The sequence below is a fragment of the Spinacia oleracea genome, chromosome 2, assembly GCF_020520425.1.
Source record: "Spinacia oleracea cultivar Varoflay chromosome 2, BTI_SOV_V1, whole genome shotgun sequence".
Taxonomy (NCBI): domain Eukaryota; kingdom Viridiplantae; phylum Streptophyta; class Magnoliopsida; order Caryophyllales; family Amaranthaceae; genus Spinacia; species Spinacia oleracea.
In genome coordinates, this window is record NC_079488.1 from 43,720,168 (window position 1) to 43,792,256 (window position 72,089).

Sequence of the window (72,089 nt, forward strand, 5' to 3'; positions counted from 1 at the left end):
TGGATGCACACTTGTCTTAATGACAAGTGGGAGATTGAAGGAAATATGTCCTTCACCCAAGGTGCATTAAGTCTAATACCAAGGTTCAGATTAAGTGCGAACAATTAATTCAGTGAGATCAAGTGATCGGAACAGCTAGCTGGAGCAATGCTTCCGATCAGTGAGTTCTAATGGATATTGAACTCACAACTTACTCTTGACTGAACCTACAAGGTCACACCAATGACACGTAACAGATCACCGGATTAAATGAATCGGAAATTCATTTAATAGCTTTTCGGGAATTAGTTGGAAACGTATGATATGGTACGACCTTTGTCGGAATCGTATATCGTATCGCGAATATTCGTAAGCTGGGCGACACGAATAAATCGTATCGTACGACGGTGATTCGTCGTATACGAAACGATAAATAATATATCGGAAATATATTAAATCGCGAATACGAAGGGCATCGGAGTTGCCGGCCCGTCGAGCCAAGCACGTAAGCGTGCAAGGCCCAACGAGCCAGCAAGCTCGCGAGCAAGCAAGGCAAGCCCATTGGGCGCGAGCACACAACAGCAAGCAATAGCGCAACAGCAGCGACGAGCGAGCAAGGCCCACGGCCCAGCTGCTCGGCGCGCGCGCTGTGGGCTTCGGCCTGCAGTGTGTCGCTGGGCGCGGGCGTGTGTCCGTTGCTTGGCTCGCACGGCTTGCTAGCCGGCCTTGCTTCTTGCTTGGTCGGTTAGTAAGGTTAATGATATAACCTTACAACCTAGTTTCCAACACACACACAATTCATACACTCAAACCCTAGAGACACAGAGAACCTTAATTCTCTCTGTGCCTCCAAAGTGAGTTCTTCCCAAAAGCAAAGTATCTTGATCAATTGTCTAAGCTACGATTATCAAGACGGATCTGATCGTGTCGGTGAACCAAGTAGAGGAACGACAAGTGGAGTTCTTTGTTCGTGTTCGTTGACAGATTATTGTGGAAAACACGCTTCGAATGTAAGTTTGCTTAATCTGTGTTTTATACATGTTTCCTGGCTTTGGGGATTGTTCCGCACATGTTATTATGTTTAACTGTATTCCCCTACAGTGGTATCAGAGCCTTATGTATTCAAAGCATGAATTAGCATGATTATTATTGTTTTTGCATCTGTCGAAATTTTGGATTTTTTGATGATTTTTCGGAATTTTTTACGAATTATTGGATGAATTGCGTATAATCAGGTCCGAAATAAAAAATCATCGCTTTTTCGATTTTTAAAACCCTAATCTGATGGAAAACTATTTTCTAAGATCAAGTCATGGGAATTGAATTGCGAAAACAGGCCTCGAAGTATCGTTTTTTGGGCGTTTTGGTTAATTTTTCATTAAAAATTAAAAGTGTCGGACAGTAATTCAATTAAAAGGTCGACCTAAACTACTGGGAATTGCTTGAAATTTTGACACAATGTTTCTGGATACATGCTTGATCTAGGGTAAAATTTCAGATTTTTCCGATAAGTATAAGCCCTAATTTGGCCTTTCCCCAATTCGTAAAATTTGCAACCCTAATTGAATTTTAATTAATTTTGGTTTAATAATTCGGTTAATTGGGGAATGGGGTATAATTTCATGGGTCAGTGGCTAATTTTAAAAATTATTGGATTAAAATTTTGAATGGTTTCGTTAATTTTAATCGCACTTAAACCAAATTATTAATAATCTGAAATTTAATTGTTTATGAACGATATAAAGCTTCGGATTTTATTAATTAAAAGTTCAATCTTTAAAGTTGATTCGATCGTTCTTGAAAGTTTGAATATTGTTAGCCCTTGATTTATTAATTTTACGAAATTGGATTGTCGTTAAAGTTTATTAAATCGTTAAAAATCGTTGTTTTTCGAAAATTAAATCGTAACTTTTTTTTTGAAAAATAAAATTAATGCAAGTTCGTGAATTAAATTTAATTTTAATTAAGTTGGTCCGTTTTACGAACCAAAAACACGAACATGATCATGGTGGAAGTATGGCTCGTCGAGCCATACGAGGCCATTGTGCTCGACCGAGCCATGCGACACGGGCAGCAGCAGCGATGCTGCGTGCCTCGTGCGCGCTGGGCGAGGAAGGGCAGGCGAGGTAGCTTGCGGGGCTGCGACGAAGCGAGGCGCAAGCCTTGCGACGTCGAGCACTCACGATGCACAACACGCAGCGCAGGGCAGCATCGCTGCGGGGACGCGCGCGCGCGCCAGCGCTGGGGCGGGGTGCGCGAGCTCTTGCTCGTGTGCTCTTGGGCCTCACGCGAGGCGGGGTTGGGCGCAAGCCTAGCCCAATCAAGCAATTGGACTTTTTTTTTAAATCGTTTAATTCGCTGGGCTTCGTATATTTGCATTAATTTGGGCTAACGGGATATTTAATTTAATATTTTATTTGCTTGGGCCGGGCCACGAGTTTTAATTTAATATTTCATAATTAATTATCCGGAATAATTATTGGTTTGAGTGGGAGCCACTAAATGAAATTAAAATGAAATAATTATTTTAATTATTTCGTAGGTCGCATTATTTTAATTAAATTCAATTTTAATTAGAATAAAGTCTAAGGATTAATAATTTGGAAATTGATTAATCTTTTAGGACGCGTTTATGTGAACGTGAATTTTAATTAATTCACGTAAATACTTGCATATTAACATGGGCCATTCGTTTTAGCATACGAATGGGTGAATGCGTAGAATATATATTTTATGCAATGCAGGTACTCCAAGTGACTAGTATGGCCAGTTTAGGATAGTTAAATACGGTCTGCGTACCGTTCTATCTTTGAATGTAAAGTTTAAAATATGGTCTGCGTAAAATGGAAATTTTGATGTAATTTTATTATTTCAAGTATTTCTAAGTTTAGAACTTTAAGTTAGCATTTGAACGAAGATTCAAGACGATGCCAAGCTAACAAGGAGGTGATGAAGATTGGATGCTCAAGACAAGAAGTTTTGGGCCATACTAGATCACCAATTATTTATGCAATTTAATATATATATTGTGCTTGAATGTATGAATGTATGTATGCTTTGCATGAACAGGTTGTTTCCTATGAATCGATTAGTTTTAAGTTCGCTAAATAATCGAACCAACATAAAAACTACTAGGTCCAAGTAATATTGAGTTTTAAAAATTGCCTTCCAAATCAACACTTACAAAAATCTAGGGATCTAAGATAGTAGGTTTACGCTAAAGCGAGGTGCTAAAAATTGTCATAAACACAGTTTCTGACAATGCCCCTTTGCTAAAAATTGTCATAAACACAGTTTCTGTTAAAACGGAGAAAGCGCTTGACATCCATCTACCATATTTCGTAATCGTAATATGCAGCGATTGCTAACATTATCCGAATAGACTTTAGCATTGCAACTGGTGAAAAGGTTTCATCGTAATCCACACCGTGGACTTGCCTGTAACCTTTTGCAACCAATATAGCTTTGAAAACTTCTAATTTCCCATCCTTGTCCTTTTTCAATTTGAAAACCCATTTGCTTCCTATGGCTTGGTAGCCATCTGGAAAATCGACCAAATCCCAAACTTGGTTTTCAGACATGGAGTCTAATTCAGATTGCATGGATTTTTGCCATTGCTTGGAGCCAGGGCTCGTCATAACTTGTTTGTAAGTCGCAGATTCATCGCTTTCCAGCAATAGAACTTCATGGCTCTCGTTCGTCAAAATACCTAAGTATCTTTCCGGTTGAGACCTTTATCTCTGCGATCTACGCGGGGTTACATTTCTAGATGGTTCTTGATTCTCACCAGATACTTCTAAAAATCTATGAGTTTCAACCTGAATTAGGGATGTTAGTGGGGCGGGTTTCGCGGAAGACCCGCCCCGCATCCGCCCCAAGTAGTTGGGGATGGAGGTAGGTTTGGCGGGTGATGGGGCGGGGATGGGTATAAAAATCGTACCCGCCATGGGTGATGGGGCGGGTGTGGATTTTGTGTTGAACCCGCCCCATCCCCGCCCGCCCCGCCCCATCCCCACTCGCCCCACTTCATACCCGCCATGGGTGATGGGGTGGGTTTGGATTTATTTGCATCTTTAGGTGATAATATAAGTTTAGGTGAGATTTTTATGTTTTTTGTTTGAATCTATTTTATGACGAGTATTTTTTGATTATATAGGTTACTTTAGTCATTAGTATATATTTTTTTTTCTATAGTTAACTTTGACTAATCCGTATATATAGCAAATATTTGCTAAATAAGAAAAATTAGGTGGGTATTAGCGCGGGTATGAAGTGGGGATAAGACGGGGATGGATACCCAGTTGGATGGCGGGGCGGGGATGGATTTTAGCTTACACCCGTTGGGGCGGGGATGGGGATGAATTTTGTACCCGCCATGGGTGATGGGGCGGGGATGGGGATGAAAATTTTAGGTGGGGATGGGGATGGAGGGACCTACATCCGCATCCGCCCCGCCCCATTGACATCCCTAACCTGAATATCATCTTGAGCATTCTCTAGAGTTTGTTGTTCGACTCGAACTTCTTCGAGGTCTACTTTTCTCCCACTTGTCATTTTGGAAATGTGATCTCTTTCCAAAAATATACCATCTCGATCAACAAACACCTTGTTCTCAGATGTATTGTAGAAGTAATACCCCTTTGTTTCCTTTGGATAGACCACAAGGATACATTTGTCAGATTTTGGTTGAAGTTTGTCTGAAAGTAATCGTTTGGCGTATACTTCACAACCCCAAATCTTAATAAATGACACATTTAGAGGCTTTCCAAACCATAACTCATATGGAGTCTTTTCTACAGCTTTAGACGGAGCTCTATTTAGTGTGAGTGCAGTTGTGTTTAGTGCATGTCCCCAAAATTCTATTGGAAGTTCGGCCTGACCCATCATTGATCTAACCATGTCTATCAAGGTTTTGTTCCTCCGTTCTGACACACCATTCCATTGAGGTGTCACGGGAGGAGTCAATTCTGATAGAATTCCACATTCTTTCAGATGGGCATCAAATTCATAGCTCACATATTCACCGCCTCTATCAGACCGCAGTGCCTTAATCTTCTTGCCTAACCGATTCTCTACTTCACTCTGAAATTCCTTGAATTTGTCAAAGGATTCAGACTTATGCTTCATTAGGTAGACATAACCATATCTACTGAAGTCATCAGTGAAAGTGATAAAGTAGCTGAAACCACCTCTAGCATTTGTTCTCATTGGTCCACATATATCTGTATGGATTAAACCCAATAGTTCAGTTTCTCTTTCTCCAACTTTACAAAATGGTTGCTTTGTCATTTTCCCAAGTAAACATGATTCGCACTTACCATAATCCTCTAAGTCAAATGGTTCTAGAATTCCTTCATTTTGAAGTCTTTCTATGCACTTCATGTTAATATGGCCTAATCGACAATGCCACAGATAGGTGAGATCTGAATCATTCTTTTTGGCCTTTTTGGTATTAATATTATAAACTTGTTTGTCGTGATCTAGTAAATAAAGTCCATTGACTAATCTAGCTGATCCATAAAACATCTCTTTAAAATAAAACGAGCAACTACTGTCTTTTATTAAAAAGGAAAATCCCTTAGCATCTAAGCAAGAAACAGAAATGATGTTTTTAGTAAGACTTGGAAAATGGAAACACTTCCAGTTCCAAAACTAGCCCAGAGGGCATCGACAAATAATAAGTTCCTACAGCTAATGCAGCAATCCGTGCTCCATTTCCCACTCGTAGGTCGACTTCACCCTTGCTTAATCTTCTACTTCTTCTTAGTCCTTGTGAATTGGAACATAAGTGTGAGCCACAACTTGCATCTAATACACAAGAAGTTGAATTTGCAAGTATACAGTCTATAACGAAAATACCTGAAGATGGAATGACCGTTCCGTTCTTCTAATCTTCCTTAAGCTTCAAGCAATCTCTCTTCCAATGCCCCTTCTTCTTGCAGTAGAAGCATTCAAATCCAGAAGTGGGTTGACTCACCTTCTTCTTTTCAGACTTGGTGCCGCCAACTTGCTTAGTTAGGCTGGCCTTCTTGCCACCTTTCTTAGCATTCCTCTTCTTACCAGATTTCTTGAACTTTCCCCCACGCACCATAAGCACATCTTGCTTATCACTTTTGAGCGTCTTTTCAGCGGTCTTCAGCATACCGTGAAGCTCAGTGAGCGTTTTTTCCAGACTAGCTATTCATACTATAGTTCATCTTGAACTGATCATACCCGCTATGAAGAGAATGGAGGATGGTGTCTACAACCATTTTCTGAGAGAATTGCTGATCCATCCGACTCATATTCTCAATGAGTCCAATCATTTTGAGAACTTGTAGACTTACGGGCTCGCCTTTCTTAAGCTTGGTCTCAAGAATTTTCCTATGAGTCTCGAATCTTTCGACTCGAGCCAGATCTTGGAACATGTTCTTCAACTCACTGATGATTGTGAAAGCATCTGAGTTGATGAACGTTTTCTGCAGATCTGCACTCATGGTGGCGAGCATTAGACATTTTACATCCTTGTTGGCATCTGTCCAACGATTGAGGGCTGCCTGAGTGACCCCGTCGCCAGCGGCTTCAGGCATCGCCTCTTCCAGGACATACTCCATTTCTTCATGCATAAGAACTATTTGCAAGTTCCTTTGCCAGTCAAGGAAGTTTTTCCCGCTCAACTTCTCCTTTTCGAGAATTGAACGGATGTTGAATGAATTGTTGTTTGCCATAGTTAAAACTACAATTGAAAAGAATAAACAAATAAATAACCATTCACAGTTTCTCTTAATAAACTTAAATTCTAGCATTCATGCATAATTAAATATTTATTAAGAATTTTATTCAAGTTATGTGTTCCGGCAGGTGTGAATAAAATGATTCCAAGACCCTTAAATCATTGAAGAATTAAGCACATTATGTATTTAGACTCAATTCTAAAATATTTTAAGTAAGTAAATCCTTTGCTAATAGTCTAGAAACTACTCTTGGTTGATAGGTACGTCCAAGGACTTATTAGGTAAACCTATATGTTTTGCCACGACATAAAAGGACTCCTTACTTATATCGTTGAGTTTCACCAAAACTAACATGTACTCACAATTATTTGTGTACCTTACCCCTTTAGGATCAATAAGTAACACCTCTCTATGGCGGAAAACTATTACTAAGATTGATGCAAAGGTTATCCAAGTAAGTGTTATTTTGGCATGACACCTTTTAACTCAATTTTAAAGTTTGGAACTTAAGGCTCTTACTATGTTGGTTAGATTTTAAGTGAACTAAAATCCTTAATCATGCAACATAATCAAGCCATAATCTCATGCATAATTAAGACATATTTAAAGCAATAAATAACTTAAAGCATGCATAAGATATAAATGTGATCTAGTATGGCCCGACCTCATCTTGAAGCTTCAACTTCAAACTCCGTCTTGAAAATGGATTGGAAACTCCGTCTTGAATTTCACCATGGGAGGCGCCATTTTCTTCAAATAGGATAAGCTATAATTAAAACTAATTACAACTATTTGATGGTACGCAGACCATATTTAAAATTTAAAATTTTTGGTGCATTAGACCAATTTTACATTCAAATTAATGGTACGCAGACCATATTTTCTATCCTATTTGGGCCATACTAGTCACTTTCCATAACCTGCAAAACAGTACATTTACAATATACCAAAAGCCATTCATTTATCAATGAATGGCCCACATAGCAAGTTAGTAGAACATATTATGCATCACATAAATAATTGCAACAATTAATCAAGGGTTCCAATAATCTACAAATTATTCAATCCTTATTAATTTTAATCGAGTTGTTTTAACCTTAAAGGAATGTAGACCTAATCAAGAGTTTAATTACTAAAAGCTCCCACTAAAACCAAGAAATTCACATGCTTTATAAATTTTACACATAAAATTTTATTTCCTAGTCCAACCAGAAACTTACAAATTTAATTAAAATTTAAAGCTCATATAAAATATTATTTAAATCCTTTAATTTTATTTTCAGTTGATTAAAATTAATTAATTTAACTTTATCAAGGTTTTAATTTAGTAAAATAATTAGTATAAATAAATTTATAAAAATTAAATTAATCAAAATTAAATTCCGAGAAAAAATTAAATTACGAAATTAAATTTAATTAAAACCGTTTTCAACCGAAAATTAAAACGAACCAACGGGCCAAGACAAAGGCATAGGCTTGCGCCCATGCCTCGTCGAGGCCTTGTAGTAGCAGCGCCCATGGGTCGCGTGCACGAGTGCAGCGCCCATGGGCTGCGTGCACGAGTGCAGCGCCCATGGCCTGCCACTGCGTCGGTCGTAGCGCAAGCATCGAACAAGCCACGCATAGCACGCAACAAGCCGAGCAAGCCACGCACTACGCGCAGCAGCCATCCCTCGCTAGGGCGAGGCATCGCTCGCTGGGCGAGCCAGCGCTCGTTGGTGCAAACCAGCGCTCGCTGCCCGCGCACGCGGCCTCCGATGCTTGCTGCCTTCGTCTTGCCTCTCGCTCACATGCACACCGCACACACCGCACAGCAGGGCAGCCCCCCGTGCGTGTGTGCCCGTGCCTTGCTCGCTGCCTAGTACCGCAAGGGCGACGAGCTCCCTTGCTCGTCGCCGCATGCCCGCACTATGCAACACCCCTTAAGGGTAACACTTAACTTCCATTGCTTCGTGCGTGCAAGATTCGTGAACGATTTTCAAAAAAATTAAAACTTTTATAATTTAAATTTATTGACAAATTAATAGATCTTATTAATATCATAAATTTAGGCGAAAAATCAAAAATTTATTATTCAAATTAATTTCCGATTATTTTTATTTTCATGGATTCTAATCTAGGTCATAAAATTTTAAAACTTTTTTCAATTTTAACAAATTTTTTGGTGGTTTTTTAATAATAGGATTCTAATTAAATTGCTAATTAATTATGAAAATCAAAACAAATTCTAAATTATTCGAATTTCAACAAATTAATTACAATTACAAATTAGGTTGTATAATTAAAAAAATTAGGCTTTAAAATTGTTAAACATATACAGTAGGTCAATCATAGATTCAAGATTTTCATACAAGATTCGCAAATATTTAATTTAACATCATAAAAAATTATAAATTTTGCGTTCGAAAAACTAAAACCTTCGAAAAGTCATAGTTAGGCTTCGAATGTGAGAATTCTGGGTTCGGCATCAAATCTTTGATTTTAGTCAAAATTTTAAAACGTCGTTTACATGCGAAAATCACTATAAAATTATACGATTCCGACCATTATTGACTAAACTGCCGAAAAATCCTGCGAACATATAATCAAATAATCGCACGAATTTGCAATTAATTACATACAACGAAATTTATCACCCCTTTAATTCATTGCAAATTTATAAAATTTAACCATGTTAACTATAATTGATTATGGAATAAATTAGAGGCTCGTGATACCACTGTTAGGTTATGACAAATATAAAACATATATTTCATGCGAAAAAACCATAAAGCCAGGAATCCAAATTAATTGCCACATAGTCAATTAGCATAATTTAGGATACATACATGTAATGCGTGCCTTCCCTAGCTGCTCCTGAACCGAACAAGAACAAGTTTATGACTCCAAATGTCGCCCCTCCGTAGATAGTCCACAGCACGTTCAGATCCGCCTTAGATTCAATTAACTAGAATATTATCTAAGGTATTATATTTATTCGAAAGCTTAGTTATTAGTTTTAGGCAAATTATTAAATCCGTTCTTAAACTTAAACTATATGAATACTTATTGATTGTGGTGTATAAATTGTGATTATGAATCACCTATTTATAGGGAGGAAATATCGGACTTAGATTTCCACTAGGATTCAAATAACTAATTCTATCAGACTTCTAGTTAAATCAATCCATTAGAATTTAATGTTTAGTTAAACACAAAAACATTTAATTCTTGTGGAATTAGGAAAACGATTAATCGAGCAATCCTAAACGACCAAGGATTCGGTCGTACGTAGCATTGCACACAAACACACACACGCAGCCCACGAGGGGCGTTGTGCGCGGCTCGGCCCAAGCAGGTGATGGCAGCACGCGCCCCGTCCGTGGGCGCTGCTGCTGGGCCTTTGCTTAGCTCGCTTGCTGCGGGCTTGGATTTGCCTTGCTCGCTGCTCGCGGGCCTTGCTGGCCTTGCTGCTCGCTGCGCGAGCTTCGCTAGGCGCGGGCCTGGCTTCGTGTTGGACCTTGCGTCTAGCAAGCTCGTCGGACGATCGTTTCGTACGTCGCGCTTCCGATTCGTTTTCTGATTCGAACAATATTTAATATTTCCGATTCCGGAATTTATTTCCGATTCGAACAAATATTTAATATTTCCGATCCCGAAATTTATTTCCGATTCCGACAATATTTCCGATTCCGGCAATATTTCCGATTCCGGCAATATTTCCAATTCCGGCAATATTTTTATTTCCAATAATATTTTCCGATACGTACCATGTTTCCGTTTCCGGCAACATCTACGACTTGGATAATATTTATATTTCCGTTATGATCCATATTTCCGTTTCCGACAATATCATCATTTCCGGAGTATTCATATTTTGCCTTTTGACGATTTCAGCGCCTACTGGAACCGAGATCCGTCGATTCCGATTATTCATAATTTGAGTATTTACTTCACTTAAATACTTGATTCGTTCACGTACTATTTGTGTGATCCTACGGGTTCAGTCAAGAGTAAGTTGTGGCTTAATATTATTAATTCCACTCGAACTGAAGCGGCCTCTAGCTAGTCATACAACTCACTTGATCTCACTGAATTATTAACTTGCATAATTAATTAACACTGAACCGCATTTATTAGACTTAGCATTGAATGCATACTTGGACCAAGGGCATTATTTCCTTCACAAATAAGCATAATTGTATATGAAAAATAACAAATTTTCTGATTTTATAGAAAATTTACTAAAAATCTACTTTCAAGTAGGGTCATATAATCCCACATCTTAAACATAGCTTCACAGGCTCATATAATCTCACGTCTTAAACATAGCTTCACCAATGGTTGTCCATTTTAAAGCTAATCATACAATTAAAACCAATATTAGTTAGTGGAAGAAGTTTACTTGGTGAAATCAACTTAATTTCAATCAAAATCGGTAAAATTAGCAAACTACTATTGAAAAAATCACTTGATAATTATTATATTTACTCTTATTACATATGGGGCCTGATAGATTATATATTTAATGTAAATTAATTATGTTGTAATTATTATGTAATTACTATATTAACCTTAACCCTAGAAAACTGTTTTATATATTCTAGTATTGTGGAATGAGAAAGGCACGACAAATATTCTCACATGGTATCATGAGACTAGGTTAAACAACCCTAGCAGCCACCCTTTTCTATCTTGTGCTTTCTCTTCTCTCTCTCTAATCTCCATGGCTGAAAAGCTTCACCCTGCCACCACCGTCCCTAACATCAAGACCTGCATCCCCATCGTGCTTGACTATGATGGCAACCTCTACCACAACTGGTCCACCCTGTTCAATCCGGTGGGTGCCCTTAATGACCATAATTGGAAAAATGCTTTGCAGGATGAATATGATGCTCTTATTGAAAATAAGACGTGGGAATTGGTCCCTCGTCCTTGTAATGCTAATATTATTCGGTCATTGTGGATTTTTCATCATAAAAAGAAATCTGACGGTTCTTTTGAGAGGCATAAAGCCCGTCTTGTAGGTGATGGCAGGTCGCAGCGGGAAGGTATAGATTGTGATGAGACTTTCAGTCCGGTTGTCAAACCGGCATCTATCCGGGTGGTCCTCAGTATTTCTTTGGCCAAGTCATATCCCATTCATCAACTAGATGTCAAGAATGCTCTCTTGCATGGGAATTTGAACGAGACTGTCTATATGCATCAACCACTTGGGTTCCGAGATCCAACTCACCCTAATCATGTGTGTCTTTTGCATAAATCACTTTATGGTTTGAAACATGCACCCCGAGCTTGGTATCAGCGATTTGCTGACTATGTTGCATCTATTGGTTTTTCACACAGCACATCTGACAATTCTTTGTTCATCTATGCCCGCAGTCATGACATTGCTTACATCTTGTTATATGTGGATGATATTATTCTTACTGCTTCCTCAGATGCTTTAAGACGCACCATTATGTCCAAACTAGCTACGGAATTCACAATGAAAGACTTGGGTCCGTTGAGCTATTTCTTGGGTATTGCCGTCACCCGTGAAAAAAATGGTATATTCATGTGTGAAAAATCTTATGCTGAGGAAATTCTTGACAGGGCAGGCATGTCTAATTGCAAACCTTGCCCAACTCCCGTCGACACCAAAGGTAAACTAAGCTCTTCATGCGCTCCATATGACGATCCCACTAAGTATCGTCGTCTAGCGGGCGCATTGTAGTACTTGAGTTTCACCAGACCAGACATATCATATGCCGTATAACAAATTTGCCTATTTATGCATGATCCGAAAGTCGAACACATGGAAGCCTTGAAGCGCATCCTGCGCTATGTTAGAGGTACGGTTGATTATGGTACACATTTGCATAAATCTTCTCTTCAATCAATCCTTTCATATACGGATGCCGATTGGGGTGGATGCCCGACACTCGTCGTTCTACCTCTGGTTATTGTGTGTTTTTTGGTGATAACTTGATTTCTTGGTCTTCCAAACAACAACCCACATTGTCAAAATCTAGCGCCGAAGCTGAATATCGTGGGGTTGCAAATGTCGTTTCCGAATCTTGTTGGATTCGAAATTTGTTGCTTGAGCTCAAATGTCCGATTACAAAGGCAAAATTAGTTTACTGTGACAAATGTCCGATTACAAAGGCAAAATTAGTTTACTGTGACAATGTGAGTGCCATTTATTTATCTGAGAATCTGGTACAACATTAACGTACCAAACATGTTGAGATGGACATTCACTTTGTTTGTGAAAAGGTGAAACGTGGAGAAGTTCGTATCCTACATGTTCCATCCCGTTATCAGATTGCAGACATCTTTACCAAAGGTCTTTCGCGCGTACTTTTTGATGATTTTCGGGACAGTCTAACCGTTCGTAAACCTACCGCTTCGACTGCGGGGGTGTGATAGCTTATATAATTATTGTAAATTAATTATGTTGTAATTATTATGTAATAACTATATTAACCTTAATCCTAGAATACTATTGTATATATTCTAGTATCGTGGAATGAGAAAGGCACGGCAAATATTCTCACAGGGCCAGAATTTACAAATGAGTAAATGGCGTGAGTAACTAATAGCAAAATGAAATTAAAATATTTATAAATAAATAAATATATTGATATGAAAAGGGTCAAAATTGCCGTATAGTACAAAATAACAAGTGTTTCGATCAGCTGGTAAAAGAATTATTCCAGCTTATCCATACTGTTGGGTTTTGAAAATAAACCAATATTTGTTGGAAGTGCCCAATAAACCAATATTCCTAACTCGTTGAATTGATCTAGATTATGGGTTCACTTGCGTAAAAAAAGTAAGGTGGGAATCACGATTCACGACTCAGTTTGAAAGACCAAGGTGGGAGACTTACCGGTCTACCACTTCATCCACGTACCTTGCAACGACTAGATGTCAAAGCAGCAGATGACTAAAATAAATTCTCAGTAAAAGTAGCGGTGAGATGATAAGACACAATAAAAACTACATATATTATTTATGTTATAATTTAATTAAACACTACCCGTTATCTTTAAACGCTACTATTTTAACGTTTGAAAAAACTATCTAACCAATGCCTCTTCTATTAACCCGCTACATAAACCAATTAATACCTTACTACACATATACAAATTTTATAAGTACTCCGTAATATTTTAAATATATCAAAACGTTATCACAAAACACGCCCTATCTCGACTTAGAAATGACCAGATTCAAATTCAAAGTTCAAAATTGGACATTATCAGAAGTAATGCCAAATTGCCACGTTAATACTGATCTCCTTGAAACGCATGCGCTAATGCAGATCTTAAGGTTAATTTGTGAATTTTGACAAAAAATTAATTAAATGCAATTAATTAACTTCCATAATATCCAAAAACTTAACTTAAATTGGAATTACTTTGGGATCAACAAAAAGGAGGGCATCTTCTTTAATTCAGTGTAATGTCTAATTTTCGTGTAATTAATTTCGAGTCAAAATTGTAAGCGAGCCATTCGCCGTCGGTAACGCTCAAAGGTTCGTCCTCTCTAAATCCATGCAATTTCAATTTACAAGAAATGATATTTACTTATTTTACCATTTTTTCTTCCTCTTAATCTCATGCATTATATTTATAATTGCTTTGCCTTCACGCTAATTTATTTATTAATTATACGATCCCCATAAAAAAATTAATAAAAATGAGATGAGATCCTATATTTCTTCATGTATTATTATCGACATAAAATAATATATAGTTAATTAACGATGCATGTTAGTGAACAAAGATCGAAGTATATATTGTACCATATATTATAATTATATATTATATGATATGGTCACCAACTTTTGGGTTCCGCAAGCAAACATGCCTCTTCCGCATGGGGGGCTTATCTTAGCTTTGCAAGTAGTTTAAACACAATTAGACTAGACAGCCAGACAATGAATTTTAAGTCACTATGTGGAACACAAGCAACAACTTGTTTGTTTTCCTATATTTATTAATATTTCTCTTGTTGTTTCAAATAAAGTATTCTTCATTTTAAAGTTATATAAAATCGAATCCTTAATTTTACTATACAGGATGACTGGATAGTCTTATTTGTTCTTCCCGTGTTGATGTACAAATTAGCTCTCTTCTTTCCAACTTTTTTTTTGTTTAATTGTTTTACAAGGATGAACTAAAGAATTCCTCATTTTGAAATTTTAAATTGTATTAGACTCTTCAATTTCACTGAGCTACATGAAATAAAGGTTACGGTATTGAAAATTTTGACTTGTATCATAATTTTCAATTTTTTCTACTTCTAACTATAGTACGTAAATATTTGATATCACTACATGACTCAAGTTTGACACGCTTGGAATCGATCGAACCTAATACTTTATATGATCAATAATTTATAGTAATCGGTTAGTCTTAAAGAATATATATAACTTGATTATAGACCACCCCAATACTAAGCGACATATTAGCCACCTCTAAGGTTTTCATCATACTATAATTGAATTAAAAAACATTATTACGTGCGTCTTAGGTGTACGTATTTTTGGAAGTGCTACAAAAGCATCCAATTCAACTCTAATGTTACGGCATCCCAAACAAAATTCAATCCACCATCTTGATCTTGAAATGAGGAAAAATAGGAACTTCCTCAAAAAAAACATAAAATAAAATAAAAACAAACCTCTAAATTAATTTAAGACATAAAATTTTGAGACATAAATTAAATGTACTCCTATCCAACAACGTTTCTATTTAAACTCCCCATCTTGTTTTATAATTTCATTCATTCCAAACATACCACTAAAAGCTAGCTTGATCACTCACACTAACTACCTTCTCCACCGACTCTCTCTCTCTCTCTCTCTCTCTCCTTCTTTCTCTCTCCTCAAAAACATTTGGAGAAATTAAAATAATTTCTACTAATTGAGTACTTCTATTATTATTAGATTTTAATTAATTAGAAGTATATATTATATTATAATTATCATGTATAACAATATGAACAACAACAATAATATTATTGAGGTTCAAAGGCAAGAATCCTTAAAAAGAAGATGGCATGATAGTTTCTACACTAGACTTCTTACTTCACCCGCCCCTACTAACCCTACTACATCTGCGGCCGCGGCAACGCCCGCATTAATCATAGGTAAACCACCTCACCACCACCACCACCACCATCATCACTTTCTCCAACCAGGGAGGTTGTTGGATGGTGGCGGCGGTGGAGATCTAGTCCTTAATGTAATTCCCTCGGTCACGGTTGTGCTTGAGGGTCGTTCGATCTGTCACCGTATAAACCTCCAAAACCATGGTAGTTACCAAAGCCTAGCTAAAGCTCTTAGACAAATGTTTGTGGAAATTGCAAATATTCAACAAAATGAGGATGAAAGTGATGGGCAATTTGATTTGTCGAATGCTGTTCCTGGTTATGTTATTGCTTATGAAGATATGGAGAATGATCTTCTTCTTGCTGGTGATCTTCAGTGGAAGTACGTTTTTTTTCCTCTTTATTTTTTCCATATTCGCGAAATTTATTTATATATTTATTTAATGATGTTCGTTTATTCATTTATTCATTGTTAGGAAGATATTTTGAAATTTTAGGGGTGCCTTTTATATGATTTGAATTAGAGAAAATTAGGATGAAAAATATTACTACAAGTAGTAATATATACTTGTGATACTGTAGTGATTCATGGATTTTCTTTCTTTATTTATTTATTTATTTACGAACAATAATACAAGAATTTTCAATGTCGATAAACATTATTAATGAAGTTTATTAATCCGTATAATATTTAGAAAGGATTTAATGAAATAAATTAAGAAAGCAAAAATTGGAGTAGTGTTTTAATTTTTTCATACATGCAATAATTGTCTTGAAAATTATGATACCATTAAACTTATTTAAAGTACATTAGGTATACTTATGTACATACTGAGTATATCATTTACATTTACATGATATCACCAATAATATTAATCATAATATTTTCAAATAAAAATAAAATACTAATCATAAAATGCTTAAAGGGAAATAGAGAAAATACTTTGTACGAATATTAATTTTAATTATAAATTGTATTTGGTCAATCCTTTATTTTATTTTATTTAACTCGTCTTATTGAAATTAATTACTCCCTCCGTATTTTTTTAAGAGATACACTTGCCTTTTCCGGCCGTATTTTTTTAAGAGATACACTTGCCATTTTTGGTAACTTATCAACCCCACCACCTAATTAAATAATATATCTACTACACTTTATGACCCACCATCCAATTAAAAAATAATTTTACAACTACACCCACCCCACCCCCACCTCCACTTGTTCAAAAGGACATGGTCCCCAATGTACTTATTTATTAAAATATCTACCACAACCCCACTTCTTTTATTCTTCTTAAGACCCGTGCCCAACCAAGTGTATCTCTTAAAAAAATACGGAGGGAGTACTTATTTTCTGAAGTAAATGTAGATAAGATGAACAGAACAAACAATTATTGTATTTGGACATAAACTTTTGATAGGTGTTATTAATCACACTAGATATCGACATAACTATTAACTCCAATAAACACGTAAGAAGTACGTGGTAAAGCGAAATTAAAAAGGTGAGACTGGATCGAGCTGAGCCGAGCCGAAACGAGCATGTAGAAATTATGGAGGGATGGATATAGCACCTTAATATATAATAAGTGTTCTGGGACACTGATATTCTGGAAAATATGTTTAATGTGTTTGTGCACCAACATATATATTTAAGTAGTCTGTGGAAATGTCAATACATAATTTTAATTTGGTCCCAAAAGTTGTCCTCTGATCTGCTGTGAACTTTGCTTTAATTAATTTTAGAGCACCAAGAGTTAAATAGTTATTGTGCACTACTCCGTATGTTATAACATTAACACCCTTAATATTATTTATTATTATTATTATTATTATTATTATTATTATTATTATTATTATTATTATTATTATTATTATTATTATTATTATTATTTATTTATTTATTTATTTATTATTATTATTATTATTATTATTATTATTATTATTATTATTATTATTATTATTATTATATGTAGGTGATTTTATTACATGAAACTATCCAACTTCCCCCCTACCACTGCTGGATTATTATTTACTTGAGTTAGGTGATTGACACCATAATTAATCATCCATTTAAACCTACGGACCTCGAGAGGTATGTAGAGTCTTTACTACGAGTATCATTTAATTTTAGCATATAACCTGTCTTTTTGGCGATAATTACCTAGCCATCTTCAAACAGTGTTCAAGTCGCATAAGTAAAGTTTTAGCCTTTTAGGGTTGACGTATGAAAGATGACGTACATGTACTCCGACTTGAGTATGATTGACTATATTAAGTTCTTTAGGTTATGTATATGTTTATATAACCTGTCTTTTTGGCGGTATATATGGACGATCACCACCTTACCTACTTTAAAACAGTGTTCGATCAATTCGCACAAGTAAAGTTCTTTAGGTTATGTATATGTATAACCTGTCATTTTGGGATATATATATATGAGCTTTTACCGCCTCACCTACTTTGAAACATAGTTCAAGTCTTAGAAGTAAAGTTTTAATAAAACTCTACAAAGTAGGGGATTTTGAAAAGATAATATATGAGCCGTTGATTTTCCATTCAATGGTTGATATTGCTCAAATTCTACCTTATAGAGTTATTTTAGTACTCTAGAGGATCCAAAACCATTAAGTTGACGAGTATTTTTAGGTTTAGAATGAAGGTTTTTTCAGAAAAAAAAAGTTTAAGAATGAAGGTTTACCTAGAAGATGCGTAATAAATTAGAGCACCCTTTCCATTTTGAGTTTAGGTAACCTTGATTAAGGGAGAAAATTGGACTATTGGCATGCGTGCCTCTTTTTTGAGGAAAAGAGAGGGAGAAATATTTAAATATCTGAGATCATGATCGACCTTATTACATGTGGGGAAACGATAAATCCAAGGAAGAATTTCACTTTTTCCAAGGAAATCAACTTAAAAAAATTTGGATTTCCTTGAAAGAAGTAAAATTTTCCTTGGATTTATCATTTCCCTTACTGACATGTGTTGTTGACTAAGAATAATCTTGTTACGTGTGGTGTTGACTAACAATGACTTCACAAGTAGATTAATTATTTTCTGCCATATAATTAATGTTAAGTATATTTTTAAGTCGGCTATTTATTTTTCATATAATTAATCGAATGGGATGGATCACATATAACTAATGGTTGATGTGATTATTGTGAATCATGCAATAGGAAAGGGGATTCACGAGAAAGGCATTACGTACACAAAAAACATATTTGGAAACTATAGGTTTCGTCCGCCTGGTATTATAAAGTATCAAATGTGAGAAGAAATAGATCTTGTTGTTGTTTATTTGATGCCAATGTATGTCAATAAGTCATCATGAAACTATATTAGTTATGACGTACCACTATACATACATGTTATTATGTTAACACAAACCAACATGCACGTTAGTGGGCAACTCATCTTATGGTTTAGATCAAGGGTTACAAGGTCGAGCCCCATTAACCATGTAATGCTTAATTGGGAGTGACTTAAACATAAATTTGCGTAACTGGTTTAGCTATCATAAGATAGATGATAGTTCAATAGGATCCTTCTTTTTATCTAATAATAAAAAATATATGTTATTCGTTCTTCATAAGAAGGATTGAGTTAATTAGCTAATTGATCCACAAGTGGATATTTTATAATACCATAAGTCCATCAACAATCAACAAGCATGATTTCTTTAGTTTGAAGGAAGTTTATTAGGATGATTCAATTCTTGCCCTAGAATAAAGCCTTTTACTTCTTCCAAGGATTCAAGGTACCAAGTAACCGGCCTACTATTACATTCCAAGAATGCGTGGTATTCGCTACTCTATCCGAATTTTTTTAGGATTTACCATTACTATATCTGGTCATTTTTTTTTTTTGGAAAATTTAACATTAATATCTCAACTTTCACTAATCTTCTCATTTTGGAATAATCTCAACTTTCGGGTAAATCTTCTTTAAATAATATAAACTATCCATTTGTCTATGTACAATAGACCCAAAATGATTTAGAAATGTCAGAAAAATAAGATTTCAGATTATTTTGAGAAGATAACCTCAAAAGTTTGGATTACTCAAAAATAATCCAAAGTTGAAAGTTGGGATTACACAAATTCTTATTTACATGAGGTGTACGATAAATATTGTATACCGAAGTTAAAGTTGACGTAAAATGCTTAAAAGTCACCATTATATAGGTAAAAGTTATCTACTTTTTAGTAATAAAAATTTTCATTTTAATAAAAAATATTTATTCAAAATCACTAATAATGTATAAAATTAATCATTTAACACTTTAAAATGTTTATCTATTAACTTTTTTTGTAATAGTATAAAAGTTAGAGAAAACTGAGTAAAAGTTAGAGAAAACTAGATTAAAGTTATGTTGGTGCACAATAAATTTATTGTACAACTTGTGCACGCAAGACCTTTTGTTGAGATTATTCATGTCAATTTTTCCTATTTTTTTAAGAGTTACAATTTCATTTTTGTTAAGTTTTACGCTTCACTACTCAATTGTTTATTATTTTTTAGTTTCTTATAGGCCCCTCTGAAATCATAAAGAATTTTATTTCTGGTTTTATGTTCTATTCCGTTTTCTTTGATTAATTTTTTTTTCTCACTTGCATTATTATCATATCAAATTTAACCAAGTTTCCTCAATATATACAAGTCAACTTGTAATTCCTAAAATATCCGGAGATAATAGTACTATATAATCCCCTCATTTTATGGTTATACGTAGTACGATGCAATATGTTACGTAAGTTTAAGATATCTCACACGTACTATAAAATGAAAACAACAATCTATTTGTAATTTAGAGCTGTCAAAACAAGTCATTGAGTCGGGTTTGGATCGGGTCATTTCGTGTCTCGGGTCATAATCAGGTTGGGTCGTGTCGGGTCAATATACCATCTGGGTTGAGTTCGGGTTCGGTCGGGTCGATATCAGGTCGGGTCATGTCGGGTTTTTTCCTATCCCGGTTTCAGGTCGGGTTCGGGTAGGGTCACATTTCGGTCAGGTTTGATTTCGGGTTCGAGTCTTATCAGGTCGGGTTTAAGTTGGTTTGTAGCAGATAATTTTCGGGTTTGGGTCTTATCGAGTCGGGTTTAATTCGGTTTGCAACATAGTTATTTTCGGGTTCGGGTCTTGGTTTGGATCGGATAATAATTGGATCAGATAGAATTCAGGTCGGTTCACTCTCGGGGACGGGTCAAACTCAGGTCTGATAATTAACCTATACATTTTAATTATTTTATATTGTAAAAAATATTGTTTAACTTATTTTAGAGTTAAATTTTATATAGACCAAATAATCGCGTGTTTTTGTCAAGTCAATATATATATAAAGTGAATATGGATTACGAACCAATGATCGATTTGGTTATCTCAAAATGTGAAAGTGAAAAACATTTACTCCCGCAACTCCAATTTCATTTTTGTAATGAGGGGTAAGTTAGTGGGTCACGTGCCAATGCGAGTCTCCTGTGTGATAGTGTAACCGTTTTTCTCGTTGTTGAGCACATTGACATAGGTCGCGCAGACAAAGAGAAAGAATGTCAGTTAGGATGTTAGATTCAATTCTTACCTCTCATCTCATCCAAATTGCAAAAAATAACTCGAAATTATTGTAAAAACAAAAAACAAGTTTTACTTTGCTTAATTTTGTTTCTTTATATAAAAACGTTAAGTTGTTCAACACGTTTAAATTTTTCGCTTTTTAATTTTTCAGTATCTAGTAATAAATAATTAAAATAGATTTATAGTTGAAGTTAATATTTGGTCGTGTCAATGACAAGTCGGGTTATTAACAGATCGGATAAATCGGGTAGCGGGTTGTCACAGGTTGAGTCAATAACAGGTTTCATCGAGTTACAATCGGTTTCTGGTTGACATCGGGTCTGGTATCGAATCGGGTTCGGGTCATTGTCGGTCGGGTCAGTTCGGTTTTCGGTCATTTTTGGGTCGGGTATCGGGTTCGGGTTCGGATGTTACAACATCGGGTTGAAATCGGTTATCGGTTTTTTCGGGTCGGGTACAGGTCGGGATTCGGATTACCTGTTTTACCGTAATTTGGGTCATGGTCGGTCACGGGTTCGATCGGTTCAGGTCGGATTTTCAGATCGGGTCAGTTTTTGACCGCAAATCAACTTCGGCTACTCTTATTCTCAATTGCTTTCAAGATTTGAACCTTGTTATATAAGTTATTATAAATTTAAGCATCGTTACGTTTGTGGAAAACGAGATCGAATTTATGGGCTCGTACTAGAGAGGGAAATTGTCTCTCTTTCATTATCTCTTACAATAGATGAATGAATTTATGGGCTCGTACTAGAGAGGGAAATTGTCTCTCTTTCATTATTTCTTACAATAGATGAATAAAATTGTAGGAAACTTAATTTCAAGAGGTAATATAAACCTATAATATTGTAACATTAAACTCATATTCTAACATTAATTAATTTTGGATTATTTGTGGGGCAGGGATTTTGTACGAGTGGCAAAAAGAATAAGGGTATTGCCGGTGAAGTCAAGTTCAAGGAAGCAGAAGACCACTAAACACTAGTCCAAGGCTCCTCATTGTAATGCTACAAGATATTCTAGCTAGCTTTATTGTTAAGAGTCCTGATCGTTTTTTTTTTCAATTTTCTTATTGAAAATTAGATAGAAAAATATGAACATTACAGACAATAGTTTATAGTTTTTTGTGGTTCACTTTTAAATCACGATGATTATTATAACGATGACTAGTTTTAAATTTATAAATCATAATTCAACTGAAATAATACAACTCCATTCACATATGTTGGTTTTAATCTGACTCTTTTACAGTTTCAACGCAATATTTAAACATAAATATCTCTAAATCTGTATGTCAAGAAACTATAAAATACTGGGATCCTACTACATGTACACCTAGTGTACAAAGCATCTTGTACACCATGCTTTTCTATTGGTTGAAATGGTATATTTATTGTCTTTCATTCTCATTTTTTAGTGAGTTTGATGATGTGTCAACAAATTAATGGTAGTGTACAAGATTCTCTTGTACACTAGGTGTACATATAGCCTTTTCCAAAATACTGTAAACTTATATATCTAGACGAATAAAACAAGATCTAACATGCATAATTAATATGTTTCAAATTATATACTAGAAAGAATTTAGCAAGGTATCTTCAATTGTGGATAATGTCAAAATTCCATATACACTAACATTGGAAAATGGAGTAGCATAAAATTCAAAATTTATCAAAAAATCGAAATTGAAAACTGACATTAACCCCAAAAGGACCCTAAAATTTTATCAGGATGATTTTTCTTTGTGTCTTTAATTAATTCAGACTTTTATTAGGTTCATTATTTCTAACAATAAATATATTATCTGTCACTCCACATTAGAACCGTAGGTCCATTATCCATTAATTGGAATTAAAATTCCAAGAAGACATATTATTACAAGTTCTCTTTTAGGAAGCAACTAAAGAAACTAACACTCCTTGCGTCTCAATGTAGAATTCCTCTTTGGTTTTGACATGGAAATTAGGGGTATGTACGATTTAAATATATAATTGCATGTGTCGTGGGGTTTTTCCGATCAACCGGTGACAAGGAATTTTCGGTAGAACACGACACGATCTCGGCTCTAAACAAGAATATTTCTCTCGGAATATTCCCTCCGATGCCTAAGTAAGTATGAGTTTTTAGAGAGAGAAAGTAGAGAGACGGCAGGGCATATAATGAGAGACTTTATACATATATCTTGCTGTATCTGAACACTCGTTGAGTGCCGTTCTGCTGACAGAAATGGAAGGAATACAAATGTCAGTGTACTTTGTGAGTCATGTATTTCAAAATGCTGAAATTAGATACCCAACAGTGGAAAAGTTTGGTCTAGCCTTGTTCATGGCCAGCAAAAAGCTCCGTCCTTATTTCCTAGCCCACAGATTAGTGGTTTACACTGACCAACCACTTAAACTACCTTTCACGAAGCTGGAGGCATAAGGCCGAATGTTGAATTGGGCTATTGAGCTAAATGCCTTCGACATCACCAACAAAGGATGCTCGTCATTAATTTTGGACGAGTGTCTTTAATTCATAAAAAGGACAAAATGGAAAGATCAAAAGGTTTGTTGCTCACCTTCTCCTCCAACTCGGCCTTGACCTTCTTCATTTGGGCCTCATAGATGTCCGCCATCCAGTCCGTCACATCACCTTTGCCTTTATCCGCTTCAGACAGCTTACTCATTCCTTCATCTGCACACAAAAGAAATAATGGTTAGAGAAAGAATGGAACAAAGTCAGACGGCGCATATTCTAAAACTCTACCTTTAGATATAGAATACCCTAAACCCACAGCAGCTAAAAACGCTGCATCCCGTAACTGTCTTATGTGCGGAAACCACTCAGCCGACACATGAAATGTCTTGTCGGTAGTCAGATGATAGGTGTTGGCCTTAAACAACACCATTATATGATCCCACTCGTCCGCGGTAAGGGGCGGGAGAGCCTCGTCATGCTCCATATAATTAGCCGAGCGACTCCAGCGGCTCATTCTATCGTACATCTCCTGGTCGTCAGTGTGAAACACGACCCATCTCTTCCTCCACATGTGCCATTTGCTGAGCATACCCACCACAGTTTGGTACGTGCCTCGGCTACTTAGATTGAACCACCCCTCGACGGCATTAGGGGAACGAGAGATGGAAACCAGATGCAAGAATGCATTGAAGGACGGCTGCACGTTGTTCAGCGCGCATTTGGCGATGTAGCCGAATACATCTGCCCAGGAATTTGGGGTCAGTTGAGCCACCCCAATGTTGAACCCATCCAAAACCTCCACAACAAAGGGATGTGGAGGTAACCTCATGCCAAGCTTAATGGCGACGGCATAAACGGGAAACTCTCCCTCGGCCAGCAGACTGACCGTCGAGTCCAAGCCAGCCGACACTCGCATCTGATATCCCTCACCCACGCAGAGGCCGTCTCTCATATTGGCCCCATGCTTCTCCAGCCATCTCATCCAACCAATATCTGGATGAATCTCCGATGGAAGAAGCTGAGCTTCTTCCCTGCCTCTTGGCCTAACTTGCACTGGAGCAGCCTCCTGCTCCTCAGCAACCAAAGGCAATGGAGCTACGCTCGGCTCCCCGACTGCCCGGCTCGCTGTACGCTCAGACGAGCTTGCGGTTTGTTCTTCCTCTACCTCGGCATATTCATCGATCTCTTGAAAGAGATCGGCATATTCCTCGTCTACTGCCGGGTCATTGGAAGAATATCTCTCCATATATAGGAGGTGTAGCCGCCCCCTCTCGCAAACGCAGGCGAGTAGGATCCGCCGTCTGCTTAGTTCTTGCCATCCCTTCTGCATAGTTAACAGAGCATGGCTTAGGGGTGACTAACAATTAAGTAAAAGACGTGAGTGGGCGTCCGCCCAAGCAACGACGGGCAGCCTGAACGCCTCATTAACCCGACAAACACTTAACTAGTATTAAGGTCCCGCCCATTCATCAAACGAAAATAACAAGTGACGACCATATGACAAAAAACATGTAAAATAGGTAAAGAACTAACCTTAAAAGATATGAGAAGAGATTAGTGAAGAACAGATTGAGTCTGATGAAGAACAGGTTGAGTCTTGCGGCGGCCGGAAATCGCCTACTGGTGGTTGATCTTCGCCGGAAATCGCCTGTCTGGAGCTCTGTGAAAATGAAACGTAAAAATGAGAATTTACCTCCCCCTATATATTGAGAAGGGCAAAAATGAGAAAAAGTGACACTTGTCACCATCTCACCACATGTCCAAAAGTTATATGAATATCAAGAGTCAAGAAGCGATATCTGAAAGATTGTTTCCAGAAATGCCCTTCTTGAGGGGTAAATGTTGTGGGCAAAATTACCATGCCAGCTTGTACCAATAAAGATACGACCACTACAAGAAAATGACCATTTAGCGATGGATTTTTGTAACCGTACAAATATCGGTTGCTAAATTACTACTGGTCAAGTGTTAGTCGCCACTTTGGTACGGAAGTATTTTCGGTCCCTATTTAGCTTCGGATTACCATTCAGTCACAACAATCGGTAACAAATTACCTACCAAGCATACGTTGGTCACTAATTATTTACCGAAATAATTTTAGTCATTATTTAATTACCAACAAAATTTTAGTCACAAATTTCAGTCACTAAATAATTACAGAAATACTTTTTAGTCACTATTTTGATATAAAACAATTTCAATCCCTATATAGCGACAAACACGATTTCAGTCGCAATGCGTTAGTCACAAAACACGGACTAGCTAATTTTCTGTCACTTATTAGTTACAGTTAATGTTCTGTCACAAATTCCAGTCGCGATTTTATTACCAACTAAATTTCAGTCACTAATTAAACACTAAATAACTTATGGTCCTTATTCCACTACGAAGATAATATTGACTATAAATTTTCGAGTGAAATAAGACATGAGTTTGCTTGTACTTACGTATAAAATAAATACAAACACGAATTTAACCAAACTATATATTCACCTACCACACGACAAGTTAAATATATGTAATCTTGCTTCCTTTGTTCCTGAAAGTTTTCCATTTCTTTGGGCACGTACACTTGTCAATGCACATTTTGTAGCGTTAATATCTCTAATTACATGTTAGGAAAAAATATAAATTTTTGATATTTTTAAAATACTGGCCGAGACGAAATAAAAAATACCCACATGATTACATTTTTTCTTACATATCCTATATAATAATAAAAAGTTATTGGCTTATTTGAGGCCTCCAAATCCCCAATGAAGCAATTCTATACACTCCCGCCAAATGTACTTAAATCCCTCCTAAACAACCATCACAAAATTAAAAAATTGATATAATAATTATATCAATATGTATTTAGTCATCTTTGGTTTTAGTAGATATGTCTGCAGGAAGAGGTCGTTTCAGGCTTAGAGGAACATCTAGCGAGAGAGCCGATGAGCCTAATGATGAGCCTAGCTAATGACGAGACTCCAGAGCTACATATGGAAGAGGAAGAAAATCATGATATCCCAAATGACACTCTTCCTACACTCGATCCTAATGCATTATGGTTTTATCAACTTGCATTGCTTTTACCATTTATCTAAAATTCTTTAAATTTATGATTTCTCTAACTTATAATTATCATTTGCAAATAGGTTTGATCATTACTCTGTTTCAAGTACCATCACAAAAGTCATACAAACCATACACATGCTGGACCAACGCAAAAAAACATGCTAAAGACTACTGGCGGTTTTCATTTCAGATACTCCCCTCCCTTCCCTTCCATTCCATTCCCCTACCCTCCTCTTACACCAGCAACACTGTCAGCACCTTCATGTCTGTATCGGCAACACAACAAGCATCAGTCAACATCTGCATTAGTCTATTTATAATTTTATGTACTAATGTAGTCTATTTATCAGCATCTGCATTAGTCTGTTTATCAGTCAACATCTAGGTTAATCTAGTTTAGCTTCTTCATTAGTCCTAACTTGCTTTAATCTAGTCCTGCTATCATAGTGATAGCAGGCCATTCTTAGTTCCACTAAACTATAGTAATTCAACAAATAAAGGCGGTCTTTCGCTATCGTGTTATGTGACTAGTCTGATGGCCAGGTAGTGATTCCTGCTCTCTAAACACATGTCCAACGTAGTGGGATTACTTAACTAGCTATAGATGATTCTCTTGTTTTAGCTGGCAGCTTCAAAAAATTTCCTTCATGTTTCAGGGAAAGTAATGTTTTTGTTCATGATCTTGCTTGTTCAGCTGTATCTAGTTTCTGTGATGAAGAGCGGCTTAGGAGAGATCCTTGTTGGATATCAAGATCTCTGATTCCATTGTGTAGAATCTTCAGATGAAGTATTTGAGAAGTACCATATTCCATATGCCCCTCTTGTAATTCTGTTGTGTTTAATTTAGGGTTTGAATGTGTTCACTACACTATTGAATCGTGACTCCGTAATGAGTGTATTGTAGTTGTAGATATTGGTAAAATCGTACAAAACAAGATGACATTCATGTTGTCATAATATTGCATTCAGAGCTGTCATAATATTGCTATCATAGTATTGCATTCAGAGCTGTCATAATATTGCTGTCATAAAAGATCATAGAAGTCTTTCATTCAGGCTAAGAAAATTTATAGCATTCTAGTTCATAAGGATACTAGATGATTATTGTTGTTCACTGCTAATTATCAGTACATGCTTAGTGTCAATCTTCAAAAAAAAAAAGAAGGAAAAGAACACAATGTTCTGTTTAGAAAATAATATTGGCAGGCATATGAACAAGTAAATTGTGAAAAAAACAATATATAGACAGATATACTCACCGAAATTTCAAGATCCTTAACGTGAGGACAACTCTGAATGATCAAAGATCAGCATCTGCATTAATCTTTAGTCAATCTTATTATTTCTTACACTACAAGAAATTTACCTTTTCGTGTCGAATATTTAGTAGCGAATGTATAATCGCAACTATAAGTAAATAATGTGTGTTAAAGAATATAGACCATTATAGCACTTTATAATCGCTATATTAACCTTTAATTAACCAAGACGAAAAACTAATTAGATATTATTTCAATTATACCGCTCTATTTTTTCACAAATTGCGCTCAATTTTTCTCTCAAAACTTTTCGCTCAAAACTTTAGGCTCAAAATTTTCAGTTCCCTCCACTCTCAGCCCTCTTGTCTTCTTCTCAATTTAGGGTTAGGGTTAAGAGATCCGTTTTCTCTCATCCATTACATTCCTCCATAGGTGACACCAGGTGATACCAAATTCATCCATCAAAGCGCGGGATTCTTGGGGGAGGGTGTGAATAATTCACGCAAACATTGATCGGTGTTTTCATCTTGGATTCTGAACCTGATTTCACGAAACTCCATTGCAGGCGAGCTGTTTCATCACAAGTTCAAGGTAATTTTCCTCTTTTTTTATTTTAATTCATTTCGAACTTTGGTTAAATTTTCGTGATTATTTTCGAAATTTGGTTGAATTTTCCCAATCCTTTTCAAATTTTGGTTAAATATTCCTAATTCGTTTTGATATTTGAATGATAATTGTATATTAATTCGGTTATGGTTGTTCCTTGTCATCGCTTCTCTCCTTCCCGAATTGAGGTATTCAGAGCAAACAAATTCGCCATGATTTCACGAAGCAGTTCCAGTTAATTTTTCTCTTTTATATTCTAATTCTTTTCGAATTTGGGTTGTATTTTCCTAATTCTTTTCGAATTTTGGTTGAGATTTCATCCTCTAGTTCATTTTGAATTTTTCTTTGAGATTTGGTCTTCTGTTTTTTCAAGGATTGAGTTACAGTACTACGTTTCTGTCAATTTTGTTTGAAACTTGTCGCCAAAATTAAAAGCTACTGTAGTAAATTAATCTCTGTTGTTGCTAAAATGCCAAGTTAATACTCCTACCAGGACACATGTTTAGGAAGGCAGGAACTACAACCATGAGTGCCTAACTGAATGCTTGTAGTATCGTTGACTTGTGCCCATGTGATAGTCCTATAACCATGAGTACTTAACTGAATACTTGGTCATCTGGTTTCGCTAGAAATTATGTCATGAGTGTTTTGGTGATTGGCCAGATAGAGTAGCTCGACTGTGGACACACTACTAGAATTGCATGTTCCCTACCCCATTGTGTGTTCGATTTCTTTCCAGAATAGCTTCCTTCGGGTTTTTTCCTATCTTTGCCTCAATCATGCAGACCTTAGGACAAGAGAGGTGGTAGCGCTTTAAGCATGAAACCCCTTAACTACTAAAGCAACTAGTACATAAAGTTTTCTTCATCAAAAATTTAGCGGTGGATCCGGACCTGTAAAAAGTGTATAGTTTATTGTATGTCTAGCTTTAAACTTTAACTTGCAGGGGCTTTTAGTGTTGATAATTTTCTGGGTTAATTTGTAAAAAGTGCTGGGATATTGAAACTTACTCAACTGGGGAGCTACAATGAAACTGGGTTAATTTGTAACTAGTTCTTATGTTTCCTTATGAGGACACCTTGTCCTCATGCTGTACTTCTCACTTTTCTTAATAAAAAAATTCATAATTGTTTCAGTAGAGTTCGATATGTCAAACAGGAAGTAGGAGATTTTTATTGGTGTAGAAGTTGTTTTAGTTTTGTTATCCACTTGTGTCTTTGCGGTTGTGTAATGTCTGTTTTCTTTCTTATTTCCCAGGCTTCTGATGAGGCAAAATTCATTTAAGATTTAGAGACAGATCGCATGAGGCAGCTGGTTGACTTATAGACTAGGATAGATGAGATCATACTGACAGACTCTGGCCAGAAAAAGGCATTTGAAAATGAGTTGCAACGCAACTTAAGAGGAAGACTTGCTTTGGATGATAGTAGGAGAGGTGCATTCCAACTTGCTTGTGACGAGGAGCAACAAGTAGTTTTTGTATGCACACTTCACTTCATGTTGTTTGATTATTGTTGATGTATTTTCCGTTGCTAATATTATAAGGTAGATGCATTGACATTCTGTTAGTTTTACAACAACTCTAATTTGATCAGGATAAATGGATGCATGTCTTCCGATGAACTTTCGATGCAGTGCATCTTGATTGCTCTGAACCGATTTATGCAGGTATGAGCACATTTCATTTTTTACTTTTAATTTTTAATTTATTTTGTTCATATTAAGTATTTCCTCCATTCTTTTAGTCTACCATATTCCTTTTAGGGATGTTTTGAATTAGTTCTACCATTTCCTGTTTTGGTGTGTTAAAATTCTTTAAATGTCACCACTACTTTCCCCATACTTTACATGGGTTTATTTGTCAAAAGTTGACTGTAGTCTTTTCCTTACTTTTTTGGTCACTCACTTGGGTGGCTTTGTCATATTACAATTACCCTTAAAAAACCACCCAATGAGAAATGGTAGAACTAATTAAAAAAACAAGGGAAGTATATTAGACTACTTGTTTTTAGGACTTTTAGCTAGTGAGTATGTGATGTTAAAGAATCTTGTAATGCACTTTAAAAAATTATACGAGAATGATGTAACATCAACAGGAGAAGCATGGTTCCAAGATGGCTTTCCTGGTTGGCAGTCATCGAGAAAGGTTGTGCATGCCTATTGTTGAGAATATTGAGTCACTTGGTGGTGAAGTGCGACTTAATTCTCGTATTAAGAAGATAAATTTAGCTAAGGATGGACATGTGGGGTAGTTTTTTTTGGTAACTAATGGGAAATAAGTTAGAGGAGATGTTTATGTATCTGCCACTCCAGGTTTACTTCTCTTCTTAATCTGATACTAGAACTACTATTCAATCATATTTTGAGCTAGCAACATTTTGAATAATTATTCAGAGCTAGTTGATCATTAGCCTCAATCTTAAAAGTTGCTCCATGTAAGTGGTTACATTACTGGTATTTTTGGCTTAACAACATTATATTTCTGGTAGACTCTCTACTGTGCTGTCTAACTTATGTTTGCAAAGTGTGATCGATTTTCTGAGGGCTTCTCAGCAGGAAGATAAATGAACTTGGCTTCTTTTTTCAGTTTCTTGTTTGAACTGTGACATGTTGTAAATCAGTTGAGAATGAGATTCGTATGTCAGAGTATAGCAAAATTGAACAAATAAGTCCAGTTCAGGAATCTCTACAAGATACGAGTTTCGCTCAGATTTATATGGTTTAGATAAGTTCTTTAGCTCTTCTACTCTATAATGCAGCATCAGCCTATTTGCGTGTGTTTTAGCACTTCTTCTTTACTAGACTCACTCATAATCTCTCTTGCAATTACAGGATTATATCTTAAATTACTTCTGTACATTGAAATCCGTATAAATATATATATCTTATTTTCAGCAAAGTTACACGTAGGATAAGAAACACGCATCAGCAGTTGAAGTTAATTTTAGGAAGAAACCTGCAATATCTCTTAAAGGCATGGCCTCTAGGGCCGGCAAGGCAAAAAACAATACAATTATACCTTGGTTGTCTGCAAAAGTTAGGAGTGAGCTTAAAATTCTTCGAGAATCAGATGATTTTAAGAAGAAATCACAACAATCTATTCTAAATAGGTTGGAGGGAAAAAAGAAAGGTATAAAGCATAGTCAAGGATCAGTCTCAGCCACTGAGATAGCTAAATGAGAGGTATATATGTCATTATTTTAAGTTCTCATTTTTTTTTCTAGTATCTAATTAAATTTTATGCACATGTAAATATAATGTATAGATGAAAAAGAATGGAAAGATTCTTTCTGCTCCTGATCTGTACTTGAAAAATCATACAAAAAAGGACAATACTATGACAAGTGAGGCGGCACAAAATATATTGGTATGTGTTTGTTTCATACCTTTTTAATTCATAGTATTGAATGTTAATTTGTTGTTTCATCTTTGGTTCTAGCATATTCTTTTTTTGTTTTCGTTGTTTGAATGATATAAATGTATGAATTTACATATAACTCTTGGGCTTATCTTCTAACAATGTCACTTGTACAATATTCTTGTGGCAGAATAATTTTCAATCCAAGAAAGCTGCAGCACAAGCAAGTGGGTCGACTAAGGGAGATGATGAAATATTTTATGAAGCGGTTGGTGGATATTCAAAGAAAGGAACTTTTTTTGGATTAGGAAATAGTGCTGGAAACTATTTCACAAGGCCAAGAAAATCAATTACCAATGATATATCAACACCTTCATCGAGCATGGTCTCTCAACTCCAAGGTCAACTAGAATCTACCACTAGTGAGCTCAGCTACGTTTTTTAGTTTCATCTGTTCCTATATTTAAGACAGAATATTCATCCATCCAGCTACGTTCTGACTTTCTTATTTCAGGTATCCAGGAATAAGTTGGAGTTTTTTGCTGCTGCAAAAGTTTCTTCATCGTTTCCCCCACCTGATCTTCCGGAGACTGGATTTACTGGTAATTGATTTCTTTCCGGGTTTTTTGTGCCTTTTCATATTTCTTAACCTGGCTAGCAAGATTAGGGATTCATGTACACATGGACCACGAAAGCTTCTTGAGTTCTCAAAACATTGACTCCCAAGTTCCTGTAAGGTTATGATTCATATGACAGTTCATAAATCATGCGAAAAAACCATAAAGCCAGGAAACATATTATTTACACATAATCATTTAGCATAGTTTAGATGCATACTCTTTGTTGCGTGCCTTCCCTAGCTGCGCCCGAACCGAACAAGAACAAGTCTTTAGGACTCCAAGTGTCGTCCCTCCGTAGATAGTCCACAGCACGTCCGGATCCGCCTTAAGATTGACCAACTAGAATCGCCCTTAAGGTTCTAATATTTTCGGTTAGGTAGGCAAGAATATTGGCTGATTTTTCTGCTTAAAAATCTTAGTTTTGAATACTTAAAACTTGTATATAAATAATGACCCCTAGGCCTTTATTTATAGAGTTATGGAAAAGGAATCGTAATCCTAGTAGGATACGAATTAATTAAAATTAGAATCCTGCATGAATTCTATTTAATTAATTTATCCAATTTAGGAATAGGAATTTAATCATACACTAACTTTTGTAGATTTAGGAATCACGCATGAGCACAAACTCACACACACACGGCAGCCACAAGGGCTGCCCATGCGCGTGCGAGCAGCAGCCCACGCAGCGCGGCCCACGCATCCGTGGCCTTGGCGCGCGCTGGGCCTGCCTTGCGGTAAGCCTGGGCGCTGCCTTGGCTGGGCTTGTGGCGTGCGTGCTTGCTGGGCGATTGCCCGGCTTCGTGCTGGGCCTTCGTCCGGCAGGCCTCGTCCGATGCTAATTCGTACGATACGCTTCCGATTAAATTTCCAGTTCCGGAATTTATTTCCGATACGAACAATATTTAATATTTCCGATTCCGGAATTAATTTCCGTTTCGAACAAATATTTAATATTTCCGTTTCCGGAATTATTTTCCGATTCCGGTAATATTTCCGATTCTGACAATATTTCCGTTTCCGGCAATATTTCCGATTCTGGTAATATTTCCATTTCCAATAATATTTTCCGATACGTACCATGTTTCCGTTTCCGGCAACATCTACGACTTGGATAATATTCATATTTCCGATACGATCCATATTTCCGTTTCCGGCAATATCATCGTTTCCGGAGTATTCATTTCTTGCCTGTGACGATCTTAGCTCCCACTGAAACCAAGATCCGTCGGTTCCGAATATTCATAGATGGAGTATTTAATGCCATTAAATACTTGATCCGTTTACGTACTATTTGTGTGACCCTACGGGTTCAGTCAAGAGTAAGCTGTGGATTAATATCATTAATTCCACTTGAACTGAAGCGGCCTCTAGCTAGGCATTCAGCTCACTTGATCTCACTGATTTATTAACTTGTTAATTAATACTGAACCGCATTTATTAGACTTAACATAGAATGCATACTTGGACCAAGGGCATTATTTCCTTCAGTCTCCCACTTGTCCTTAGGGACAAGTGTGCATTTCCTAATTCCTTTGTCGCTCGATGCTTGCTCTTGAACATAAGGTAAGAGTTGTCATCCTTATTATGTCCAGAGGTGTTCCTCGGTTTCAGAGTTCAACTGATCAAATAAACAGATAATCATAGCCTATGATTCATCCGAGCACGGCCATGCATTTCACAGTTTCTAGCTCTCCGAGTGGCCTTGTACAACTTTTAAGCATCTCATCCCGATTTATGGGAGGACAATCCCAATCTTGCGATCTTGAGATTAGACTTCGTTTGATAGGTGATTACCTGAGCGTTGCCTTTATAGCCTCCTTTTACGGTGCGACGGTTGGTCAACGTCAAAGCAACCAGTTCTCAAACAAGTAATCTCAAATCACTCAGGTATTGAGGATTTAGTGTCTAATAATTTAATGAAATTTACTTATGACAGACTTTCATCTCTTACAGTAAAGTTTCATAGGTCTTGTCCGATACTAGTCTTCCCAAAGTAAGTATCTATGCAAATGATTATGACATTGCCATGTCCACATAGTTCAAGAAACAGAACTACTAGTCATCTTGCATTCTAGTCGTCTAACGTTTTCTATGCGTCCAATTTTATAGAAAACTCCGACTAGGGACCATTTTCAATCTTTGACATTCAAGTTCACTTGATAGACATTTCTTAGTCACAGGACTGGTCCTGACAGTCTATCTTGAATATATCGTCAAATTGAAGGGACTCATCATTTAATAAACCACAAATTAAATGGAAAAATGAATTCTTTTCATTTATTGTGAATGATTAACCAATAATGTTTTACAAAGATTTAAACTCTAAAACTTTAAAACATTAAACAGAGACATCAAAGCCATTCTCCAATATGCTTGATTCCCATAGCTGCAGTGTGCGAGTTGTGCTTCGCCTGCGGCAGAGGTTTAGTTAATGGATCTGATATGTTGTCATCAGTTCCAATTTTGCTTATCTCGACTTCTTTTCTTTCAACGAACTCTCGTAGAAGGTGAAATCTACGAAGTACATGCTTGACTCTCTGGTGGTGTCTAGGCTCTTTTGCCTGTGCAATAGCTCCGTTATTATCACAATACAGGGCTATTGGTCCTTTAATGGAGGGGACTACACCAAGTTCTCCTATGAACTTCCTTAGCCATATAGCTTCCTTTGCTGCTTCATGTGCAGCAATGTACTCCGCTTCAGTTGTAGAATCCGCAATGGTGCTTTGCTTAGCACTTTTCCAGCTTACTGCTCCTCCGTTGAGGCAGAAGACAAACCCAGACTGTGATCTGAAATCATCTTTGTCGGTTTGGAAACTTGCGTCCGTATAGCCTTTAACAATTAATTCATCATCTCCACCATAGACCAGGAAGTCATCTTTGTGCCTTTTCAGGTACTTCAGAATATTCTTGGCAGCAGTCCAATGCGCCTCTCCTGGGTCTGACTGGTATCTGCTCGTAGCACTGAGTGCGTACGCAACATCCGGGCGTGTACATATCATAGCATACATTATTGAACCAATCAATGATGCATATGGAATCCCATTCATTCGTCTACGCTCATCAAGTGTTTTTGGGCACTGAGTCTTGCTTAGAGTCATTCCATGAGACATGGGTAGGTAGCCTCGCTTGGAGTCCGCCATCTTGAACCTATCAAGCACCTTATTGATATAAGTGCTTTGACTAAGTCCAATCATCCTTTTAGATCTATCTCTGTAAATCTTGATGCCCAATATGTATTGTGCTTCTCCTAGATCCTTCATCGAAAAACATTTCCCAAGCCAAATCTTGACAGAGTTCAACATAGGAATGTCATTTCCGATAAGCAATATGTCGTCGACATATAATACTAGGAAAGCAATTTTGCTCCCACTGACCTTCTTGTATACACAAGATTCGTCCGCGTTCTTGATGAAACCAAAGTCACTGACTGCTTCATCAAAACGTATATTCCAGCTCCTGGATGCCTGCTTCAATCCGTAGATTGACTTCTTTAGCTTGCATACCTTTTTAGCATTCTTTGGATCCTCAAAACCTTCAGGCTGTGTCATAAACACAGTTTCTGTTAAAACGCCGTTTAAGAAAGCAGTTTTGACATCCATCTGCCATATTTCGTAATCGTAATATGCAGCGATTGCTAACTTTATTCGAATAGACTTTAGCATTGCAACTGGTGAAAAGGTTTCATCGTAATCCACACCGTGGACTTGCCTGTAACCTTTTGCAACCAATCTAGCTTTGAAAACTTCAAGTTTCCCATCCTTGTCCTTTTTCAGTTTGAAAACCCATTTGCTTCCAATGGCTTGGTAACCATCTGGCAAATCGACCAAATCCCATACTTGGTTTTCAGACATGGAGTCTAATTCAGATTGCATGGCTTCTTGCCATTGCTTGGAGCTAGGGCTCGTCATAGCTTGCTTGTAAGTCGCAGGTTCATCACTTTCAAGTAATAGAACGTCATAGCTCTCGTTCGTCAAAATACCTAAGTACCTTTCCGGTTGAGATCTATATCTTTGCGATCTACGCGGGGTAACATTTCTAGATTGACCATGATTCTCACAAGATTCTTCTAAAGATCTCTGAGTTTCATCCTGAATGTCATCTTGAGCATTCTCTAGAGTTTGTTGTTCGACTCGAATTTCTTCGAGGTCTACTTTTCTCCCACTTGTCATTTTGGAAATGTGATCCTTCTCCAAAAAGACACCATCTCGAGCAACAAACACTTTGTTCTCAGATGTATTGTAGAAGTAATACCCCTTTGTTTCCTTTGGATAGCCCACAAGGATACATTTGTCAGATTTTGGATGAAGTTTGTCTGAAATTAATCGTTTGACGTATACTTCACATCCCCAAATCTTAAGAAAAGACACATTTGGAGGCTTTCCAAACCATAATTCGTATGGAGTCTTTTCGACAGCTTTAGACGGAGCTCTATTTATAGTGAGTGCAGCTGTATTTAGTGCATGTCCCCAAAATTCTAATGGAAGTTCGGCCTGACCCATCATTGACCTGACCATGTCTAGCAAGGTTCTGTTCCTCCGTTCTGACACACCGTTCCATTGTGGTGTTCCAGGAGGAGTCAATTCTGATAGAATTCCACATTCTTTCAGATGGTCATCAAATTCATAGCTCAGATATTCACCGCCTCTATCAGACCGCAGTGCCTTAATCTTCTTGCCTAATTGATTCTCTACTTCACTCTGAAATTCCTTGAATTTGTCAAAGGATTCAGACTTATGCTTCATTAGGTAGACATAACCATACCTACTGAAGTCATCAGTGAAAGTGATAAAGTAGCTGAAACCACCTCTAGCGTTTGTACTCATTGGTCCACATACATCTGTATGGATTAAACCCAATAGTTCATTTGCTCTTTCTCCAACTTTAGAGAAAGGTTGCTTTGTCATTTTGCCAAGTAAACATGATTCGCATTTACCATAATCCTCTAAGTCAAATGGTTCTAGAATTCCTTCCCTTTGAAGTCTTTCTAAGCGTTTCAAGTTTATATGGCCTAATCGACAATGCCACAGATAGGTGAGATCTGAATCATCCTTTTTGGCCTTTTTGGTATTTATGTTATATACTTGTTTGTCGTGATCTAATTGTTAGGTTATGATACATATGACATTTACATAAATCATGCGGAAACAACCATTAACCCAGGAAACATATTATTTACACATAATCATTTAGCATAGTTTAGATGCATACTCTTTGTTGCGTGCCTTCCCTAGCTGCGCCCGAACCGAACAAGAACAAGTCTTTTAGGACTCCAAGTGTCGTCCCTCCGTAGAAAGTCCACAGCACGTCCGGATCCGCCTTAAGATTGACCAACTAGAATCGCCCTTAAGGTACTCAGAAAATTCGGCACTTTTGGGGCAAGATGGGTTTTAATTTTCTCTCAAAAAACTCACTTTTGAATACTTTGAAACTTGTATATAAATTATGACCCCTAGGCCTTTATTTATAGAGTTATGGAAAAGGAATCGTAATCCTAGTAGGATGCGAATTAATTGGAATTAGAATTCTACATGAATTCTACTTAATCAATTTATCCAATAGGAATAGACATTTAATCATACACTGACTCTTGCAGATTCAGGAATCTCGCATGAGCTCAAACTCACACACACACGGCAGCCACAAGGGCTGCCCACGCATGCGAGCAGCAGCCCACGCAGCGCGGCCCACGCATGCGCGGCCTTGTGCGCGCTGGGCTGTGGCGTGCGTGCTTGCTGGGCGATGGCCTGGCTTCGTGCTGGGCCTTCGTCCGGCAGGCCTCGTCCGATGCTAATTCGTACGATACGCTTCCGATTAAATTTCCATTTCCGGAATCTATTTCCGATACGAACAATATTTAATATTTCCGATTCCGGAATTAATTTCCGTTTCGAACAAATATTTAATATTTCCGTTTCCGGAATTATTTTCCGATTCCGGTAATATTTCCGATTCTGACAATATTTCCGTTTCCGGCAATATTTCCGATTCTGGTAATATTTCCATTTCCAACAATCTTTTCCGATACGTACCATGTTTCCGTTTCCGGCAACATCTACGACTTGGATAATATTCATATTTCCGATACGATCCATATTTCCGTTTCCGGCAATATCATCGTTTCCGGAGTATTCATTTCTTGCCTGTGACGATCTTAGCTCCCACTGAAACCAAGATCCATCGGTTCCGAATATTCATAGATGGAGTATTTAATGCCATTAAATACTTGATCCGTTTACGTACTATTTGTGTGACCCTACGGGTTCAGTCAAGAGTAAGCTGTGGATTAATATCATTAATTCCACTTGAACTGAAGCGGCCTCTAGCTAGGCATTCAGCTCACTTGATCTCACTGAATTATTAACTTGTTAATTAATACTGAACCGCATTTATTAGACTTAACATAGAATGCATACTTGGACCAAGGGCATTATTTCCTTCAGTCTCCCACTTGTCCTTAGGGACAAGTGTGCATTTCCTAATTCCTTTGTCGCTCGATGCTTGCTCTTGAACATAAGGTAAGAGTTGTCATCCTTATTATGTCCAGAGGTGTTCCTCGGTTTCAGAGTTCAACTGATCAAATAAACAGATAATCATAGCCTATGATTCATCCGAGCACGGCCATGCATTTCACAGTTTCTAGCTCTCCGAGTGGCCTTGTACAACTTTTAAGCATCTCATCCCGATTTATGGGAGGACAATCCCAATCTTGCGATCTTGAGATTAGACTTCGTTTGATAGGTGATTACCTGAGCGTTGCCTTTATAGCCTCCTTTTACGGTGCGACGGTTGGTCAACGTCAAAGCAACCAGTTCTCAAACAAGTAATCTCAAATCACTCAGGTATTGAGGATTTAGTGTCTAATAATTTAATGAAATTTACTTATGACAGACTTTCATCTCTTACAGTAAAGTTTCATAGGTCTTGTCCGATACTAGTCTTCCCAAAGTAAGTATCTATGCAAATGATTATGACATTGCCATGTCCACATAGTTCAAGAAACAGAACTACTAGTCATCTTGCATTCTAATCGTCTAACGTTTTCTATGCGTCCAATTTTATAGAAAACTCCGACTAGGGACCATTTTCAACCTTTGACATTCAAGTTCACTTGATAGACATTTCTTAGTCACAGGACTGGTCCTGACAGTCTATCTTGAATATATCGTCAAGTTGAAGGGACTCATCATTTAATAAACCACAAATTAAATGGAAAAATGAATTCCTTTCATTTATTGTGAATGATTAACCAATAATGTTTTACAAAGATTTAAACTCTAAAACTTTAAAACATTAAACAGAGACATCAAAGCCATTCTCCAATATGCTTGATTCCCATAGCTGCAGTGTGCGAGTTGTGCTTCGCTTGCGGCAGAGGTTTAGTTAATGGATCTGATATGTTGTCATCAGTTCCAATTTTGCTTATCTCGACTTCTTTTCTTTCAACGAACTCTCGTAGAAGGTGAAATCTACGAAGTACATGCTTGACTCTCTGGTGGTGTCTAGGCTCTTTTGCCTGTGCAATAGCTCCGTTATTATCACAATACAGGGCTATTGGTCCTTTAATGGAGGGGACTACACCAAGTTCTCCTATGAACTTCCTTAGCCATATAGCTTCCTTTGCTGCTTCATGTGCAGCAATGTACTCCGCTTCAGTTGTAGAATCCGCAATGGTGCTTTGCTTAGCACTTTTCCAGCTTACTGCTCCTCCGTTGAGGCAGAAGACAAACCCAGACTGTGATCTGAAATCATCTTTGTCGGTTTGGAAACTTGCGTCCGTATAGCCTTTAACAATTAATTCATCATCTCCACCATAGACCAGGAAGTCATCTTTGTGCCTTTTCAGGTACTTCAGAATATTCTTGGCAGCAGTCCAATGCGCCTCTCCTGGGTCTGACTGGTATCTGCTCGTAGCACTGAGTGCGTACGCAACATCCGGGCGTGTACATATCATAGCATACATTATTGAACCAATCAATGATGCATATGGAATCCCATTCATTCGTCTACGCTCATCAAGTGTTTTTGGGCACTGAGTCTTGCTTAGAGTCATTCCATGAGACATGGGTAGGTAGCCTCGCTTGGAGTCCGCCATCTTGAACCTATCAAGCACCTTATTGATATAAGTGCTTTGACTAAGTCCAATCATCTTTTTAGATCTATCTCTGTAAATCTTGATGCCCAATATGTACTGTGCTTCTCCTAGATCCTTCATCGAAAAACATTTCCCAAGCCAAATCTTGACAGAGTTCAACATAGGAATGTCATTTCCGATAAGCAATATGTCGTCGACATATAATACTAGGAAAGCAATTTTGCTCCCACTGACCTTCTTGTATACACAAGATTCGTCCGCGTTCTTGATGAAACCAAAGTCACTGACTGCTTCATCAAAACGTATATTCCAGCTCCTGGATGCCTGCTTCAATCCGTAGATTGACTTCTTTAGCTTGCATACCTTTTTAGCATTCTTTGGATCCTCAAAACCTTCAGGCTGTGTCATAAACACAGTTTCTGTTAAAACGCCGTTTAAGAAAGCAGTTTTGACATCCATCTGCCATATTTCGTAATCGTAATATGCAGCGATTGCTAATATTATTCGAATAGACTTTAGCATTGCAACTGGTGAAAAGGTTTCATCGTAATCCACACCGTGGACTTGCCTGTAACCTTTCGCAACCAATCTAGCTTTGAAAACTTCAAGTTTCCCATCCTTGTCCTTTTTCAGTTTGAAAACCCATTTGCTTCCAATGGCTTGGTAGCCATCTGGCAAATCGACCAAATCCCATACTTGGTTTTCAGACATGGAGTCTAATTCAGATTGCATGGCTTCTTGCCACTGCTTGGAGCTAGGGCTCGTCATAGCTTGCTTGTAAGTCGCAGGTTCATCACTTTCAAGTAATAGAACGTCATAGCTCTCGTTCGTCAAAATACCTAAGTACCTTTCCGGTTGAGATCTATATCTTTGCGATCTACGCGGGGTAACATTTCTAGATTGACCATGATTCTCACCAGATTCTTCTAAAGATCTCTGAGTTTCATCCTGAATGTCATCTTGAGCATTCTCTAGAGTTTGTTGTTCGACTCGAATTTCTTCGAGGTCTACTTTTCTCCCACTTGTCATTTTGGAAATGTGATCTTTCTCCAAAAAGACACCATCTCGAGCAACAAACACTTTGTTCTCAGATGTATTGTAGAAGTAATACCCCTTTGTTTCCTTTGGATAGCCCACAAGGATACATTTGTCAGATTTTGGATGAAGTTTGTCTGAAATTAATCGTTTGACGTATACTTCACATCCCCAAATCTTAAGAAAAGACACATTTGGAGGCTTTCCAAACCATAATTCGTATGGAGTCTTTTCGACAGCTTTAGACGGAGCTCTATTTATAGTGAGTGCAGCTGTATTTAGTGCATGTCCCCAAAATTCTAATGGAAGTTCGGCCTGACCCATCATTGACCTGACCATGTCTAGCAAGGTTCTGTTCCTCCGTTCTGACACACCGTTCCATTGTGGTGTTCCAGGAGGAGTCAATTCTGATAGAATTCCACATTCTTTCAGATGGTCATCAAATTCATAGCTCAGATATTCACCGCCTCTATCAGACCGCAGTGCCTTGATCTTCTTGCCTAATTGATTCTCTACTTCACTCTGAAATTCCTTGAATTTGTCAAAGGATTCAGACTTATGCTTCATTAGGTAGACATAACCATACCTACTGAAGTCATCAGTGAAAGTGATAAAGTAGCTGAAACCACCTCTAGCATTTGTACTCATTGGTCCACATACATCTGTATGGATTAAACCCAATAGTTCATTTGCTCTTTCTCCAACTTTAGAGAAAGGTTGCTTTGTCATTTTGCCAAGTAAACATGATTCGCATTTACCATAATCCTCTAAGTCAAATGGTTCTAGAATTCCTTCCCTTTGAAGTCTTTCTAAGCGTTTCAAGTTTATATGGCCTAATCGACAATGCCACAGATAGGTGAGATCTGAATCATCCTTTTTGGCCTTTTTGGTATTTATGTTATATACTTGTTTGTCGTGATCTAATAAATAAAGTCCATTGACTAATCTAGCAGATCCATAAAACATCTCTTTAAAATAAAACGAACAACTATTGTCTTTTATTATAAAGGAAAATCCCTTAGCATCTAAGCAAGAAACTGAAATGATGTTTTTAGTAAGACTTGGAACATGGAAACATTCTTCCAGTTCCAAAACTAGCCCGGAGGGCAACGACAAATAGTAAGTTCCTACGGCTAATGCAGCAATCCGTGCTCCATTTCCCACTCGTAGGTCGACTTCTCCCTTGCTTAACTTTCTACTTCTTCTTAGTCCCTGTGGATTGGAACATAAGTGTGAGCCACAACCTGTATCTAATACCCAAGAAGTTGAATTAGCAAGTATACAGTCTATAACGAAAATACCTGAAGATGGAACGACTGTTCCGTTCTTCTGATCTTCCTTTAGCTTCAAGCAATCTCTCTTCCAATGCCCCTTCTTCTTGCAGTAGAAGCATTCGGATTCAGAAGTGGGTTGACTGACCTTCCTCTTTGCAGATTTGGCGCCAGTATGCTTAGTTGGGCTGGCCTTGTTGCCACCTTTCTTAGCATTCCTCTTCTTTCCAGATTTCTTGAACTTGCCCCCACGCACCATAAGCACATCCTGCTTATCACTTTTGAGCGTCTTTTCAGCGGTCTTCAGCATACCGTGAAGCTCAGTGAGCGTTTTGTCCAGACTATTCATACTGTAGTTCAGTTTGAACTGATCATACCCGCTATGAAGAGAATGGAGGATGGTGTCTATAGCCATTTCCTGAGAAAATTGCTGATCCAGCCGACTCATATTCTCAATGAGTCCAATCATTTTGAGAACATGTGGACTTACGGGCTCGCCTCTCTTAAGCTTGGTCTCAAGAATTTGCCTATGAGTCTCGAATCTTTCGACTCGAGCCAGATCTTGGAACATGTTCTTCAACTCACTGATGATTGTGAAAGCATCTGAGTTGATGAACGTTTTCTGCAGATCCGCACTCATGGTGGCGAGCATTAGACATTTCACATCCTTGTTGGCATCAATCCAACGATTGAGGGCTGCCTGAGTGATCCCGTCGCCTGGAGCTTCGGGCATCGCCTCATCTAGGACATACTCCTTTTCTTCCTGCATAAGAACTATTTGCAAGTTCCTTTGCCAGTCAAGGAAGTTTTTCCCGTTCAACTTCTCCTTTTCGAGAATTGATCGAATGTTGAATGAATTGTTGTTTGCCATATTAAAAACTACAATTGAAAAGAATAAACAAATAAATAACCATTCACAGTTTCTCTTAATAAACTTAAATTCTAGCATTCATGCATAATTCAATGTTTATTAAGCATTTTATTCAAGTTATGTGTTCCGGCAGGTGTGAATAAAATGATTCCAAGATCCTAAAATCATTGAAGAACTAAGCACAGTTTGTCGACTTAATCCTAGAACATCTTAGGTAAGCAAAAGCCTTTTGCTAATAGTCTAGAAACTATTCTTGGTTGATAGGTACGTCTAAGAACTTATTAGGTAAACCTATCGAATTTGCCACGACATAAAAGGACTCCTTACTTATATCGTTGAGTTTCACCAAAACTAACATGTACTCACAATTATTTGTGTACCTTGCCCCTTTAGGACCAATAAGTAACACCTCGCTGAGCGAAAACTATTACTAGATTGATGTAAAGGATATCCAAGCAAGTGTATATTTTGGCATGGCACCTTTTAACTCAATTTTTAAGTTTGGAACTTAAGGCTCTTACTATGTTGGTTAGATTTTAAGTGAACTAAAATCCTTAATCATGCAACATAATCAAGCTTTTGATCTCATGCATTTTAAGACATATTTAAAGCAATAAATAACTTAAAACATGCATAAGATATTTGTGATCTAGTATGGCCTGACTTCATCTTGAAGCTTTGACTTCAAAGTCCGTCTTGAAAATCTCCGTGGGAGGCACCATTTTCTTCAAATAGGATAAGTTATAACTAATTACAACTATTTGATGGTACGCAGACCATATTTGAATTGAAAAATAACTTTGGTGCTTTAGACCAATTACATTCAAATTAATGGTACGCAGACCATATTTTCTATCCTATTTGGGCCATACTAGTCACTTCATAACCTGCAAAACAGTACATATACAATATATACCATTCACCCATTCATTATCATGAATGGCCCACATAGCTGGTTAGTTAAAACACATTATGCATCACGTAAACATTTGCAGCAATTAATCAAGGTCACCAATAATCTACCAATTATTCAGTCCTTATTAATTCTAATCGAGTTGTTTTAACCTTAAGGATTTGTAGACCTAATCAAGAGTTTATGACTAAAAGCACTCCCACTCAAACCAATAAATTCATATGCTTTACTAATTTTAAACATAAAATTGTATTTCTAGTCTAACCGGAAACATACAAATTTAATTAAAATTTAAAGCTCATATAAATTTATAATTGAATCCAAAAATTTAATTTTAATTTCAGTCACATTTAAATTAATTTATGATTTTAATTTTAGTAAAATAATTAGAATAAATGCCATTTATTATAATTATAATATTCAAAATTAAAATCCAAGAAATTAATTCAAATTATTAATTTTAAAATCAATTAAAATTACGTGAACTGAAATTTTCAAATTAAACATTCAAAAACGATCTAATCGAAACGCAAACATCCTATGCGTTGCACGCCCATGGGCTGTACGCACACAGCCATTGCTGGCCATGTGCGCGCAGCCCATGCGCTCGTTGCATAGCTGCTGCTGTCCCATACGCAAGCCTCCGCACAGCGCCCACCGCACGCGAGCTATCGCTCGCAGCGCGCGCGCGTTACCGCGCTCGCTGGTGCGCGAGATCGCTCGCTGGTGCGCGCGAGCCATCGCTCGCTGGGGCGCTGCATCGCTCGCTGGTGCGCGCGAGCCATCGCTCGCTGGCGCGCGAGATCGCTCGTTGCGCGCGCGCGAGCCATCGCTCGCTGGTGCGCGACATCGCTCGCTGGGCGGGCGACGTCGCGCGCTGTGCGCGCGAGTGATGCTGTGCGCAGCGCTCGTGGCACGCGAGCTTGCGCTCGCTGCGCACGAGGTTGCGCGCTGTTGTGCGAGGCAGCGCGCGCTGTGGCGCAGCTCGCTTGCTGCCCACACGCGACTGCCTTGGCTCGCCCCTCGCCCATGCCCATCCGTTCATTGCTCGTGGCACACGACACAAGGCAGGGCTGCTGCCTTGCGCTCGTGCACTACGCCCTTGCTCATTGCATTCGTGCCGCACGGGCGACGAGCTCCCTTGCTCGTCGTCGCATGCCCGCATTATACAACACCCCTTAAGGGTAACACGAAGCGTCCATTGCTTCGTGCGTGCAAGTTATTTGAACGAATCGCATAAAAATTTAAAATTTATATTTAAAATTAATGACAAATTAATAAATAATATTAATTTCATAATTTTAGGGCGAAAAATCGAAAATTTATTATCCAATTGATTTCCGATTGATATGGATTCAAGTCTAGGTCATAAAAATTTAAAATTTATCGTAAATTTACAATTTTTATGGTGGTTTTTAATCATAGGTTTCTAATTAAATTACAATTAATTATGAAAATCAAATTAATTCTAAATTATTCTAATTTTCAACAAATTAATCATAATTACAAATAAGATTGCATAATTAACAAGACTAGGCATTCAAACTTGTTAAACATATGCAGTAGGTCAATCAAAAATTCAAGATTTATCAACAAGAATCGCAAATATTTAATTTAACATCTTAAATTTACGAAATTTTGCATCCGAAAAACTAAAACCTTCGAAAAGTCATAGTTAGGCTTCGAATTTGAGAATTCTGGGTTCGGCAGAAAAATACTATTTTTGTCAAAATTTTAGAATGCCTTTTACATGCGGAATTGACACAAAAATCACTCAATTCGGATGAGTAATGAAGAAACTGCCGAAAAACTGCGTACATATAATTAAATAAACGCAATTTGCAATTAATTAACAATTACGAAAATTAATCACCCCTTTTAATTCTTGCAAATTTGTAATATTTAACCATGTTCATGCAATTTAGATTATGAAAATAATAAGGGGCTCGTGATACCACTGTTAGGTTATGATACATATGACATTTACATAAATCATGCGGAAACAACCATTAACCCAGGAAACATATTATTTACACATAATCATTTAGCATAGTTTAGATGCATACTCTTTGTTGCGTGCCTTCCCTAGCTGCGCCCGAACCGAACAAGAACAAGTCTTTTAGGACTCCAAGTGTCGTCCCTCCGTAGAAAGTCCACAGCACGTCCGGATCCGCCTTAAGATTGACCAACTAGAATCGCCCTTAAGGTACTCAGAAAATTCGGCACTTTTGGGGCAAGATGGGTTTTAATTTTCTCTCAAAAAACTCACTTTTGAATACTTTGAAACTTGTATATAAATTATGACCCCTAGGCCTTTATTTATAGAGTTATGGAAAAGGAATCGTAATCCTAGTAGGATGCGAATTAATTGGAATTAGAATTCTACATGAATTCTACTTAATCAATTTATCCAATAGGAATAGACATTTAATCATACACTGACTCTTGCAGATTCAGGAATCTCGCATGAGCTCAAACTCACACACACACGGCAGCCACAAGGGCTGCCCACGCATGCGAGCAGCAGCCCACGCAGCGCGGCCCACGCATGCGCGGCCTTGTGCGCGCTGGGCTGTGGCGTGCGTGCTTGCTGGGCGATGGCCTGGCTTCGTGCTGGGCCTTCGTCCGGCAGGCCTCGTCCGATGCTAATTCGTACGATACGCTTCCGATTAAATTTCCATTTCCGGAATCTATTTCCGATACGAACAATATTTAATATTTCCGATTCCGGAATTAATTTCCGTTTCGAACAAATATTTAATATTTCCGTTTCCGGAATTATTTTCCGATTCCGGTAATATTTCCGATTCTGACAATATTTCCGTTTCCGGCAATATTTCCGATTCTGGTAATATTTCCATTTCCAACAATCTTTTCCGATACGTACCATGTTTCCGTTTCCGGCAACATCTACGACTTGGATAATATTCATATTTCCGATACGATCCATATTTCCGTTTCCGGCAATATCATCGTTTCCGGAGTATTCATTTCTTGCCTGTGACGATCTTAGCTCCCACTGAAACCAAGATCCGTCGGTTCCGAATATTCATAGATGGAGTATTTAATGCCATTAAATACTTGATCCGTTTACGTACTATTTGTGTGACCCTACGGGTTCAGTCAAGAGTAAGCTGTGGATTAATATCATTAATTCCACTTGAACTGAAGCGGCCTCTAGCTAGGCATTCAGCTCACTTGATCTCACTGAATTATTAACTTGTTAATTAATACTGAACCGCATTTATTAGACTTAACATAGAATGCATACTTGGACCAAGGGCATTATTTCCTTCACTAATAAATAAAGTCCATTGACTAATCTAGCAGATCCATAAAACATCTCTTTAAAATAAAACGAACAACTATTGTCTTTTATTATAAAGGAAAATCCCTTAGCATCTAAGCAAGAAACTGAAATGATGTTTTTAGTAAGACTTGGAACATGGAAACATTCTTCCAGTTCCAAAACTAGCCCGGAGGGCAACGACAAATAGTAAGTTCCTACAGCTAATGCAGCAATCCGTGCTCCATTTCCCACTCGTAGGTCGACTTCACCCTTGCTTAACTTTCTACTTCTTCTTAGTCCCTGTGGATTGGAACATAAGTGTGAGCCACAACCTGTATCTAATACCCAAGAAGTTGAATTAGCAAGTATACAGTCTATAACGAAAATACCTGAAGATGGAACGACTGTTCCGTTCTTCTGATCTTCCTTTAGCTTTGGACATTCTCTTTTGTAATGGCCTATTCCATCACAATAAAGACAGCTTGATGTGGACTTGTCCTGCTTTGATTTAGCATTGCCCTTGGACTTTCCACCTTTCTTGAATGGTCTCTTTCTAGCCTTGAGTAAATCTTTGGCTTCACAGTCCAGTACTATTTCAGCCTTTCTGACAAGGTGAATAAATTCTGCAACTGTTTCTTCTCTTGGTTCACTTAGGTATAGTTGCTTGAAGCGACCAAACCCACTGTGTAGTGAATTGAGCAAGACAGAGACTGCCATCCTTTCGCTTATTGGTGTTCCTAGTAGACTTAGGCGATCAAAATATGAACACATAAGATCCACATGGAACCTCAGTGGGACGCCTACCCTCTGTTTAGTGCGAAGGAGCTGAACATGTGTTTCTTGGACCTCCATCCTATAACACCTGTTGGGAGAACTAACCTTTAGACCAGACATTGATTCAATCAACTCATGGACGTTCAGGTCCCTGTCCTCCGTACTTCCACGACAGATATCCCTCAGATTCTTGATGAGCGTAAAAGGTTCATAGGCTACAAACCTTCTAGCCCAATCATCAGGGATGTTGTTCAGCATGAGACTCATAACCTTTTTGAGATCCGCATCCCAGGCGTAAAACCTCTCAGGGGTCATGTCTCTGGCATAGTAGCTTGGCATGGGATGTGACAGTACATACTCAAGTCCATTGAGTTTGACTATTTCAACTAGCTTAGCTTCCCATTCAAGAAAATTTGTCAGGTTCAGCTTGACCATAAGCTCAGAATCCATGATGATGTTTTGATTGTTGTTTGCCATATTAAAAACTACAATTGAAAAGAATAAACAAATAAATAACCATTCACAGTTTCTCTTAATAAACTTAGATTCTAGCATACATGCATAATTCAATGTTTATTAAGCATTTTATTCAAATTATGTGTTCCGGCAGGTGTGAATAAAATGATTCCAAGATCCTAAAATCATTGAAGAACTAAGCACAGTTTGTCGACTTAATCCTAGAACATCTTAGGTAAGCAAAAGCCTTTTGCTAATAGTCTAGAAACTATTCTTGGTTGATAGGTACGTCTAAGAACTTATTAGGTAAACCTATCGAATTTGCCACGACATAAAAGGACTCCTTACTTATATCGTTGAGTTTCACCAAAACTAACATGTACTCACAATTATTTGTGTACCTTGCCCCTTTAGGACCAATAAGTAACACCTCGCTGAGCGAAAACTATTACTAGATTGATGTAAAGGATATCCAAGCAAGTGTATATTTTGGCATGGCACCTTTTAACTCAATTTTTAAGTTTGGAACTTAAGGCTCTTACTATGTTGGTTAGATTTTAAGTGAACTAAAATCCTTAATCATGCAACATAATCAAGCTTTTGATCTCATGCATTTTAAGACATATTTAAAACAATAAATAACTTAAAACATGCATAAGATATTTGTGATCTAGTATGGCCCGACTTCATCTTGAAGCTTTGACTTCAAAGTCCGTCTTGAAAATCTCCGTGGGAGGCACCATTTTCTTCAAATAGGATAAGCTATAACTAATTACAACTATTTGATGGTACGCAGACCATATTTGAATTGAAAAATAACTTTGGTGCTTTAGACCAATTACATTCAAATTAATGGTACGTAGACCATATTTTCTATCCTATTTGGGCCATACTAGTCACTTCATAACCTGCAAAACAGTACATATACAATATATACCATTCACCCATTCATTATCATGAATGGCCCACATAGCTGGTTAGTAAAACACATTATGCATCACGTAAACATTTGCAGCAATTAATCAAGGGCACCAATAATCTACCAATTATTCAGTCCTTATTAATTCTAATCAAGTTGTTTTAACCTTAAGGATTTGTAGACCTAATCAAGAGTTTATGACTAAAAAGCGCTCCCACTTAAACCAATAAATTCATATGCTTTACTAATTTTAAACATAAAATTGTATTTCTAGTCTAACCGGAAACATACAAATTTAATTAAAATTTAAAGCTCATATAAATTTATAGTTGAATCCAAGAAATTTAATTTAATTTCAGTCGCATTTAAATTAATTCATGATTTTAATTTTAGTAAAATAATTAGAATAAATAACATTTATTATAATTATAATATTCAAAATTAAAATCCAAGAAAATAATTCAAATTATTAATTTTAAAATTAATTAAAATTACGTGAACTGAAATTTTCAATTAAACATTCAAAACGATCTAATCGTAACGCAAACACCCTACGCGTTGCACGCCCATGGGCCGTACGCACACAGCCATTGCTGGCCATGTGCGCGCAGCCCATGCGCTCGTTGCATAGCTGCTGCTTCCCTATCGCAAGCCTCCGCACGCATTGGTGCTAGCTGCGCGCGCCAGCGCTCATCGCACGCGAGCTATCGCTCGCAGTGCGCGCGCGACATCGCTCGCTGGGCGCGCGAGCCATCGCTCGCTGGGCGCGCGACATCGCTCGCTGGGCGCGCGACATCGCTCGCTGTGCGCGCGAGCCATCGCTCGCTGGGGCGTGACATCGCTCGCTGGGCGGGCGACATCGCGCGCTGTGCGCGCGAGTAATGCTGGGCGCAGCGCTCGTGGCACGCGAGCTTGCGCTCGCTGCGCGCGAGGCTGCGCGCTCTTGTGCGAGGCAGCGCGCGTTGTGGCGCAGCTCGCTTGCTGCCCACACGCGACTGCCTTGGCTCGCTCTTCGCCCATGCCCATTCGTTCATTGCTCGTGGCACACGACACAAGGCAGGGCTGCTGCCTTGTGCTCGTGCACTACGCCCTTGCTCATTGCATTTGTGCCGCACGGGCGACAAGCTCCCTTGCTCGTCGTCGCATGCCCGCATTATAGAACACCCTTAAGGGTAACACGAAGCGTCCATTGCTTCGTGCGTGCAAGTTATATGAACGAATCGCATAAAAAATTTAAAATTTATATATAAAATTAATGACAAATTAATAAATAATATTAATTTCATAATTTTAGGGCGAAAAATCGAAAATTTATTATCCAATTGATTTCCGATTGTTATGGATTCAAGTCTAGGTCATAAAAATTTAAAATTTATCGTAAATTTACAATTTTTATGGTGGTTTTTAATCATAGGTTTCTAATTAAATTACAATTAATTATGAAAATCAAATTAATTCTAAATTATTCTAATTTTCAACAAATTAATCATAATTACAAATTAGATTGCATAATTAACAAGACTAGGCATTCAAACTTGTTAAACATATGCAGTAGGTCAATCAAAAATTCAAGATTTATCAACAAGAATCGCAAATATTTAATTTAACATCTTAAATTTACGAAATTTTGCATTCGAAAAACTAAAACCTTCGAAAAGTCATAGTTAGGCTTCGAATTTGAGAATTCTGGGTTCGGCAGAAAATTACTATTTTTGTCAAAATTTTAGAATGCCTTTTACATGCGGAATTGACACAAAAATCACTCAATTCGGATGAGTAATGAAGAAACTGCCGAAAAACTGCGTACGTATAATTAAATAAACGCAATTTGCAATTAATTAACAATTACGAAAATTAATCACCCCTTTTAATTCTTGCAAATTTGTAATATTTAACCATGTTCATGCAATTTAGATTATGAAAATAATAAGGGGCTCGTGATACCACTGTAAGGTTATGATTCATATGACAGTTCATAAATCATGCGGAAAAACCATAAAGCCAGGAAACATATTATTTACACATAATCATTTAGCATAGTTTAGATGCATACTCTTTGTTGCGTGCCTTCCCTAGCTGCGCCCGAACCGAACAAGAACAAGTCTTTAGGACTCCAAGTGTCGTCCCTCCGTAGATAGTCCACAGCACGTCCGGATCCGCCTTAAGATTGACCAACTAGAATCGCCCTTAAGGTTCTAATATTTTCGGTTAGGTAGGCAAGAATATTGGCTGATTTTTCTGCTTAAAAATCTTAGTTTTGAATACTTAAAACTTGTATATAAATAATGACCCCTAGGCCTTTATTTATAGAGTTATGGAAAAGGAATCGTAATCCTAGTAGGATACGAATTAATTGAAATTAGAATCCTGCATGAATTCTATTTAATTAATTTATCCAATTTAGGAATAGGAATTTAATCATACACTAACTTTTGTAGATTTAGGAATCACGCATGAGCACAAACTCACACACACACGGCAGCCACAAGGGCTGCCCATGCGCGTGCGAGCAGCAGCCCACGCAGCGCGGCCCACGCATCCGTGGCCTTGGCGCGCGCTGGGCCTGCCTTGCGGTAGGCCTGGGCGCTGCCTTGGCTGGGCTTGTGGCGTGCGTGCTTGCTGGGCGATTGCCCGGCTTCGTGTTGGGCCTTCGTCCGGCAGGCCTCGTCCGATGCTAATTCGTACGATACGCTTCCGATTAAATTTCCAGTTCCGGAATTTATTTCCGATACGAACAATATTTAATATTTCCGATTCCGGAATTAATTTCCGTTTCGAACAAATATTTAATATTTCCGTTTCCGGAATTATTTTCCGATTCCGGTAATATTTCCGATTCTGACAATATTTCCGTTTCCGGCAATATTTCCGATTCTGGTAATATTTCCATTTCCAATAATATTTTCCGATACGTACCATGTTTCCGTTTCCGGCAACATCTACGACTTGGATAATATTCATATTTCCGATACGATCCATATTTCCGTTTCCGGCAATATCATCGTTTCCGGAGTATTCATTTCTTGCCTGTGACGATCTTAGCTCCCACTGAAACCAAGATCCGTCGGTTCCGAATATTCATAGATGGAGTATTTAATGCCATTAAATACTTGATCCGTTTACGTACTATTTGTGTGACCCTACGGGTTCAGTCAAGAGTAAGCTGTGGATTAATATCATTAATTCCACTTGAACTGAAGCGGCCTCTAGCTAGGCATTCAGCTCACTTGATCTCACTGATTTATTAACTTGTTAATTAATACTGAACCGCATTTATTAGACTTAACATAGAATGCATACTTGGACCAAGGGCATTATTTCATTCAGTTCCTCCTTCCTTAGCCATTTTGTGTATTGAGCTAATAAAGGACAATTTAATCAGCTAAGTCACTTACTTTTCTTGTGCTTAATTTTGCTAAAGTCTCATTTGGGAAATGCCGTGTATTCTTTGCTAACTATTGGACATGACAGAAGAGGTCAACCTGCAGCTATATTCTAGGTGGCTGGAAATGTTCCTTTTATTTCTCTTTGATCAGCATATATATGATATGCAAATTGAAATGATACTAATCCAAAATCTTTGATCAGCCTGTCTGTTTCTGCACTAGTTTATCGTTATTTAGCGAAAACTGCAAAATTTATGAGCCTTTTGATTGTCAGATAGATTTAGAGCATATTTCCGGTGTTTAGATTGTTGTGGCTTTATGTAGAGTAAGAGCTAGTAGGTTGCTGGACAAAGGTAAAGGCTTAAGACAAAGATAATGTTGGTTTCCATGGACCATGGTTCTGATATCATTCCAGGATTTCCTGCTTCAAGTTTATTATGGAAATACCTTATTAATTATACCATGTACCCTCATCTATGGTGTTTCCTTGGTGGTTATTACTAGGTTACTGATGAACTGCTGCTGTCTGTACTGTTGCAGATGCTGCTACAGTTGTTGTGTCGTACTTCGTTGGTTCTACAGATAAATCTCTACAAGTTTCAAATTATGTTCTTCTCCATTTGTGCTCAGTTAGCCAGGACTCAAGATGCAATAGAGATTGTAAGCCAAAGCTGCAGGGAAGTAGGGAATTCATAGTAGCAGTTGAAGACCTTATCTGTTACAATTGGTTGTTTGAGCTCCTTTTAGGCACTTTTTACCAAAATTGACAATGGTTAACTCTTACTAAGGGCTGTCTTTACCTTTATGGCTTTCAAAGTGTTGTTTTCTAGGTGTTTGTTTGTTTTAGCTTGTACAAACGCTCTTTCCTTTGAGTTTAATACAATGATTTTTTACCACAAAAAAATAGAACTCATTGGGTTATATAAAGTAATATATGTTGCAAATATTATTATCTTAAAAATGCTTTGTCCCAATAAATTAAGAAAGTGGCTAACTTTACAACTGACATTTGAGTTGCTGTAAGGTTATGATTCATATGACAGTTCATAAATCATGCGGAAAAACCATAAAGCCAGGAAACATATTATTTACACATAATCATTTAGCATAGTTTAGATGCATACTCTTTGTTGCGTGCCTTCCCTAGCTGCGCCCGAACCGAACAAGAACAAGTCTTTAGGACTCCAAGTGTCGTCCCTCCGTAGATAGTCCACAGCACGTCCGGATCCGCCTTAAGATTGACCAACTAGAATCGCCCTTAAGGTTCTAATATTTTCGGTTAGGTAGGCAAGAATATTGGCTGATTTTTCTGCTTAAAAATCTTAGTTTTGAATACTTAAAACTTGTGTATAAATAATGACCCCTAGGCCTTTATTTATAGAGTTATGGAAAAGGAATCGTAATCCTAGTAGGATACGAATTAATTGAAATTAGAATCCTACATGAATTCTATTTAATTAATTTATCCAATTAGGAATAGAAATTTAATCATACACTAACTCTTGTAGATTTAGGAATCACGCATGAGCACAAACTCACACACACACGGCAGCCACAAGGGCTGCCCATGCGCGTGCGAGCAGCAGCCCACGCAGCGCGGCCCACGCATCCGTGGCTTTGGCGCGCGCTGGGCCTGCCTTGCGGTAGGCCTGGGCGCTGCCTTGGCTGGGCTTGTGGCGCGCGTGCTTGCTGGGTGATGGCCCGGCTTCGTGCTGGGCCTTCGTCCGGCAGGCCTCGTGCGATGCTAATTCGTACGATACGCTTCCGATTAAATTTCCAGTTCCGGAATTTATTTCCGATACGAACAATATTTAATATTTCCGATTCCGGAATTAATTTCCGTTTCGAACAAATATTTAATATTTCCGTTTCCGGAATTATTTTCCGATTCCGGTAATATTTCCGATTCTGACAATATTTCCGTTTCCGGCAATATTTCCGATTCTGGTAATATTTCCATTTCCAATAATATTTTCCGATACGTACCATGTTTCCGTTTCCGGCAACATCTACGACTTGGATAATATTCATATTTCCGATACGATCCATATTTCCGTTTCCGGCAATATCATCGTTTCCGGAGTATTCATTTCTTGCCTGTGACGATCTTAGCTCCCACTGAAACCAAGATCCGTCGGTTCCGAATATTCATAGATGGAGTATTTAATGCCATTAAATACTTGATCCGTTTACGTACTATTTGTGTGACCCTACGGGTTCAGTCAAGAGTAAGCTGTGGATTAATATCATTAATTCCACTTGAACTGAAGCGGCCTCTAGCTAGGCATTCAGCTCACTTGATCTCACTGAATTATTAACTTGTTAATTAATACTGAACCGCATTTATTAGACTTAACATAGAATGCATACTTGGACCAAGGGCATTATTTCCTTCAGTTGCAACATAGGAACTAATACATTTAGTACCAATTTAGCGACTCAAATCACTTAGTCACTAAACTACAACGGAATTAGCCAGTACCTATTAGTACCAATTTAGCGACTTCTTAAACGTTTGTTGTTAATTTGTCACTATAGATACAGTTACTAAACTATCACGAGATAGTTGGTTGTTAATTTGTGACCACATGATACGGTCACTAAATTGCCACGAAATTGGTGGTTGTTAATTTGTGACTGCGTAATACGGTCACTACAGTGCCACGAAATAAAAATCACAAATTAGGCACTAATAAAGTGTCGGTCGCTACATAGTAACTAGAAGATCCGGTCACAAAATAGCGATGATCACTAATCAGTCAGCAAATAAAAACAGATTCCGTGGTTACCATATGGTGACTGATAATATTGTCGGTCGCAAAACTGGGACAGTTAAAATTTTGCGACCAGGCCTTTAGTGACGGAACAAATCAGTCACAAATCCGTCGCTAAAGACGTTTTGCGACTGAATTTTGATATTTAGCGATCGATTTTTCCGTCACTAAATGCCTATTTTCTTGTAGTGACACGTACGTGGCACGTATTATACCCATAAGCAACCTTTCGTCTGATCACCAGGAGTGTATGTACTCATCTAAGTAAGCAAAGAGTATACGTATTTGTATTCATATACGGATAAATATATGTATTCATGTCTATACATAAATGGCATACTTGGTAAATACCTTATGATGGCACAAAAGCCCAAAAAGCCCACTTATGTCCTAATAGGCCAATAACTGCAAAGGGGAAAGGACACTTGTCCTCTCCTCCTACCTCAGCCAATCATATGAGGGAATATTAGGTTATTCTCCCCTAAACCTAGTACTATATAAAGCCTCAATTCCCAAGGAAAAAGGGTTACAATCACAAAACAACCACATATATTAATTGCTCTTCCTTCTCTTTACTTTCTCTCTCTAAAAACCCTTACTTACTTAAGCATCGGAGGGAATATTCCGAAAGGAATATTCTTGTTTTGCTGGTCGGAGCGGAGATCGTGTCGCAGGCTACCGGAAACCTCCTCGTCATCAACTGATTGGAAAAACCCCACAACATATAATATTGTGGTTATTGTGTGAATTGAATGTCCTTGTCCTTGGAATCGGGGCTTTATATAGTACTCCCTCCGTCCCATATTTATAGTCTCGTTTGACCAAAAACACGAATTTTAAGAAAAATAGAATATAGTACATGAAAAAGTAGAATAAAGTACAAATGATGATTGAGTTGTATGGAAAAGTGGAATAAATTGAATAAACATTGTAGTTTATATTCCACATTGTTACTTTGGTACTACAGGTGGTTTTGTATGGTCGTTAAGCTCTATTGTTGGTTGGTTAGTAGCATGTTGTTGGATTCTCATTTTTATTCCATACCACCTGGTAATTTTAGTTGATTTTGGTGTTGTCTACTGGTCTTACCTGCAATTGCTAAGTTCAAAGAAGGAGCTTCACAGGGTGTTGTTTAAGTCAGATGGGTGTTGGCTTGAGGATCAGTTTTTGTTGTTATGTGTTTTTCAGTTTTGGTCATTGTTGACCTGAGGAAAAGTTTAGAAAAATTCATTAGAAATTATTGCTCGAAATTAAAGTTGATAGATTTCTGCTCAGTTTTGGTCATTGTTGACCTGAGGAAAAGTTTAGAAATTCATTAGAAATTATTGTTTTATTACTCATCCATAATGTTTAATCTCTGTTTGGGCTCCCAATTGAATACCAATTGGGCAACTAAGTCCAAAGCCCAAATGACTCAACACAACAACATCAAACCCACTGTCCACTCAACATGGCTGATCAGCCACGTACAAAGGCCCAAGGCCCAATAGAAATAAATGACCTATGGGAATTTATTACACAAACACTATAAATAAGCCGCCAAGGCTCACACCTCAAGGTACGTCCAATTTACCGCCTTAAGACTACTCTCTAGAGAACTTCTCTCTAGAATCCGAGCATCGTTCTTACTTAGGCATCGGAGGGGCTTTGCTCGAAAACACCCCCGAGGCTAGTAACTTTGTTATTGTGCAGGTGAATTCGGACACAACTCATTCAAGCTAGCAAGGTCTTCAACACAGTCAGAAGGGCCTTCATTCGAAGCCCATTGTTTCAACACCAGAATAATTTGGCGTCATCTGTGGGGAAGAACACTTCAAAGCCTTGAAAACACAAACCATCTTTTCCTTGAAAATGGTTAACGACAATGTCAACAACAATGATGACGAAATGACAGTCCACACAGATTCAGAATCTGAGGCAGAGGCGCAACCGCAGTCGGTGGCGAGGTCACAGCCCAGTAGAGCTACAATCGCCACGATCGCAAGACCTCCAATCCCATCCCGGGAAGAACTCAACGCGGCCATGACCATCATGCAGAACTTCCTCTTCAACGAGAAGGATCAGGGACTGGAAAAAGACCGCAGAGTGGAAAGGAGAACTAGGCGACGGCTGAACGAGCCGCCCAGTGAAGAGGTTTCCAGACCCGAACGAGAGCTTCCCCCTATGACAGGAACTCACCTAACGTCGAGGTGGATGGAAAGAACATGGGATACCCAAAAGAGGGCACAACAACAGCCAGATTGGTTTGCAAGGCCAGCACCTACTCCAACAGCTCTCCAAAGCAAATCGACCGCCCCTAACACTCGGATCCGAAGCTCGGTACTTTGCAGGTTGAGGCCCTCGGTCCATTCAAGGTAGGTGAATTGAGTAGATCCAGCGAACAACCCGAGGTCAGTAGCCGATCGAGAAGAAGAGACATGAGGCATGATCGAACCCCTAGCCCTCGACGCACACCCGAGCGTTCTAACAACAGAACCCCGGCAAGCGAAGGCATCAGGGCTAGACTCGGGAAAAGAATCATGACCCCAACGTCTTCCCCATTCACGGATGAGCTGATCATGGAGGAAATCCCAAAGGTTAGGCTTCCAGCACACCTGACATACAACGGGACCACGGATCCGAGGGATCATGTCATCTCCTATGAGCAGCAAATGTTCCTGAGCCCCTACTCCGAAGCTTGTTGGTGCAAGTACTTCCCAACCACGCTGACCGGAGTAGCGGGAGAGTGGTTTAGATCGTTGCCGAAGGGATCGATTAGAAGTTGGAAGAAATTGCAGAAGAGATTATGCGTACAGTTTGTGAGCAACAATCGCCCCGAACGAACTACCGCAGAACTGACCTCCATCCAACAAGAAAGAGACGAGAGTCTAAGAGACTTCAAGGCTAGATTCATGAAGGAATCAACCAACATACCAAATCTGCAGCCAGACGTAGCAATCTTCGCTTTGAAGCACGCACTCCAGGAGGGGAAGTTCCGTGATAAACTATCAATGAAAAACCCTTCCAAAATAGCTGACGTGCTCCAAATGGCAGATGCGTTCATAAAAAACGAGGAGTTCAACAAAGCGGCTGCAAGATTAAAAGGATCTTCGGATCCAAGAGACACAAAAACAAATCAGAGAAAGCCCGAGGGCAGCTCGAGAAAAGGGAAAGAGAAGGTAGGTGCAAGAGATGCGAGCCCGGAGAAAGATGGGAGAAGGGGTGAACTTCAACCCAAATACACTAACTACACTCCACTCGCTCGACCCCGAAAAGAAATTTTCAGCCTCCACAAGAACGACGAGAAGTGGAAGCTACCAGGGAAGCTCAGATCCAACCCGAACCGGAGAAACAAGAACAAGTGGTGCGAGTTCCATGATGACTTCGGTCACTACACCGAGGAATGCAACTCGCTGAAAGATAACATTGAGGACCTCGTTCGCCGAGGCTACCTAAAAGAGTACTTGTTAGACCGAAGGGAGGAAAAGGAAAAGGCCGCAGGTGGAAAACCGCAAGAGCAGCCCCAGAAGAGGGTCTACGAGGCCACATGGCAAAAGAAGAACGACATCCTAGTGGTGTTCAGAGGGCAGAGGTCCGGCCATGCCAGCAAGAAGCACCTGAGAGCTCTCTCCCACCGAGTGAACTTCAGCGCCGTAGGAGAGAGTCAGCCCCATCCTCCGAACATGACCTTCATTCGAAGCCCATTGTTTCAACACCGGAACAATTTCTAATGAATTTGTAAATTACAAAATTCATACAAAAATTGAGCAGAACAAAACGCTCGAAATTAAACATTATGGATGAGTAATAAAACAATAATTTTTCTAAACTTTTCCTGTATCAATTTTAAATCTACCGACTTTGTTATATGAAGGATATTTTTGTTATTAATATGGATGAGTAATAAAACAATTAAAATAATTAATTACAAAATATAATATATCATGCAATCGTACCGGTAGTCCTGGTTTGTTGGGTTTTAAAAAAAGGGATGGTGCTACATGTACTTCTAGAGTACATGGAATCTTGTACTCCATGCCATTCATTGGATGAAATGGCATCTTTAAAGATGCCCTCCTTTTTTAAAATTTCCCAAATTTTCAAATTTAATTTCAAATTTGAATTTCAAATTTTACACAGATTACAATAAACTTAATTAATGCATTATTTTTTTTTCAGAATTTTTTTTCAATAGGAGAGAGAAAACATATTTTTGGGTTGAATTTTTTTCATCCATTCTCAGAAATAGTCTCTCCCGTTCTTCGTGATCCTTGGGTTTGATTTTCTTCTGTTTTTCATATTCTTCCTTTCTTCACGTTCTTCCTTGAATTAAATTTTTTGTAATTAAACTTTGATTTTCTCATGTTCTTCATGTTGTTCATAAACCCAGATTTATGAACCCAGATTTACGGTTTAGGGTTTTGGCGGTTGTGGTCTTCGACCCAAGGGCGGTTGTTGGAGTCAAACCACGACGGCGGTGGGTCGTTGGTGTTCTTATTTCCGGGCGGAATCTAGGGTATGAGGGGTAATATTAGAAGGAAAAAGAAATAAGAGATTCGAAAGAGAAGGGAGGTTTGTTGAGGGTGGTGACGACGGTCATGGTAAGGCGGCCAGTGAGTAAGTAGGCGGCGAGTTGGGAACCCAGATGAATAACCTAGATCTTAAAGTTCTTCAATCTTTTTTTTATATGCCTTTGATTTAACGGGATCATTTGAAAAATAATGAAATCAAGGTAAATTGAATATACGGGGTCATTTATTTTATAGAATCAAATAAAGTGATTCTAATACAATTATGGCAGCCATAGATAAAATAATTTACTTTACCAAAGGTTATGTGCTGATACCCCTTGCCTCAATGGTCACTGCAATGCTTCCTATATTTCTTTCAGCCCGCGTGGCGTGTTCGATCCCTGATATCAACAATCTTTTTTTCATTTTAACTCTGAATTAGAATTTACGGGATCTTTTTAACTTTAAGGAAATCAAAAGGTGATTTTTTAAACACTGACTTAATTTATGATTTCGTAAATTAACAAATTGTAAATTTGAAATTAAGGGATCATATTCGTTTTCTAGAAAAAAAAATGAACTGTTCTCATTCAAATAGATAAATAAAATAACGTTACAATATTGTATGTGCTGATACCCCTTGCTACAATGGTCACTGCAATGCTTCCTATATTTCCTTCAGCCTGCGTGGCGTGTTCGAATCCTTGGAGCAACGTTTTGTCTTCATTTTAACTATGAATAAGATTTTACGGGATCTTTTTAACTTTAAGGAAATCAAAAGGTGATTTTTTAAACACTGAATATTCGGTCCTAATTCAATAAAGGGTTATTGGAAGAAAACGCTTTTTTATTATATTTTTACTAGGAATTACTCCGTATGTTTTTTTAATGAAAATTAAATTTCATTAGTATGTATTTTAATATGTGGGATCATTTTATTTATTATGAAATCTAAACATTCGCTGCTTATAAAACCTTATTCTCAAAATCTCAAATATATTATATATTTTCTAGCACAAATGGATGTGCTGATACCCCTTGCCAAACTGGTTAAAACGAAGTTTATATGGTCATCTTTACACTGCCTAGACATGCGTTCGATCCTTTATATGTGGCTTTTTTTTTGTCCTTTGTGCAATTGTTGTTTTATGTTTCTATACTTTTTATGCTTTCTTTTTAGTATTTACGGAATCATAATAAACAATATATGACGCCGGAGATTTGGGCGGGTTGTAATTGAGAAACTTAAAGTTAATTCCACATTTAATAAATTTGCAATTTGTGATATCCCAAATTAAATTTGGATTAATAAATGAACAGTATTTAATCCCAATTAAAAATAAAATTTAATAAATTAACAATCTTTAATCCTAATTGAAATTCAGATTTGACAAACTTGGAAACAATGTTACAAAATCGTACTTCTTTTCTTCATCTTCGATGGAATATTGATTCTTTTTTATTTTATCTTTAATTGTGATTTAAGGGATCTAATATGATTTTACAGGATCATTTAAATTTTGAGTGAATCACAAAATATAGTTTTAAAGAAATAAAAAAATTAAACTAAATTCATACTCAATCTACATTGGGATATATCAAAAGAATTTATGTTGCAATTGAGGATGGGGCGCCCACTTGTCATAATAGTCACTATAACGTTGTTTGAGCTTCTAGTCTATTTACTTGTAATTGTGTATGAATCTAGACAAGAACAATTTTTTTTCTTGAGTATGAATTTATGGGATCATTTCATGTTTTGGAAAAAAAGTTTTTTTTTTTTTATTTTGACTGCGAAATTATGGTTTCAGTTTTAAGAAAATTAAAAAATATACTAAAATCATAATCAGTCTACACAAGAATAGATTAAAACAAATATGTTGTAATTACGAATGTGCTGATACCCCTAATTTAATTACAAATTAAAGTTGCTTGAACCACTAATCTAATTGCGAGCATCCGTGTTCGGATCCTAACAAGAAGAAAATCAATAATTTTGTAACGTTGACTATTAATTTATAGGATTATTTCAGTTTTTAGGAAATATTAGAAGTTCAGTATCTTATTTGGAGAATTATACGCCACATACAATCTACATAACTTATGAACAAGATATTAACTTTCGAATTTAACTTCTAAACAATTTATTTACAACATATTAATATTTAGAGATCGTAAAAAATATTTTCTAAATATTATAAAGGGTTAAATTTACGTCATAGAAAATCACCTTTGAGATCGTAACCAAATTTCTGGTATCATTATATATTTTGTTATTAGCCCTTGTGTAATCATAAATATAAATTAATTATAAAATATAACCAAATTTATAATTCCAATCCCTTTGATAATGGGGACAATAAATATCTTGTTAGTCCCCATAAAAGTAACGAAAATTTCATAAAATCATAGTTAAAGTTGAAAAAATACATATAATGTTTTGATTTCCTTATAACCGAAATGATCCCATAAAATCTTAGTTAAAAGGTAAAAATTATTTGTATCACAGGTATGAGCAAGGGGTATCAACACATCATTTTTTGCAACAAAAATTCCTTTAATCTATTTAATTGAGTTTATTTATTTATTTATGTATGATTTCTTTAAAGGTGAAATGATCCTATATAATCATATATTATCAAAGTTCTTAAAAAAAATAGTTGTTTTGCAAATAGATTAGAAACTCAACCATCATACTTTTTCTATCTTGGTGGTGGGTCGTCATTTTATTTTATAGAAGATCTAAACAACTTAGATTATTAACATTCTCATAAAAATATTAGGATTTACATATCTCATTTGGACAATTACCACCAAAACATCTACATAACTTATACACAACATATTAATTTTCGAAGTTACGTTATATACAACATAAATTAGTTTTCGAAGTTACGTTCGAAATGATTTATTTACAACATACGGAGTATTAATTGGAGATCGTAAATATTGTTAAGGTTAAAAAATACGTTATTAAAAAGCACCTTCAACCGTTAACTATTTTTTGTATCACTATATTCTATTATTAGCTCTTGTGTATATCATAAAAATCCAACGTTTTGATTTCCTTATAACTGAAATAATTCCGGCCAAAAGCCTTTGTTAAAAGTTCAAAAAGAAAATTTGTTTTGCTCTTGTTAGTATGCGAACACGGGCACACAAATAAGATAAAAGTTCAAGCAGTGTAATAGTGACGGCTGTGCAAGGGGTTATTAGCACATCATCCTTATTTTATTTGAGTTTATTTAGGTTTGATTTCTCTAAAAGTGAAATGACCCTACATAATCATATATTGTCAAAGTTAATACAAAAATGGTTACACAAAGAGATTAGAAACTGATAGGTTGTCGTATACCTGTCAAAAATAAAATCCTAACGAATCCTCCTAACAATGTAGTAGGGTAAGTAGGGTCGAATCCACAGAGGGATGGCTATTTAAATCTAGCTTTCAAAATACGGTGAAACTAACAATGTCACGAAATTTAGGATTGAGGGTTTAAACTAAAATAAAAGAAAAACAAATTAAAAGATCTGGGGCAATGGTTCACCATGTTTATAGTTCAAAATCAATCAAAACATCATCAACAATTCAAGTATTCAGAGTATCTAGAGCACGAGTTAATCCTACGGTCGGGTCTTAACGCTCTCAATTCAACATATGCAGTACGGTCGCTAACATAATCAGAATTGCTAGTTGTAGGTAAGCCTCTAAAATTCGATCTTTCGATTCTAAATCTCATTAGCATAATTTAATCAAACAATTGATCAGATTGCAAAGATTAACAATATAAAACCTAATCAACCAGAAATATCAATGAATAATCAAACCATCAACAATAATAAAGATTCATCATATAAACATGGATTCCCAAACCCTAGAAAGGAAACTACTCAATCATGAAATAAATTATGAAAATTAAATCTAACAATGAAAACATAATTAAAAGCAATAAACAAAATAAAGAGATAAAAAAATAATACCTCAAAGATTTACATCAATGGAGTATCAAGTAAAATTAGGGTTTATGAAAGGAGAGAAAAAGAACGTAAAAAGAATTATAGGAAAATAAAAGCATGAGGGAAAAATAATTCCCTTCAAGTATTTATAGTTTTCTATTTTCTAAAATAAAAAGTAAATATAAGAAAATAAGACAATAAAGTAGAAGTCGTCAATGATTGGCCGATGAACGATGACTAAGCGAGACGACGATAACGTCTATAGCACGAGGCCACGCACCACGTCCTAAGTAATGTAGGCGTGAGTGCGTTGTGGCCTTGCTGTGGGCGCAGCGAGGGAAAGGTGTGCGCTGTGGGCGCAACAATGTGTTGTGGGCAGGTCAGGCGCTTGGCAATGCTAGTGAGGGAGTGATGTGGGCGCAGCGCGATCAGGTACCTCGCGGCTAGGGGCTGTGGGCGCAGCGTTTTGAGATGAGGGCGCAGCGTTGTGGGCTGTGAGCGCATCTCACAGTCGCGTCACATTTTTTTATGTCATAATCTCGTGCTACAATGCCCCTAGGAACGTGTGACCTATCATTGGGAAGCTCTTTAAGTCTACTTTCTAGCCCAATCAAAATCGTCTCATTCCGATATGTAGAACTTGAGATATCATCAAAAGAGTGAACACTTGTCCGTTTTGATGCTTAGAAAAATAACGTTTAGCTTTGTTGTTGACTCAAAATTATTCCTAGAGATATGTAATGGTCGTCAAGTCAACATCCCATCCGTTCATCATCCAAATCAACTTTGGAAACTCCGAAAGCATCCAAATGATCATAAAGTCACCTGAAATATTAAAGAAAACACAAACGGGGCGTAACAGAGTACGATAACGACAACTTATGCAAATGCGACTCTAAATGCAACTAAAGTGAGATGAATTCTTAGAAATGCACCCTAAATGCGCCTAAAATACCCTATATAAATATGATTCATCAAATTCCCCCAAGCTAGACTATTGCTTGTCCCCAAGCAACATTAAACCGAAGACAGAGAAATGAGACGCACATGACTTTCAATGAACCTGAACTAACCTACTCAACTCTCGGGCAAACAATTAAACAAAGTTACTGAGACAGAAATTTAGCTCGGATACAAATAGAACCATGAAACATCATGATCCACAATTGAAACAACCAAGCTTAGCCACAAATTGTTCTTAATCAAGCTAGTCGTCGCCGCATACCTTGTAGAATATAAATATATGATGCAACATGGGGTAAGATGACAATAGCAAGAAACAATTTTCATTCAATCTCAAAACAAACATGCCGATCAAGAGGTCTTTATAATAAGCTTGTAATGGGGCTAGGTAAAAATAAAGGGTAGGGTATAATTTGGGAAAAAGTGAGAGTAAGGTCCAACTTGGGGAGCAAAGGTGAACTATATGCGTCGGCGTGATAATGCCGAAAATCTAACTCCATCGAACCATGAAACCCGAACAATCAACCAAGTTATAACCAAAGGGGAAAACATAATATAATGCCAATGACCTTTCTTCATTCCCCTTCCCCTGCTTTCAAACTTCATACAAAAACGAAAAACACATATATTTTTTTCTTTGACTTTTGTGCTCTTTTTTTTTCTTTTTTTTTCTTTCTATTTTTTTTTTTATGAATTTGAAACTAAAGAATGAAATCGAAAGTACATAAATAAATCTAATGCTAACTGTTACAAGCTTGGGTGCCAACAATAATACACACCATTTCCGAACCACAAATCCAAACATAGCCTCGAACCACAAACTATTGTCTTAGTGTGCCAATCAATCAACATCAAGGAAACCATTATGAACACCAAAGCTCCCCCAAGCTAGACTTGAGACAAGTAACCAATGGGGCTAATAGGGATCAATTTGTGGAGTTAAAACGATAAAAGGACATGGCTACAACATGGGTATGAAAGGCAGGAACTGATGTTTCTAAATTCGTCTGAAGGCTTCCTAAAAGAATGGCCTCTGTCATACGCGGCATGCGTGAGCTCAAGCCAAAAATCATGCGATAACGAGTCACATCAATCACACTAACACATAGTAAGGTGACCTACAAGATAATTGGCTAGCTATTATTGACACAAGACCAACATCTTACCGCATACCATTCAATTGGTTCACACAATGCCAAGCAGTTATCAATGTATAACACAACCGACTGAATTTCAGAATCATAGCTAAGTTCAAGAGAAGCTCAAGAGAGTCAAGTAAAGTCCAAACATGGTTTGAAAGTCAAATTCACTATCCTGGGTATAAAGATATATGAATGCAATGCAAGTAAAGAAAAACAACTAAACTAATCAATAATACTAGGAAAGCAGTACATTTTTTTCGTTGCACGTAAACTCCCACCCCTAATGGATGGTACAAAGCGTACAACACCTACAAAAGCGATAAAGTTACACTAATTAAGAAAGCAATAAAGGATAGAATATCCCTCCCCCAAGCTAGAATGATGCAGTGTCCCCACTGCACAAAACACAACAGTAAAACCAAAGTGAGGGGAAGAGAAAACTTACAACTTCACCGATCAGGGGCACCAAACCCGGTGCCATCGAGTACCGAACCTCTTGTTCCAAATTTTGGACTAGCATCAACTACATCGCTAGGATCATCATCACCTGCAAACCCTTTCAAGCCAAGTGCAATATTTGAAAGATTTCTAGAACTGGAATGAGGCAACTTATCAATAGAGGTATTCAAAGAACAAGACACTTCTTGCATTGGACTTTTCATCACACGAGACAGGTTAAAGGCCACCTTGTCATCCCCTACAGTCAAGGTTAGCTTCCCTTTCTTAACATCAATAACTGCCCCCGCAGTATGAAGGAATGGTCTTCCTAAGATTATTGGAATCTGGGTGTCCTCTACTATGTCAAGCACAACAAAGTCTACAGGAATATAGAATTTACCTACTCTCACGGGGACTTCTTCTAAAACACCTAAGGGGTATTTAATAGAATGGTCGGCCATTTGAAGAGTAATGGTGGTACATTTTAATTCTCCCATGTTCAACTTTTTATAAATAGAGAGGGGAATGACAGACACACTAGCACCTAAATCACATAGAGCCTTATCAATGAATAAAGCACCTATATGACAAGGGATGGAGAAACTATCGGGGTCCTTTAGTTTAGGATGAGACTTTTTTTGTAACATAGCACTACACTCCTCAGTTAGAGCCACTCTGTCTACACCACCAAGATCCCTTTTCTTAGTGATTAATTCCTTTAAATATTTTGCATACATAGGAATCTGAGATATTAAATCAGTGAAAGGAATCGTTACCTCAAGATTCTTGACCATAGCCAAGAACTTACCGAATTGGTGATCAACCTTTGTTTTCTGCATTCGGTGAGGAAATGGTAGTGTAGGTGCAAAAGGGGGAGAATCAATAACCTTCTCCTTGCCGCTCTCCTTCTCCTCTATTTCATCCTCAACACCCGGGGTTTCGACCTCTACATCCACAATATTTCTTTCAACATACGCCTCTTCACTAGACTGATGATCACCCTTTGACTTATTTTGTCGATGAGGAAATGGCAATCGAGGAACAAAAGGGTGAGAATCATCAATAACCTTCTCCTTGACTTCTTCCTTCTTTCTTCTAGCCTCCTCTCTCCCCTTTTCGAGATCCGCAAAATTAGTAGGTACCGAGGGGGCATCATATGTAGTACCACTCCGAAGAACAATAGCACAAGCACTCTCTCTAGTGTGATCTCGAGATGAAGTAGATTGCCCTGGAAGTTTTCCCGCTTGCCTTTTTGACAAAGTATCAGCGAGTTGAGCAACTTGGTTTTCCAACATTCTATTTTGATTCTTCAACTCCTTTATGCTCTCATCGTGATTCTTTTGAGCGATCTCAGAGGTCTTCTGCATATTCGCTATGAGCTTATACAGATCACCCATGTTAGGCTTTAGAGTAGCATTGATCTGAGGAGGAGGTTGTTGATATCCTTGGTGCGGGGGTCTATTAAACCCCGGGGGAGCATTATGTTGGGCTCCTTGTGGAAATGGAGGCCTGGCAACATGTGGCTGAGGTGGATGGAATTGTGGTTGTGACCATTGTTGTTGGGGCTGAGGGTTTTGAACATTGTTGCTCCGATATGAGAAATTTGGATGATTCCTCCAACCTGGATTGTATGAGTTGCAATATGGGTCATCGGGTTGCCTCTGTTGAAAAGCATTCACTTGCTCCATTTGCGTAGTATCCTGCGAACTATAAGAGCACTCATGACCAAAGTGACCTTGGATGCCACATACTTCGCAGTAAGAAGTTGTCACTGGAGCTACACTAGACATAGCATTGATACTCATTGGGGGAGTACCAGACTGAGGAGCCTTCAAAGAATCGATCTTCAGGTTCAAGGCTGCCACTTGTGAGGACAATAGAGCATAAGCATCGACATCCAATTTTCCCTTCTTAGATGTGGATCTGGTGGTGCTGTAATGGTTGGCAGCTAAATTGGCAAGAAAATCATAACCTGCATCCACTTCTTTGTCAAGAAAAACACCCCCAGCAGCAGAATCAACCGTGTTCTTTGTTTCATCTTGCAAACCATGGTAGAAAATCTGAACCAAGAACCATTTTTCAATGTTGTGATGCGGACACGATCGCTGCAAAGCCTTGAATCTATCCCAGGCTTCTCGAAGTGATTCACCAGGTTCTTGAGTGAATGTAGTCAGCTTATGCCTTATTTCAGCAGTCTTGGTGGGTGGAAAGAATTCTTCTAGAAAGGCCTGTGAAATAGCACTCCACTCTGTCTCCTTGACATCATTCAACCATGTCTGAGCCTTATCACGAAGGATAAAACCAAACAACATGACTTTCAATTGGTCTTGAGTGACCCCTTGATGCTTGATAGTACCACACAGTTGGTTAAACCTCTGCAAATGGTTGGTGGGTTCCTCAGATGGATGGCCACCATATTGACTTTGTGAGACCATGGAGATTAGAGTGGGCTTGATCTCAAAGTTGACTGCATCAATAGTTGGCATTGTGAGCCCAGTCGGAACACTATTCGAGGAAGGAACCCCATATGATTTCAGGGATTTAGACATCGTGTGACTCGGTGGAGTCTGTGAGTCTTGGGACCCTGACTGCTTCTTCTTTTTCTGTTGCTTTTTTAGTTGACGAAGGGTCTTTCTAAGATCCGGATCGGGAGGAACCAAGGTACCCGTTCTGGCAGACCTGGGCATAAACAACAACGAAAGAAAACGCAGTGAGATTTGCCTCAATTGGAACTGAGAGTTCCAATGAGACAATGGAAACAGTTCAAATAATCAAACTAAAACTAATAGAATCTAGCCGTCTCCCCGGCAACGGCGCCAAGATTTGATAGGTTGTCGTACACCTGTCAAAAATAAAATCCTAAAGAATCCTCCTAACAATGTAGTAGGGTAAGTAGGGTCGAATCCACAGAGAGATGGCTATTTAAATCTAGCTTTCAAAGTACGGTGAAACTAATAATGTCACGAAATTTAGGATTGAGGGTTTAAACTAAAATAAAAAGGAAAACAAATTAAAAGATCTGGGGCAATGGTTCACCATGTTTATAGTTCAAAATAAATCAAAACATCATCAAAAATTCAAGTATTCAGAGTATCTAGAGCACGAGTTAATCCTACGGTCGGGTCTTAACGCTCTCAATTCAACATATGCAGTACGGTCGCTAACATAATCAGAATTGCTAGTTGTAGGTAAGCCTCTAAAATTCGATCTTTCGATTCTAAATCTCATTAGCATAATTTAATCAAACAATTGATCAGATTGCAAAGATTAACAATATAAAACCTAATCAACCAGAAATATCAATGAATAATCAAACCATCAACAATAATAAAGATTCATCATATAAACATGGATTCCCAAACCCTAGAAAGGAAACTACTCAATCATGAAATAAATTATGAAAATTAAATCTAACAATGAAAACATAATTAAAAGCAATAAACAAAATAAAGAGATAAAAAAATAATACCTCAAAGATTTACATCAATGGAGTATCAAGAAAAATTAGGGTTCATGAAAGGAGAGAAAAAGAACGTAAAAAGAATTATAGGAAAATAAAAGCATGAGGGAAAAATAATTCCCTTCAAGTATTTATAGTTTTCTATTTTCTAAAATAAAAAGTAAATATAAGAAAATAAGAAAATAAAGTAGAAGTCGTCAATGATTGGCCGATGAACGATGACTAAGCGAGACGACGATAACGTCTGTAGCACGAGGCCACGCACCACGTCCTAAGTAATGTAGGCGTGAGTGCGTTGTGGCCTTGCTGTGGGCGCAGCGAGGGAAAGGTGTGCGCTGTGGGCGCAACAATGTGTTGTGGGCAGGTCAGGCGCTTGGCAATGCTAGTGAGGCAGTGATGTGGGCGCAGCGCGATCAGGTACCTCGCGGCTAGGGGCTGTGGGCGCAGCGTTTTGAGATGAGGGCGCAGCGTTGTGGGCTGTGAGCGCATCTCACAGTCGCGTCACATTTGTTTATGTCATAATCTCGTTCTACAATGCCCCTAGGGACGTGTGACCTATCATTGGAAAGCTCTTTAAGTCTACTTTCTAGCCCAATCAAAATCGTCTCATTCCGATATGTAGAACTTGAGATATCATCAAAAGAGTGAACACTTGTCCGTTTTTTGATGCTTAGAAAAATAACGTTTAGCTTTGTTGTTGACTCAAAATTATTCCTAGAGATATGTAATGATCGTCAAGTCAACATCCCATCCGTTCATCATCCAAATCAACTTTGGAAACTCCGAAAGCATCCAAATGATCATAAAATCACCTAAAATATTGAAGAAAACACAAACGGGGCGTAACAGAGTACGATAACGACAACTTATGCAAATGCGACTCTAAATGCAACTAAAGTGAGACGAATTCTTAGAAATGCACCCTAAATGCGCCTAAAATACCCTATATAAATATGATTTATCAGAAACTCAAGCAGCTTAATTTTTCTATCATGGTGGTGGATCGTCATTTTGTGCTACAAAAGATGTAAACAACTTATATTATAACATGCCCATAAAAATATTAGGAGATACATATCTCATTTGGACAATTACACCAAGTACAATATACATAATGTGTACACAACATATTACTTTTCGAAGTTA

At 37.7% G+C, this 72,089-nt stretch overlaps 1 protein-coding gene and 1 non-coding gene across 2 annotated transcripts; both read left to right on the plus strand.

Moving 5' to 3' along the window:
- Positions 1-15,440: 15,440 nt before the first annotated feature.
- Positions 15,441-22,582, plus strand: LOC110778913 (auxin-responsive protein IAA33). The gene is made up of 2 exons (XM_021983453.2): positions 15,441-16,155; positions 22,251-22,582. Exons 1-2 carry the CDS (start codon positions 15,650-15,652, stop codon positions 22,330-22,332), a joined length of 588 nt encoding a protein of 195 aa, XP_021839145.1. The 5' UTR covers positions 15,441-15,649; the 3' UTR covers positions 22,333-22,582.
- A 46,983-nt stretch (positions 22,583-69,565) lies between these two features.
- Positions 69,566-69,671, plus strand: LOC130468309 (small nucleolar RNA R71). Its single transcript, XR_008928705.1, has one exon. It is a non-coding gene; the product is annotated as a small nucleolar RNA R71 (small nucleolar RNA).
- The last annotated feature ends 2,418 nt before the right edge of the window (positions 69,672-72,089 follow it).

What these genes read in the sequence shown, in the direction of transcription:
- LOC110778913 (XM_021983453.2), top strand. Translation starts at nt 15,650, where the DNA reads ATGTATAACAATATGAACAACAACAATAATATTATTGAGGTTCAAAGG. An exon ending in GCTGGTGATCTTCAGTGGAA is followed by an intron (nt 16,156 to 22,250) that starts GTACGTTTTTTT and finishes TTTGTGGGGCAG; the next exon opens with GGATTTTGTACGAGTGGCAA.